Source organism: Dipteris shenzhenensis, chromosome 9 (genome assembly GCF_047967505.1).
Source record: "Dipteris shenzhenensis isolate YYH24624 ecotype China chromosome 9, Dip_SZ_1.0, whole genome shotgun sequence".
Lineage (NCBI taxonomy): Eukaryota > Viridiplantae > Streptophyta > Polypodiopsida > Gleicheniales > Dipteridaceae > Dipteris > Dipteris shenzhenensis.
Genome location: NC_141604.1, coordinates 55975685 through 56047773, shown reverse-complemented (window position 1 = coordinate 56047773; position 72089 = coordinate 55975685). Strand labels below are relative to the sequence as shown.

Sequence of the window (72089 nt, the reverse complement as noted above, 5' to 3'; positions counted from 1 at the left end):
CCAATCTCAAAGCAAGAATCTCTATCTCTAGCGGTAAAATTGCCTCAGTTTTGTACACTAACTCAAAAGGAGTGTGACCTATAGACATTTTATGGGTGATGTTGTAAGCCCACATGGATTCAATGACCTTTTGATCCCACTGGATCCTATACCCTGTGGCCATTTTTCCTATGGATTTATAAAGGAGGCCATTGGTCCGCTCCATTTGTCTCATGGATGCTAGATAATAGATGCTAGAAGTGTGATGATCAATACCCATAAGATCCATGAGCAACTCCATTGCTTCATTTAAGAAGAGGGAAGAGGAAGAGGGGAGGGGAGAGGGAGAAGGAGGGAGAAGGGAGGAGGAGGAAGGGAAGAAGGAGAAGGGAGTGAAGGGGGATAGAGTTACAACCACAAAGGCACTACAATGGAAACAAGAGAACACCCCAAACACTCTCTTGGAAAAGAAGAGGGAGCTTATATTCAAACTTGTGCAAACAACAATGAAGACCAAAGTCAACCATTTGGTCTTTTATACAAGTCACCTTTTGAAGGAAGGGCCAACCCTTTTCCTTTGTGTGAAACCACATTGCAACAATCCGGAGGCTGCTTGAGTGACACTTTCGATGGGGATGGCTCATGCTATGCATTTCTCCCATAAGGAGTAGCTGGGAGTGGAAGCTCCATCGGCATATCTTCAACTACCCCACGACATTGTTAGATATCAATGCTCCACTCTCGTGTAACTACGCGGGAACCAGCTAACTCTACTTGTTAGCCCCCCATATGAGGAGAAGGCATTTGAGTAGCTCGGTTATCCGGTAGGTCCTGGTTTGGACACCAGATGGGGGCCATGTGTGGCCTAATGGCTGGATGGCTTCAGATAGAGTTGGCACACTGCCAACTAGGCTACATGCAAGTGTAGGAAGGCATCCCTTGACTGACCGCACTGAGGATAGATGGAGCATTTCTCGGGGCAGCCCACTCTCGTGTTGCGGGGCCTGTTTGGAGCCTAAAATGATCCCGGATGGCTCTGGGGCCGAACAGCAACCGTAGGTGAGTTGCTCTATTTTGCGCACTGGTTCTATCGTATGGTCGGTGGGCTATTTCGCGATTGACCCCTAGTCGACCGTTTTGGGCGGACTGCGTCGGTCACCCAATTGAGCCTAACCGACTACGACTGGTGGCTTGTGAAGCCCATTTCATCACTGGCTACAGCAACCCTGATTCCTTAGCATCCAGCCTCCGTCTTCTACTATTTCCAGCATGCCATCAAAGCTTCTTTCACAGGAGCGCACGTTGGGAGGCAGCGCCATCTATTGTATCAGTTCTACAGTAATCAAATTTTTGATTCTTCATACTATCTTGTTTTCTCTCTTGTGCACAAGATCCTGTTATCTATTGAGCACAGACATTGTATTATTTTCTTATAGACACGTGAGTCACCACTGAGACCCACCAAATTTTTAGCATCACTGTCAAGGAGAAAAGGTATGCTTTTGCATTTGCACTTAACTCCCTTCAATATATTCCCATTGCACAAGTTGCAAGCTTACCTTGGAGCTTGTTAGTGGAGTTGTAGGAGAGAAGAGAGAGAGAGAGAGAGAGAGAGAGAGAGAGAGAGAGAGAGGACGAAAATCTGTTTTTTCATGTAGGAATGCCATTTGTGAGCTTGGAAAGCTTGTTTTGGATGCTTTTTGGTGTTTCAAGCTGATAGGAACTTAGTAGGCTTGATTGCTAAGATGTGTGTGTGGTCTAATCACCTCAAAACACAACAAAACTAAGGATTTTTGTCAAGTTTTAAAGTAGTTTCATGTTCTAGAACCCCCCTTTTCTGAGTTTTTGCATTTTGACTTTCATAAAGTGTTTGTTTTCAAACTTTCATAAAGTGTTTGTTTTCAAGTTTTTTTTCATTGACTAGGTAGGTTAGGTAGTGTAGCACCCCTCCATCACAAAAAATCATGAACAAAAACTGCATAATCCTTAGAAATCACCAAATCTCAGTCGGCAAAATTATTTATGACTATCCTGCTGAGTCGACGTGGTAGTCGTATCGCACCGACCAATTTTCTCGTCGACTGGTGTGGTAGCCAGTTCCCGCCAATCAACCTTCATTGACCCGGTGCTGTAACGCTTCCCCATTGACCTAACCTTTGACTACACTTTACTGCGCTAGTCGGAGTTAATGAGTGTCAGAGTTACTTCCGCACCGATCTGACAGGCTGTTGATCGGTGCTGTAGCGATTCCCCACCGACCGTTGCTATTTTACTATCTCGCCACCAATGCGCTGGACCCACCTCTCTATCCATAGTCATAATCATTCCCCTCTGTCATCGCGTTAATCCATCACATTGCCTGCCGCTGTGCAATCCTGCCATCCGATGTTTTCCACTTACCTTGCCATCGTCGCTATACTATCCCATCAAGTCCCAATCTTGTCGTCCGATGTCATACCGTATCCCTACACCCGTGGGGATATCCCTTCCAACCGATCACGCCGACCACATGGCAATTATTTCCCCACCGATCTTCACAATACATCCATCACACTGACTAGTGCTATTTCCTTATTTCGTTGATCATCGCTGAAAGGTTATCCGTCTCTCAAACTATACTACACTACCCATTACTATACTCGTAGCCCATCGACCGGTGCTATAGAGTTATCCCACTGACTAGTATGATACCTCTAGGGTAGCTAAGGAATTAATAGAAATTCCAGAACCTCAGTTTAGCTTGGGTGTCCCCATCCAGAGACATTCCACATGCACTTGAGGTTCGGAAGGATTTTGCCAAAGGGTCTAGAGCCAGAAGAAAGTGCATTGAGCTACGCTCAGCCCACCCTCTATCCTAGTTGGGAGTTCGAAAGCTCAATCCTGAGCCTCCAATTGTTCGTAGGTCCTCATCTAGTTCAGATGAAATAGAGAGCCTTGAAGGAGTAATGCAAGACCCCTCGAGTCCAAGGGCATCGGAAGCCCCCTTCACGAGTGTAGCCTCTCCCAACTCTCCTACACCTTTGGTTGCATCCAGGATTAGAGGTACGTTCTCTAACATGTTCGACTGCTTAGGACGAATAGAGTCGGCAGACATGGAGAGCCCCTTGCTAGCATGTTCGCAGGAAGGGCCAACAACATACAGTTCTCGAGCCATAGACCAAGGCAAAAACTACCTTCGCCGATCTAGGTTCCTCTGCCTACGCCAAACCCCCCCAGTGGGAGAACATGGATGATGAAGATCCATGGATAAGGGAACTCCATAGACAAGACCCGAGTCACGGGGATACTAGGAACTTTCAAGGTGGAATGCCTTATGACCCTCTAACAATCTGGCCCCACCAGCCTTCGTCAACTTTGGGGCACTGCCATTCCCACCCTACCACCCATAGCATGGGACCAATGTTACCGTGCCCCAGGACCCCCCACCTCCGAGAGTTCATCCCTTCCCTTCTATATCGATTGCACCAATAAACATAGGCATGGGTACTTCTGTCCCAATGCTGACACTAGCAAGTACATGGACACCACCACTTGGGCCAAGCCAATTTCCAGCCGTGTGACCCGTCAGGCCCACAGAAACACCAGCTCTGCTAGCTGCTCAAACGGTGTTGACTGACGAGGCTATGCGTATTTTGGTGGACGCCCTAGGAGGGGGGAAACACCACCTCCACCTGCCCCAGTGTTCCCTGCAGGGATGGCAAATCCCTCAAGAAGCCATCCCATAGCCATTTCCAAGCTAATGACCAAGTTCCTCAGACAACGAGACCCGATCTGCCACGTGGAAAGGTTCGAGCAGATTCGTAGAGCCTTTGGTGCACCAGGTGACCTTGAAATGGCCAATGCATTCGGCCTTAGCTTGGATGGCAAGGCAGGTCAATGGTATAGGGCTCCACTCCCTTCCTCATGGTCGAGGAAAATATCAATTGGGAGACATTGAAAAAGGCTTTTATTGTGGGATTCGCTCCCAACGGCCTTAAATGGAGCCCGATCAACCAGCTGTATGGGGCAAAACAAAATGACAAAGAATCCCTGAGAAATTACATTGCGAGGATTAAGCACCTCAATGCCCGCTATGGAGCCTATGAGCGAATGAGCGGCGAATGACTGTTGCCTCACTTCCTTATCGGGTTAGTAGACCCAAAGCTGCATGACCACCTCATCATGATGAATCCCACTTCCTTTGATCTATGCAACAAAATGGCCATCCGTATATGTGACAATATGATGGACAAAGTGGATTCAAACAAGGCTTCAGCCCCCTCCGAAGTAGCCCCATCGGTTAGGTCCTCGAGTGTAGAGTCAAGCAAGAAGGAGGCTAATGAGCCTAAAAGTCTGGATGTGAGTGAGCTAGCCTCCGATCTCTTGGAGCAACTAGGCCAGCAATGGAGAGTAGGAACCTCCAAAGAGGTGCCGAGAAACCCCACTTGTTTCCACGAAGAGACAATTATGGTGCGGGGTATGCAATGGCAACCTTCTCTCCAATAAGTGCCTGCACCTAAGGGCAAGGCCGGCACTCTACTATGCACACTGCCATAGGTGGGGAAACCATGATACCTCCCAATGTCGATTTCTAAGGTCCCTTCCCCAACCCATGTATCGAATGTGACCCCCATTGGCCCTAATAGCCCCACCCAACCCCCAGATCTCGCAAAGTGGCCCTGTGGCTAGCTCAAGCTAGTATCAGGCAACCCCTCTACCTCCACCCATACTGGGTCCACAACCCCCGCTACCTCGCATCGCCCTAGTCAATCAAGTGTTGGTTGAAGAGTTGTCCAATGACTGGGAGGAAATGGACCCTGATGATGGACCTCATGATTATTACCCCTATGAGGAAGGGAGTGGAGCCCTAGCTCACTACCTCCTACCAGAAGATCAACAAGTCTCCGTATTCTAGACTGCCCCCGTAAACACAAGAGTGAGAGATCTGAACTCAATTGCTCGGAGGCTCCCGCTCCAATATTATACCTGCCAAGGTCCCCATAGAGCAAGTGAATGCCCCTACTGAGGCACTTCAAACCCACCGATGTCTTGTTTCAAATGCCAAGGGGCCCACATGTGCTTCTTGAAGGACTGTCCATATAGGGATTGTACAGCCATCGCCCGAATTGCAACCAATCCCACCCCCTTGTGCACAGGGTGTGGCATGGAGCATCTATTCCAGGATTCCCACGAGAAGACCAACCACTCCACTCACCCTGCCAAAGAGCACCAGCCTCAATCTGCTTAGCATCGAATAAGGCCATGTGGCCGCAGTGCCACTACAAGTCATTACAAGGATGCAGGCCAAGGCACTAGGCAAGGTCATGCAGAAGCTCACCAAGAAGGGTAAGGTATCCTCGTTGCCCCATCCTGAGATTCCTCTACAGCCTCTAACTCATTCCAAGAAGGCCATTTGAGTAGGTGACGGTTTCGATCAGGTGCTCATCCAAGATGGTTTCGATAAGGAGATGGCTACCCTTGCCACCTCCTATGCTTTTAAACAGTCTTCCATCCAGGGTGACCCTGAGGTACCTCCGATTTTAGAAGTAAACAAATCTCAGGGCCTGGCACCGGCACCCACCTATAAAGAGACCTACCCTGACCTGATCTCAGAGAAGCAATACATAAAGGATGCCCGAAACTTGGTGCATGAGTGCCAAGATAAGTTCGAGCATCAAGTAAAGGCCAGTAGGGGGTCAGATACTATCCATCCAGCCCACTTGATGGGGCATCGAGAAATAAAATCGCTCAAGGTCCCAGAAAGAGTGGAGGAAAAGGAACACCTCAGCTTGGAACAGTCGAAAGCTCGGGATCTGATGCAGAAGATGTTCCAAGAGGACCTAGTGCTACATAACCTCCAAGACAAAGGAGACCTGTACGGCTTCGATGGCATGGTGTCATGGAGGAAGAAGCTTCACCAGAACCCTGTGTGACAGTGCCGGGTTGGCTACCTTCCTATCTACAAAAGTGAAAATGCCGATTGCATCTTTGCTAAGAGGAAATCCCATCCTATGGCATGATCTGTCCAATTGGATGAACAAGCCGTTCCTACCTCCAGGCCTTGCCAGCCCTAAGCCCAACCAATCAATGCTAAATAAGGGGAAAAACCTACCCAAGATTCCCATCAACAAGCTAGGCCAGTATTTTGAGGGCGATGACACAAATGCCTCAATCCCCATAGTCTACCAAAACCAAAAGGTGGAAGCCATCCTAGATGGGAAAGTAGGAGTGAGTGTCTGCACCAAGGAATGCTGGGAAAAATGGGAAAAGCCTGCACTCGAGCAGACCCATCTGGTAGTAAAGCTAGATGATGGAGGAACCGCAGAACCTCTTGGAGTACTGATTGGCATAAACATTAAGGTGTTTGGATTCACGTACCTTGTCAAGTTCATGGTCATGGACTTCACTTGATAGCCCAGATATGAAGCTATCCTAGGCAGACCCTTCTTACGAATGTTCGAACTCATCCATGACTAGCGTAATGATAATATCTACTTGCAGCACGAGGAGCAAGCCATGAGAGTGGACCTGCATACCTACAAGGCCCACCCATTGTCAGGACACCCCTTTACCACAAAGTTCGGCACCACCATCTGAACCACCTCTGTAAAGCTATTCCAACCTTGTGACAAGGAAGAGGATGAGAAGGAGTCTGACAACTTCTAGTATGCACCTCTTCCTGAGCCAAAATTCTCACAGAACTAGATGCACATCTTAGCCAACATAGATGTCCTAGAAAGAGTAGGGTTTTAGATCACCACCCTAGAGCTCAAGGGTCTGACCTCGGTGGTTCCCCTAAGGATGTTCAATTTGCTCAAACCCCGAGAGGTAAGCAAGGGAACAGTAACGGTAAAATCAAATCTTCATTGGTTGTCCTACATAGACACCATGACCACCCACCATGAGTTCTCCTCTAATTGGGGACATAGGATGAGTAAGGTAACCACCCCCGTCAGCTCCATAAGTACAAGGGAAGAGGCCCCTTCAGGTCCCAAATCCCCTGTATCCAAAGGCAAGCTAAGGCCAAAAATTTCATTGCTCCGATAGAAAAAGAGAAGGAGATTGAGGATAAAGAAGACCTACAGCAGGTGCTAGCCCACTACAAGGCCTATACTATTCAAGATTGCAAGATCTTATACCAACATGCCAAAAGATCCCGAGAGGATGGTTGTTCTCAAGGATATGACGGATCGGCCCCGATCAAGGAAGTAAACTTAGCCCCAGAAGGGTAGGACCCACAACTCATATTTATTGCCGATGACCTCACTCCTAGGGAGGAGAATGCCTTAATAGCTCTACTATGGGAATATAAGGACTGCATGGCTTGGAAATACATGAACATGAAAGGCGTACTTGCTGCAGTAGTGCAGCATACAATCCCCATGATGGATGATGCCAAGCCAATACAGCAACACCCCTATCCTATGAATCCTAAATATGCATAGTGAGAAAGAAATCCAAAAACTCATAGATGCACGATTCATCTATGAGATCGATTCATCCATTATGATAGTCCTAAAGAAGAATGGAAAAATCAGAGTATGCGTGAATTTGAAGAAGGTTAATGTGGCCATGAGACTTGACCACTACCCCTTGCCGTTCACAGAACATGTTCTAGAAAGGTTAGAAGAAAAGGAAGCTTATAGCTTCCTAGATGGATTTTTGGGTTACAACCAAGTCTCAATTGCCCCCCAAGATCAACATAAGACTGCCTTCGCAACCGAATGGGGAGTATATGCAGCCAAGGTTATGATATTCCAATGCCCCGACTACTTTCCAACATATGATGATCACGGTATTCAAGGAATACCCGAGGGACTTTGTGGAAGTCTTCTTGGATGATATCTACGTGAACTCAAAATGGGATGACCACCTGAAGTATCATCCTCGAGAAGTGCCGCTTATACTACATATCCCTCAACCCCCTTAAGTGCTAGTTTTGGGTCAAACATGGTGTCATCCTGGATCACATAGTGTCCTGGAATGGAATCTCTATGGACCACAACAAAATCAAACTCATCTTGGAGTTAACGCCCCCCACCATTGCTAAGGGAGTCCAATAATTTATTGGCCATACAAGCTATTATCGAAGGTTTATCTTGTTCTACACCAACATAGCCCACCGTTATACAAACTGCTAGTATCCTTTGAGTGGATCGAGGAATGCCAAACATCCTTTGAAACCCTCAAGCTAGCTCTAGCCACCGCCCCAGTACTGAGGTTGCCCGACTAGAATTTAATAAGCCACGTCCACATTGATTCCTCTAACTTTGCCATTGGATGTGTGTTAGCCTAGCCTGGGGAGCATAATTTGGATTACCCAGTATATAATGCGAGCCATCAACTAAATGAGGCCAAAGTTAACTACACCACCACCAAGAGAGAGGGTCTAGCCATGGTCTATGCCATCAAGAAGTTAAGAATCAGCCCTGTGCATGACAGTGGAGCATCAAACACAGGTAGAGCAATGGTATGCCCACACACAGGAGGCCCACGACCAACAAATCTGCTCCCTACAAGATCTCATGGCACAAGAGAGGAGCCTCACGGTCTCCCTCCAAGAAGAAATCAAAAGATAGCGTGCCACTGGCCACTCTGAGGAATCAAGGCTAGAAGACCATGAGTAGCACGAGTTCAGGATGTATCGGGAGGTGTCTTCAAAATTAGCCATGTATACACTTGCACCATGCACCATTTCCTAAACTCTACAAATGCACTTCGATGCACTCCATGCACAAAAACTTACCTTCCACCTAGACCTCACTACTCCACTACTGCCTAACGCCCTTCAAACTATTCTCCGTCGTAATCCTGACCACTGCCTCCCCATCTTAGCCATGTCTTATTTTTTTCTTAACCTCCAGCCCACCTCCCTATCTCTTCTCTGCCCCTCTGATCTCCAAACCCTATCCGCCCATCCCATTCTTCTTAATTTTCAAGGCTTGTTCTGTCTCATCATTGAGTCCCTTAATTATCCTACAGACGATGAAGTGATGCAACTCGCAAGCCATGGATCTGCACTCGTGAAAGTCTGCATGCAGACATAACTTGGATGTAGACCTAAAGCCGAGCCTCAGTAGTCCAAGTTCAAGGACACCTTGCGGCCTACTAGTCCACCACATACCAACCCCGAGGTGAGCAAATTTGAAACAATTCACGTAGCATACCCTGAGGAAATCACCAAGGATGAAGAACAAAATGCAATCACCCTCTTTCATACCACTGCCCCCTGTAGATATTCCATTACTGCCTCTAGTAGATCCTGCCCAACCCACCCAACAAGCTACCCAACCTCCTCTTCCTCGGACAACACTGCCTAAGTACTCGTCCAATGCCTCCAACACCACCACCGCATAGGACGGTCCCTCCCAGTCCATCACCTCTGACACTTCGGTCGACCTCCTTGACGAGGCCTTTAACACATTGCTCAAAGTAGCACATTTTGTACAAAGCACCGATGTTGCAACTCCTACAGGCCCCCAAGAGATAGAGCCAATGCTGCTTGTTGATGACAAAGCTTCGCCATCCCCACCAAGATCTCCCCTTGAAGATGTTCATTGGCATCCAGACTTGCAGTCCTTCCAAGAGCGATTGGATAGTGCACTAATGCACCATTGGAAGCACTAGCTCGAGGGCTCCAACCTTCACCTCTACGAAATTCTTGAGGTGCACCCTCTCACATAGTTCATAGCGCAGTCATTCAACAACTGGCAGTGCATGCATCCCAAGCACACAAGAGGAGGATATAGCCTCGCTCCCGACACCCCCGTCCCCACGATCGATGTAGATGTTGACCTACAACCAAATTGGCAGCTCCCATTTTTAAAGCTGGAGAAATTTTGGCACTACTACTGCCGTAGTGCACATGCCCATAATCGTTGAGTCCACCCACTCTACATGCCCATGTAACGACGTTGGACTTGGGCCGCCTTTTGAGCTCTCTAGGAACAGGATCCCAATGTGTTGTACAAATTTCCTAAGTACAACTTTCCAAAAGAAATGACGCAGGAGGGTTTTTGCTTTCGCCTCTAGTCATTCAATGATACCTACGACTCAGTCCCAGATCCAGTCATCATCGTCGTCATCCACTTCAATCGCCTCATCCTCTTACTCCACGATCTTCCCGCCCACAGCCACCCCATCGATGACCGCATTCACAATTCGACCAACCAAATTGTCTTCAACCCCGATGTTGGTCAAACTCGGTTCCAGGACCTCCACATCCGTAGCCTCCATGAGCATCACTCTGCACTTACGAGGATATGCATGCCACCCATTTTTGAAAGTACCGCTCGTACCTCGCTTGCCTCACGTCTAGGCAGTTGGACCGCTACGCCATCTTGCAGTTCATCCTCTCCACCAACCTCCTCCAACATGACTGACTTGAGGACGGATCATCAATAAGAAAGGGGGCATGTTAACATCCACAGAGTACAACCGAACATCCATAGAGTACAACCGCCAAATGCAGGGTAATCAATGAGTAAAGGTGACCAGGCCAAATGATCTACTTCAATGAACAAGCTCAAGGGAGTTTGATACCCAAATACACCAAGGTCAATGATTACAATCAATGGGCACACGGAAGGAGTATAGCTCAAACTCAGGGAGTTTGATCCCCAAATACCCACAGTCCGCTCCAAGTGCATACTAGGAACAAGGAGATGCACACTTCAGGGTCACGAAGAGTGCACACACCTTGCACTTTTCAGCTCCACATACACAGGAAATAGCGATGCCAATGAAAATACATGAAAGGAGTACAACTCAAACTGACTTGTATGAAAGACCAAATGATTGACTTTGGTCTTCATTGTTGTTTGCACAAGTTTGAATACAAGCTCCCTCTTCTCTTCTAAGAGAGTGTTTTGGGTGTTCTCTTGTTTCCATTGTAGTGCCTTTGTCATTGTAACTCTATCCCCCTTCACTCCCTTCTCCTTCTTCCCTTCCTCCTCCTCCCTTCTCCCTCTCCCCTCCCCTCTTCCTCTTCCCTCTTCCTTGTGTGAAACCACACTGCAACAATTTGGGGTCGCTTGAGTGACACTTGCAGACGGCTCGTGCTATGCATTGCTCCCACAAGGAGTAGCTGGGAGTGGAAGCTCCGTCAACATATGTTCAACTACCCCACGAGACATGAGTCACCGTTGAGACCCACCACACCTTGTTGGAGAAGAACACCTGCCAGAGTGTGCTCACCAAACCTAGGATTGATATAGAAAGTATTTGACCAATCAAGATTGCATAGAATGGGTTCAGAAGCCAGAGCACCCTTGATTTGTACAAACCCTTGATCACAATCCTCTTTCCAAGAGAAATCAACCCCATTTTTTAACAGCATAGTCATGGGTCGTGTCAAAGTAGCATATTGATTAATGAAACATCGATAGTATCCTACTAGATTGACAAATGAACACACCTGACATTTGGTTGTTAGCGGCGGGGAGAGCTTAATAATAGCTTCTACTTTCTCGGGGTCAGGCTTGACACCCTCATATGAGACAATATGTCACAGCAACCTCCCTTGAGTGGCTCCAATGGTGCATTTATCAGGGTTGAGATTGCCATTCACATCATCGATCCTTTGGAAGGCCATCCTAACCTTCATGACATGCTTCTTACGTGCTGAAAATATACAAAAATCATCTAAAGACACCTCCAAAAAAATCCCCAAATAAGGAGAAAACACCATTTATGTAAATCTTTGAGAGGTAGCAGGAGCATTGGTGAGGCCAAATGGCATCACCTTGAATGCAAACGTCCCCCAAGGTGTGGCAAATGTGGTTTTGATCACATCCTCCTTAGCAATTATGATTTGATAAAACCCAAAGTAACTGTCACAGAAAGTATACATCTCATGACCACTCACCTTCTCAAGAATGAGGTTTTGAAAAGGCTGAGGATGATGGTCCCTCTTGGTGGCTGCATTGAGTTTCTTATAGTCAATGTAGAACCACTACTTGTTTTTCTTGGGGGTGACTACCGCTAGTGAAACCCATTCAGTATTGTGAACTGGAACAATAAACCCAGCTTCTACATTCTTTTGCAACTTTGAGTGCAATGCATCGGTCTATATGGGACCTAGTCTCTAGTACTTTTGAGCCACTATCTTAGCATCGACGGGGCTTTAGCTCTATCTTGTGTTATATGGTAGTCTCATGGAGAAGGTGGTGATAGCTAGTTGCAAAGAGGTCATGGAAACCTTTGAACATTTCTAGGAACTCATCTTTCTCACTAGGAGTGAGGTCTGGAGAAAGCATAGATTCAAGCTCTTGAGGACTAGCTCTTACCTTTACTGTGGGTGCAGTGTCGGAGACACTCGGATCATGTAAACTTCTTCCTTTAAGAACTCCTCCCCTTCGTCTAAATCCTCCATTGACTCGGACACCGAGGATGAAAGAGTATCGCTATCTTGCTCCTCTTCTTCTTCTGGTTTCATGGCACTTGGTTGTACCAGGATCATCTCCTTTGAAGCACCAAAAGAAATGTGTCCCATCTTCCAATAATTAACTGCATCACTCTTTCTCAACCGCGGTCTCCCGAGTATGGTTGGGTAGCTTTTGCCTATATCTTCGATGTCTCCTACATAGAAATTGATGGTGATGGTCAACCCATTGATAGTGATAGGCAAATCTTCAATGACTCCCATGGTGGTGAGCCGTCGACCATATGCTACTTTGATTTGAGTGGAAGAATGCCTTGTGCATTTCAAATTCAACTTCTTCATGATACGAGGCACCATGATATTACATGCGGCTCCTCCATCAACACACACACTTTTGATGCGATAATTATCTATGATGACATTTACTGTATGCAGGTGCCGGTCAACATCTTTAGAGATAGAAGAAATCTCTCATACCTTCCCCTTTTTCTTGTTCCTTCGTGTTGAGAGCCCTTGCTATAGCTCATGTCTCACCTTAGGGATTAATGCTATCAATTGAGGAAGCGTGATGCTCAGAGACCGATTGGCGATGTCTTGAACGACCGAATAGTCTTCTTGCCCTAAGCCGATAGGGAAATCCGACGGTGAACACTTTCTCCTGTGAGATCTTTTAGCCTTCTCTGCTGGTGGGTTTGTCCTCTTAGCTTCTGGGGGCTCTGAGAAGGACACCTTCTTCTTGGGGTAGCCAGGTCCACTGTTTGGAGAGGGGTCCAAGGTTGCATGACTTCTCTTCCCGAGGTCAAGGACCTCCACCTTAGAATCCTCTATGCCTGATTCACCTAGGAGATTCATCCTTGGAACATTATGACATTTGGTGTGATAATGTCCCTTCTGGTGGTGGTTGAAGCACAGAACATTGGCACGTTCTCTGATGCCCACCATCTCAAGCCAAAGATCATGCAAGGCCTTGGCAAGGTCATTGACACTGGGTTCTTCAGTAGGAGGGGCTAGAAGAGTAGGAAGGAGGGGGGCTTGTGGGCAAGGCTGGGGAAACCCTCTAGGTGAAGGGTGAGGATATACACCTTATTGAGGGTAAGCACCTAAGGGAGGACCATACACTCTAGGTGGAGGCAATGGATACATCCGTGGTGGGGGGTGGGGGTATGCCCCTGAGTTGGACACCCTTGGTGGTCGTTGCAAGAATTGAGGGGGTTGCGGAGGGACAACTATCTTCTTTGAAGCAGGGTCAAACTAGACTTTTTCAAACCTTTGAGCAATCCATTGTGCTCGCACCATGGTCTTTAGATTCTTCCATTTAAGCTTGAGGCAAAATTCATCACATAGCCTAGCACATGCTGAGTCATTCCAACTCAAAACTCAGCATTGTTCTCCTACGTGGCAATCAAACAGTCCAAGAGAATGACCGCTTGATCCATGTATCGACGCACCATCTCACCTTCTAACTGCTTTAGGTTAGCCACTTGCAGGTACACATTCTTTGGCTCCTCTTCCTTACTGAAATACACGATCATAGCCGTTGTCAACCTCGACCAACTTTGGTGAATGATCTCGGGCTGCTTCTCATACCACACTTGAGCCAAACCTTCTAGAAATGTGGGGAGAACCAACAACCATCTATCTTCATTAAGAAAAAGAGATACACAATGGCGCTTGAAAGCCACAAGACACTCGCTTGGATTCTCTTCAATCCGACCACAGAACACATGAATGTCAACCATGCTTGGAAAAGAGGAGGAGATTGAAGAATATGGTGGATGAGGTAAGGAAATACAAGATTATCTATTGACAATAGAGAGCGAAACTTTAAAATGTAAGTGCAGGGATGAGACTTGTAGAAAGAAAATATAAGCTGGAAATTGAGTATTAGGAGCGGTGTGATATTTTGTACGAGAAGAGTCGATGGCAAAGAAGAGTTTGTAAACAACTTTTACAACCAACATTATTGCAGAAGATTGGGGGTATGGCGTCGCATTAAGTTGTTCATCAAGGCAAAGAGGAAGGCCATTACCATGGTAAGAAGATACAGGGCTTGCACATCACCTTCAGCATCCTCAAGCTCTTGTAGTCTGCATGAGATTTCTTCTAGTGGGGTGTGGTTCAGATTTTTCGCTCCTTTGAAGAGGTGTCTCCTTTTGATTCACAAGATGCTCGTGCTAGTGAGTCAGCGACACTATTCTAAGTTCTTGGAATATACTTCACTTGAATCACTTCAAAGTCTTGGCAAAGTTGAGCGGCTTGTTGATGGTGGCCTACCAAAGCTTCACTTCTCACTTTCCAATCACCGCTCACTTGTCGGCACACCAATTGTGAGTTGCCTCGTACCTCAAGCTGAGTGATTTGATGTTCTTTGGCTTTTTGTAAGCCAAAAATGAGAGCAAAATACTCGGCTTGATTGCAAGTGTCTGCTGCCATCGGGCTGCCATACAAAAACTTTTCTCCATCTAGTGAAGTCAAGGTCTCACTCCTACCCCTGTCGCTTTTGTCGAAGGTCTATAAGCACAATCAAAGTGTAAGACCCAAGCCGATGTCATATGAGCACCAAGATATGTACATCCCAAGTCTCTCGATAATCTAGGATTGGAAGGATGAGTGGACAAGGAGAAGCCAAAACCTCGCAAGGCATTCTAGACCGAACAAGCTCACTATTTTCTGCTGAAAATTCACTTTGTGTCCAAACAAAATTACCACATGGAGTTCATGGTGAGGAACAAAAGGTTGGTTAGGAACAAATAGGTTCTGAGGATGGAACATCTTAACCATATAAATGCATATTATTACATAAGAATTATGAGAAACCTAGCTTCTTTGCATAATCATAATAATAGCTCCTTAGCTTTTCCTACACCTTGACTTTTTTCTTGAATGCCTTCTTCTTCTTGAACTTCAAAGAGACAATGCTAGATGAAAACTAGATCTTGGCAGTTTGTTAGCTACTTGGGAGAATTTGCTAGAAGAGACTCTCTATTCACGCGTCTTCTTTGCCTTGGAGGAATCGACCCAACTGTGCAACATAGTAGTCGGACAATACAAGTTTGTGAATGGGAATCAAGCAGCAAATCCTCAAAATGAACCCCCAATATTGGGGCAACTCTCGGGGCAATTTCCAACCATCAATGAATTTCACCTCAGGTACAGCTTTAGAAGAGGCCAACACCTCAATAACAATGCAACTTGAGGGATAAAAATCCAAATGATCCCAATGAACATACAAAAATTCTTGCTCTTTTAGCTTCCGAGACAAGGGTTCCCAGTCGTCATCAGCTTCTGTAAGTAGCTGGATCACGAGGCATTACAGCTCCACTGGAAGCTCTAGGAAAACGTCCCTCCATGAGTTGACATCTGTGGGCTTTAGACTTTTCAGAAAGTCCTCGAAACTCTAGACATACAATTGTCAACTTGCAAAAACTTTCTTTGTTGAGTTTGACCAAATGATAGAGTGCAAAGAATTGAGATGCTTTGCTCTTTGCGGCCCTTTAAACGAAGATAGGGAGCATAAGGTAGAACTAATTGACACTTAATGCAAGAAGCGACAAAAGCTAAAGCATGTTGGGGATCTTCCTACTTTCTGATTCTGACCATCCAGCAATGAAGAACTCAGAGAACTGAACATTTTTCCTTTAACAGCACCAAGAAATTCCACCCCATCAAAAAGATACAGCCCCCGGAAGCTTTGTTGACATAGAGGATGAAATATTGATTTTTAAACTCCCCCCCACCTTTAATATTCATGAAATAAAAATTCCCCCCCACCTTTAATATTCATGAAAATTTCACTTATCTCAATGGCCAGAAAACTCTTGCCAAATCACAGGTCATGAGTTCAATTCCTATGGAGACTCCACATTGCCATGTCATCTCCTAGAGAGGGAATATGTTGTAGAGAGAGAGTGTGCCACATCATCATAGCCACGTCAATAGCACATCGTGACTATCACATCATCAAGGGCAGCAATGACTGCTTCATGTCATTGGTAGTGCCATGTCATCAAAGGAGCCTGAACAGCATGTCATCATTGTTAGTGATGCCACATCAGCAGGGCACTGCAAGCGAACAACACATGGTAGAGGGGGCATAAGTCGAAGACCAGTGATGTACACGTAGTGGCAAGCAAGGTAGCCACATGGGTAGGATTGCGGGTGAGGCACGATGATCGGAGGCACATGGCTCTCAAGGAACTAGCAGTAGGGACTAGTGCCCTAGGCAGTGGCGCAAAGGGTGGTGGGGAGACCAAGACAGCCTACGAGCTACGCAGAGGCCATGGTGTCCGAGGCGAGGGGCATCGAGGGGGACGTGGTTGGTGCCGTAGTCAAGGGAGGCGGCTACACGGAGCATGGGAGGGGTGAAGGTATCGAGGGGGAGGCGACTAGCAAGCACTGCAGTCTCGCAGTAGACGGAGTCGAACAGAGGGGCATGGTACGTGAGGCGAGCAGAGGGGAGGTAATGCACGGATGCGAGCAGTGCAATAGACGAGGGAGGCATGATGCACGAGGCGGTCGACATGGAGCGCAAGGAAGGCACAGGGCACGAGGTGTGACACCAGGCACGAGAAGCTAGGCACGTGGTGTGAGGGAGGCATGGGACACGAGGCGCGGGCATGCGGCATGGGTAGTGAGGCAGGCACAATGCTCAGAGTGAGGCGGGGGCATGCGATGCATGTAGTGAGGTGGGCACGGTGCCCGGAGTGGGGCACAGAGGGGAAGCGGGTAGCAAGGTGTGAGGCATGGGGGAGAGGGGCGAGGTGGTGAGAGAGACAAATGAAAGAAGGTGTGAGAAGAGAGGGGAGAGGGGTGGGAGAGAAAATTAAAATTAAAATAAAAATAAAAAAAATAAAACAGAAATTAAAGGGAGGGGAGAGGGAGAGAGAAAGATGAGAGTAGGGGGAGATGAAGAAGGAAAAATTAAAATTTTAAAAATTTTAAAAAATAATAAAAAGTGAGGGAGAAAGGACGGAAAAGAGCTAATAAAGAAGTAAAAATAACTATATATATCTAGCTTAAAGGGCAAAAGAAAGTTGAAGAAGAGTCACACAAACTTTGAATGGTGGTAAGACACTCCAAGTGAGACATTGTGGAGATTTGTATCCTAGCAGCCACACCAATTTCTGTTACTAAGAAAAGAAACCAACACATATGGCCAGATGTTGGACATGGCGACATTCAAGAGCCATGGGAGAAAGGGAAGGTGAGGGAGGAAGTGTTAACATGAGAGGGGGAAAGGAATTAAGAGGGGTGGGAATGAAGAAGGGTACTATGGCACAAGGGGGAAGGGAGAGGGGGAAGAAGAGCATGTACATGATGAGGGGGGGGGATGTAGAGATGGAGACATCAAAGGAAGAGAGTCATGCTTTATTTGAAAGGAAGGATGGGGAAATTAAAATACTAGAATGGTGGCTATACAAGGATGAGCTTATCACATCAAGGAATAGCCCCCTTCTTTTATAGCCAAAAGAGGGGGTTCTCCCAATTAATGCAACCCCCCCACATGCATGGTGTGAGAGGAGGTCTCTTCCATGTGAGCTTGGTGGGTACGCACTCTCAATTGTGTGCGACAAGATTTGTCTACTCAATTCAACCCCCATATCTAATAGTGTATCAAACTCCCATGGCTTCTTCCTGTATTATAATATACACAAACATCTAGGAGGACAAGTGGAGGGTTGGCACAAGGAATGTTGCCACCTCATCCTACTTTCCTTATTATTTAACTTGCATTCTTGGCCTATCTACAAACCCCCCCCCCACATGGGTCTATCCTACATGGAGGGAAAAATCCAAGATAATATCCATCTTCACCTATTTTATATTATTTTTCCCTTGGACCTTGGGCCATATGTATGTGCATCTTCTATCCACATGGTGCCATGTTCATGTTGACTTCCTCTGCTTTGGAATTATGTGATGAAGAAGTTATTGAGTACACTTACAAGTAATTGTTTGTCCTTAATTATCAGATTGAGGAATCTTTGGAGTTTGTGAGTGTAATATCTTGCACAAATTGTTGGATTATCTCTTATCAATTCCCTTGTCTCAACGCTCGTGCTTTCTTGTGCCATGTGATATTTGTTGTTGGTTGGGTATATGTCGTGCAAACATTTTGTTAAAGGTTCCCACAATGTCTCTACACATGATAACATCACAAACAGGGTTGGAGGCCCTAACTGCCTCATCATCATTGCAAATGCATCGTTCCTGATCTTTTTGTGGTACGGAGAAGTGCGTAGGTTTTCGAAGTCTCTATACCCAATTTTGGACTTTTTGGCGTGTATTATTTTGTCCTCCAGTGCACCTTTGCGTAACTAAACCCAAAGGGATTGTACAATGTTTTGGTACATCAGTCTGGGATTTTGAATATGTCTTTTTGAGCCAAATAAAAGTGTAGGGAAATTCAAGTTCCCACTATTCTTGTCTTAAAATAATCCCAGTGGTTTGTTGTGGCTACATAATTGATGTCAGTTTCATAACCTACGACTTGTTCATCTATAATGCGGTTGTGTATTAAAGTGTCTGTGTAAGTCTCCTCATTGTCATCTATATCAGATTGTTGGCCATTGTCTTCTTCTTCTATATTATGTTTCGAACATAGCATTTGTTCTAAATGCTTGGTCCATTGCTGGTTGATTTGTACATTGTTGGATTTGTAAAGTGGCATTTGAATAAGCGTGTGTAGTGCTTGCATGAGGATAGCTAGACGGACTTTTTTGAGAAAGTACGTGCCTTATGTTGTAGTTTTTTTTAAATTCCAAGTATTATTGATGATTCATCATTTAATAAGTTGTGGTAAGATGTGTTACTTGTGTCAGCCCCATCATGTTGACAATGCTACCTTATGCCCCATACTGTCCGCTTGTAATAATTCTCTTATTTGAGTAAATTCTATTCTTGGAGTGGCCAACCATTGTTCAATGTCATTGAGGATTGCCGCATTTGACAACTCAGTATTCCATTGTATTTGTTGGGGGATGAAGCATTTTGGAATGCTGGTTGCTTTTATGGATGTCTTACATTCTCTGCAAATATGTTGTTTTTTTCCCTTTGGAAGTGAAATTGTGTTGTCTTTTGCTCATTATCCAAGCATGTGTACTTTCCTTTACGTACGCTATTTGTTTTTTAAATATTAGACGCTTGCAAGATAAGCATTCGTACATTGGATTATCTTGAATTGTGCTTATATATTTGTCTACAAACTTTGAAGGAGTTCCAAATGCTACTGAATACTTCTGCAATGTTAAACATTCGTCCCATTCTCGTTTCCTTTTTCGTTTCACTACTGTTGCTTCTGAGTTTGAGTTTCCCTCTGGTACGATTATTGCTGGCATGTTCTTGTGTTGTTGCATCTATTTGTGTTGGCCAACATCTCAATTACTGCAGCCATCTTCGTATGCTGTAGTTGTGGTTAGCTAACTTTTTTTATGTTTGACATTTTACGTCTAGTAGTGTCAGTGCGAATTAATGCTGCTGGGAATTTCTTGTTTAAGATGTGCATCGCATCGTTTGTAGAAATGAGTGTATTTTCACTAATGATGTCTTCCAATGTCGTGGCCATGTCTTCTGTCCAACGAGTATTTTCTTGTCTCATAGTCTCAATTTTGCATGGGAAAATTAACATTTTGGGGTACTTTTTGTGGCTTCCGTGTGAGTGGTGTCATTTCAGAAGGGATGTTGTTAATTTCACTTTGTGAATGATGTGTTTCAAACTTGCAGCCAAATGTTTGGAAGAAAACATGTTCTAAGAATAAGTCTTCGATGCAGTAGAGATAGTTGTCGTCTGACAATAATTCCAAGTATTGGGGAATGGTACTGACAATAATTCCAAGTATTGGGGAATGCTTCTGAAGTTTACGTAAAGTTCTTGGAAGAGCTTAGATTCAAAGAACTGTCGTCCCCATTCTGCCCGTTCAAAGTCAGACATTTGCAAAAGCTTCATACACTGTAAGTACAATGTTTTCCTTAATGCTTCACGTGTGATAAGGAATTCTAGCACATAAGATATGCATAGGAAGATGCACGTGTTTTGTGGATACGTTTGAGGAATTTTAGGTTGATGCCTATTTCTTCGGAAGGGCATTTGCTTGCCATGTCCATGACTTTAGATTGAACGTTTGAAAGATTGGTGGAAGAGTACGTTTGTATGAATGTCTGCATGGACCTTGAAACATTGGTGAAGTACGTTTGTAAAAGGAAAACATTAAGTCATGAAGATATGCCCACATGGTTTTGTTATTGTAGTTGTTAGGATCACTATTAGAATGCAGTGGTACAAATTTAAGTTCATTTTGAACATGCGTTTGTAATACGTTGATGTGATTCTGAAATTATTCGGATGTAGTCAAGTAGATGTTTATGCATTACATGTTGCAAGATTAGTGATGTCTTGTGTATCACATTAATATGGGGATAAGTATTTGAGCGATGCCGAAACTTCTATCATGTAAGTATGAACTTTCACTTGAAGTAGCCGTAGTAACGAAGAAGTTGTAAGCCTAGTAGATTTGGTTACGTGTAATAAGATAGGAACTATGTATGTGTATGCGGGCTTCGATGATTTGACCAAACATGCTGTGGAAATTTATATTCTTCCACGATAAGTAGGAGTTGTGGTTATTTTTTAAAGTTATCATCGTCACATTTTGTAGTACCCTACAATAGTTGCTTATGGGCAAATATGAACAACCACACAGCAAACTAGTTGTTAGGCAATGGTGCTTGTTTGAGCAAGACAGAGGAATTAGGATCTAACTCTTCTCTAGACTATGATTGTACTTATAGATATAGGTACCGAAAGTCTATCTTAAGACGTAGGGGGAGGGGGGGGCTATCAAGGTTCTTTTATTAGCGTACGTTGTATAGCATGATATCAATAGGGGTAGAAGTATTTGGGCAATGCTGGAACTTCCGTCCAATAATTATAGATTCAGACTTTAACTACTTCAACAGTTAATGTACTTGTAAGTATAGGTACCAAAAGTACATCTCAAGGGTTAGGGTGAGGGGTGTTACAAAAGTTGTTTTATTAGCGTATGCTATCTTCATCTCTTACAATTCGTAGGAATAAAGCAGTTGTAAGTGTAGCAAGTTTGATTGGATGTGCGAAGTGTTCAAGATGCTACAGTATGTAAGTAATGGTAGTTGTAACACTGGTGAAGTTGTAGCTACCATTGAAGACTTGCAATAACAATGTAAGAATGAAGGTTCATTACTGTCTTATGAGTATGCGTAGTAGTCTCACTTTAAAGTTTTGAATAAAGAGAGTCATGTGATTAATAGGTTCATTATTGTCTTACGAGTACACGTAGTAGTCTCCCTTTAAAGTTTTGGATAAAGAGAGTCATTATACGATTAATAGGGAGAGAAGTATTTGGGCAATGCTGTTATAGATTCAGACTTTAACCACTTCAACAATAACTATACTTGTAACTATAGATACCGAAAGTACATTTCAAGAGTTAGGGCGAGGGATATTATGAAAGTTGTTTTCTTAGCGTATGTTATCTTTGTCTCTTACAGTTCGTAGGAATAAAGCAGTTGTAAGCGTAGTAGGTTTGACTGGATGTACCAAGTATTAAAGATGCTATACGTAAGTAATGATAGTTGTAACAGTGGCGAAGTTGTAGCTACCATTGAAGACTTGCAAAAATCAAGGTTCGTTATTGTCTTATGACTATGCATAGTAGTCTCGCTTTAAAGTTTCAAACAAAGAGAGTCATGCGATTAATAGGCTCAAAACAAATAGCAGCACATATTCAACATTATTTGAATGACCAGAAGACATTCTGCATTATGGATGATCACTTATAAATAAAGTAAGGAGAAATACAATCACTTTGTAAATGTAAGGAAGATGTACTCATGAAGTAACAAACTTCAGTTCGTACGTACGAAGGATGAGTACTCTAAAAAAGTAATGGCGTTAAACAGGGTTACAATTAATTATAGAAATACAACATGCAATAAATGAGCATAGGTTAAGTAAAGTGTGAATAACTTTTTTTAATTGATAAGTCATGACTTTGTGCAGGGATAAATCACATCATGGATAATGGGTAGTCGCTTAAAAAGGAGATAACATGTACAAGGATTTTCTATGTACAACTTTTTCTGTTTTTGAAATGTAAGTAAAGCATATTTATAGAGGGAGACATTAAGTCATACATCTCCCATACTCAGTGAGGAAAACAAACTAAAATTATGTAGCAGCAAGGTGCTACTATGTTACAAAACAACGAAGATGACAATCTTGCACTGTACAATGGACAAAAATCTTCAGAACTGATGAGCTTGAACTGTGTAACAAAACATACTGAAGCTCAACAACATCAGACTACTACTATATTGCATACGAACGAAGCTGATGATCTTGCATTGTACAATGGGGGGGCAGTAAGAAATCTGATGCCTTTGAACTTCAAAAAACAACAAAAGAGTGATGAACAACTACCAGCTGTGTTGTAAGTTTCACATATGCTCGATCAACCACTCTAGCAGTATTGCCCCTTAAAGGAATGAAGTCTGCAACTAGACCATGCATATTACCAAGGAACCTTCCTTCGATCCTCTGGTTGAACAATTCCGATATCAGGAACTATGTGCTGTCTTCAAGTAGTTCTATGAACAGGCGAGGCAAATCTAAGATCTTGACCACCCATGTATTCTTCAGTGTAACCTCTATACTTGTGTCATCTAAACTTGTGATAAGTCCCTTGACTTTAGGAATCTTCTCTAGAATGGTGATTCGATAGCTGTTAGACAACACGCTACAATGTTTTTCTTCGAAATTTTTCCCTATTTGTAGAAAGAGCACACATGCTTGTACATGGTCGAGTTTAGCCCTGTGTGACAGTAAGAACACCGCTTATCTATAAGCATAATCCAACGAGCGTGAACGACCGATAAACTCTACTTTGTTTTAAAATTAATTACAATGTTCTGTAGGCACTGAACGTTACCTGATTTCTACACACAAGTTGCTAGATGTATTGATGGAACACCGAGTAGGTTTTGTCGAGATTGATGGAACTTGAGCAGGCGCCAAGATAGTCAGGTCTAGCATGTTTAGTGCGATTGGTTGACTATTTTTCTTTGCTCCTATAGCAATGGCAGAAGCCAACCGCCTTGAACCTATCCACGATCTTTACGTAATCCAAGCGACGGTTATTTTTGAAAGTTAACTGCAACGACGAAGTGATAAAAAAATTCTTACTCTAGTAGCAGAAGGTTCGTCGTAAAATTGACGTTGCACGTCTCATTTAGAATTTAACAATTCACATTGACACTTTACCATTATGATAGTCATCTGCATTTTCGCCGTCACTCGACGATTAATTCGTCCATCTGGCACATCGAGCTCCCAAGCTTGATTACCGTCACCGCAACTGTAGCCAATGGCAAGTAGTTGGCTTGCCCTTTGTTCATTGGGTCCTTATAGTCTTCTTTATACTTGAAAATACTAATTGTTGGAACAATATAGGATTGACTGTAAATGGTTCGGAACGTTCGACCCTAGTCAAAGGATCGAAAACCAAAGTATAATCGAGGGTTCCTCCATTGTTTTAGGTGTTTCTACTACAGATTGAAATTTTCATAACCTTTATACAGTCTTTGATATTTAATGTCTTAATGAAGTCTATGTAGTACCCCTCGCCTATGGCGAGGGTAATACAATTGCCCCCCTCTCTATTGGTTCAATCTAATTTCAAGGTCTTCGGATACTTGACATTTTATAAGGACCAAGTCCTGTATTTATTTAGTACTTTTTCTTCGAATATGCCATTCTTGACGAATAAGTCTACTTCGTGAATGAGCAAAGATCTTTCATTGGGCAAGTACTCGCTCTCAACACTCAATCAATCCGAGCACTCTATGGTCAAGGTGTGGTAAGACCTCTCTTCTTGCGGGGATTCCAACTTCACTCTTTTGAAATCTCAATAATCTGCTTCATCAAAGAATCTCTTCACACACGTCTTGTTAATAGTCACGACGGCACAACTCGATGATTCCGCGTTAGAATCATTAAGGACGATTGCTTTGTCCCGTGTGTAGTAACTGCTTGAATCTGAAAGTCATATTTATCGTGACAACTTCGCATCAATTATGAAATTTTAAATATGGCCTCTACTGTAGTTATTTTGATGCACAATTTCTTGACTACAAAAAGAAGTCACATACTTTACACCATGGCATCATAAACTAGGAACATGTGACAAACAAATACCAACGGTGAAATACAATATCGCATATCAATTCCACATAATGTCGAGCCCAACTTTTTGTTCCCTAATTTTAATAGTAGATGTAATAGAAACCATCTAGATACGAATGCCAAGTCATATTCATGGAGCTACCAAGAAAACCCACTATGAAAAATGTAACCACGACATAAACCATTACCAAATCATAAACTGCTTGCTTGTATAATTCAAGCAACAATGAAACTTGCCTATCTACATACTACAGTCTTGATTAAACAAGTGCATGTGCATGCTCATGATATCAGAAAACCCTAGCCCTAGCAATCTCGTAATACCAAGGCTTGTCTACGACCTTCCTACTTCTCATTCTACACCGCCTTCTTCCCTCTAACTTTAATCGAGTTTGCCTTTAAAGACTCATCTAGAAGGCTCATTTTGCTAGGCATTCCTGCAGATAATACGGTAATTCTATGATATAGTTCGAAGACTCAATTGAAAGTCTTAATTTGCCAAAGTCATGCGGAGCTACACTCCACTAAATCTTTCTCGCAATTCATTTCTTTCATGGTATGCCATAAAAAAATTCATGGCTACTGGTTAAACGAAGCTACAGTTCACTAAATCTTTCTTGCAATTTATTTCTTACATGGTATGGTATGAAAGAATATACAATAGGAACAAGGAAACGATGCAATTTAATAAAACATCATTGGAAGTGCATTGAAATTCCAAAAATGATGTATAAATCTAAGATGGCCTACCAGTATATTCCTATGGGCAACGGATACAAGGCATTCAGATCGTCTATTCATAATCCCGTCTCCCAAATGACATCGTGCAAATTATAATCTTTTACTCCCCTAAACCCATTACACATTTTTAAGCGGAATTAAGAGAATGAAAACATCATGAATAGCCTTAATTTCTGAGACGTAGCCCATAGAAAAAGCATTATAACATTCATAATGTTGTAACTGCGCACCTTCCTCCACTAGAAAAATTCTTCTAAGGATACTACAAACCTTTGAAAGGAAGAACAGAACGCTTGGGAAGTACTTTCCTATCAACTGTGATGCATGCAGAGAGAAAGTTAAGTTGTATGCTCAAAGACAGGCTTTTCTCAAGTAAGCATAAAAGGCCAACACAATGTGGCTCTATCAAGAAAATACAAACATATATTCTGCACCTAGCTGCCTATCTCTACTCAGTAGAGCCAACCCAAAGATAGTGCTGAGCACAATTATGCTCGATGATATCCCCCAAACCTCATCCCCCTTCCTTCGTCGCCATAGTCTTGCTTGATCATAGAAACACCAAGGGAAATATTCCCCTAACCTAGCTCATGCACTTGGTTCTTAGTCTCCCAATAAGCATATGTGAATGGAAGTCCTCTCCATCCAACGGGCACTCACATTTGGTTCATCAACACTTTCCTCACACCTTGTTCCCATAAGAAAATAAAGGCATCCAAAAGATTATTTACTTGTGACATGGCGACCCTCAGCCCCGTATATGTAAAGCCTATGCTGGTGCAAATTAAGTGCACTAGTCCTGGCCCATACTCCAGCATGAAAGGCTGGTGAACAAACATGCCAACTTTCCTTAGCAAGCCATCTTCCACTCTACAATACATCCATAATGTCCCCAATGGCTTTCTACTAACAACTCCACAAACGTGGAAGCTCAATCTATGCTAACATCAAGTTTCCCCAGCCTTCATATGTTGTTTGCTGTTGTCAACAATGTGCAACAAACAACCCCATATCTCCCTAAGAATTTTGCTTAAAGCAGAAACTCCAAAGATTGAAGTTAGCATACACCAGAGATTTTGTCATCAAGTCCATCAAACATAAAAATTTAGTAAACCAACTTTAAAACGTACGTATGGACTTTTGGTACACATTAAACAAAACAGTTTGCCTAAAGTAGGGATAGGTATAGTCACACAGAATATGCTTCTTTTGGTACACATTAAACAAAACAGTTTGCCTAAACTAGGGATAGGTATAGTCACACAGAATTTTGCTTAAAGCAGAAACTCCATGTTATCATCAATTACCTCATCCATTTCCATTCAAATTCTGCCCAAAATTGAAGTTAGCATACACTAGAGATTTTGTCATCAAGTCTACCAAACATCAAAATTTAGTAAACCAACTTTAAGCGTCCGTATGGACTTTTGGTACACATTAAACAAAACAGTTTGCCTAAACTAGGGATAGGTATAGTCACACAGAATATGCTTCTTGTGCAATTTTCACTATCGGTCATCTCCTTTATGTTGAAAGAGAGAGGCGTAAGACTCCAAAATAGGAGGGAGAACAGTAAAAGATCTTTCGTGGAACAACAAGAGATGTACAATTATTCGAGAGGGGGTTTGTATCTACATGACAACAGTTTTAGACCATCCATACAAACAAAATGGACACATAGCAGGATAACGAAGCAGAAATACCCCCCATGTCCGACAACCAGACTGCAGTTAAGAGGAGGAGAACACCACGAGAAACAGATTTAGTTTGAATGAAATGGCAAAGTCCGTCTACAATAACACGCATCAAACACAAGCACAGCCAAAAAAAAGATTCACCTCCCACAAATTCAACGATATCCATCTCGCAACCACTAGCCATGACTCACGAAAAACTTGCGTTACAGCTACAGATACTTTGGCCTCGCACTTACAACGTCAAAACAATACTCACAACCAGATATATGATTTGACTCTGAACATTCCTCCTTTTATAAGCTAACAGCAGCAACGAAGAAAAACACACTAACAGTAGATTTTTTAATCAGACAACCTCCCATATGATTCTCGAAGCAACTCCATCGCCACCATACAGTGACACACAACGATCGCAAGACAGTGCTCTGGAAGGCCCTTTTTCTATTCCCAGCAACACCTACATGCAACAATAGTAAGTTGCATGTCAAAAAATCTTAGGGATATGAACTAAAACCTACAATAGCAACACCAAAAATGCAGGTGCCCAGAAGAACCCGACAAAATCTAACACCAGCCTAACAGAACCGAAGACCCAGTCCTTGTAAAAGTGCATGCTGAAGAGGCTGGAAATCTGCACAGCGGCTGAGGAATCAAAGAAGAGCTAGCAAGGTGAAAAAGCTCTACAAACGCGCAGAGAACGAATAGAAGGCAAAGAACGGGGTAGAGTTTCTTGCTGCGAAAGGAATCTCTGCAGTGCCCCTTTTGCAATGGGCAGCGCTCCTCGAGTGCAACAATGGTACAGTGGACGAGTTGTCCCAGCTATGAAAAACCCGCACAACAGCAAGGCGACGGGTAGGTGGCAATAAGGCCGTGCCACGAGCTTGCGGGCTCCAAGGGGGGTTTGGTGGGTTACGGCAATGGGGAGACGAGCAAAGCCCTTGCGGGTGCGGAGCAGGCAAGGACAAAGAAAGAAAGAAAGAGTTTATTAAAGTCTTCGGAAGACCGATGGGTCTATGAGACTGTGAAAATCCTGATACAACAAGTTGTGGTAGTGGAGCTACTAAACGAGCGTCCATACCAATGCAAAATGAAAAAAACAGAATGGCAGTACTAAGTCCTAAGTACAACATAGTCATGTCGATGGTCGACTATATATCAATCTCAGCATCGTAATCAATATCATCATCATCATCGGCAGCAGCAAGATATCAAGATGGATGAGGCAGTGGAGGCATGAAGTCGGCAATAGAGTGTTGTCGGCCCCTCAGAGTTGCGGTCTTGGCACATCTCCTCCTCGTAGCTCTGCGTCTGACCATGGCTACTGTGACCCCCGTCGGTCGGGCTCCGACTCTAAACAAGGAAGGGATGTCCCCAAGTGTGATCTATGTGTCGACCCTCTGTCTGAGCTGTCGGGTCATAGGCTCCGGGTCACGGTCATGTCGAGGCCTCGTCTCGTGGGGGTCCATGTGATCTAGCTGAAAGAACTCCGTGATAGAGCTCTGAGAGGGATCAGCCGAGGAAGAAGTCTACTCCTGTCTCCGTGCTCGGAGTATTCTCTCACGGTGTTTTAGTGCCTCATGAATGAAACCTGCCGAACACCGCTGGTCCGGGTAGGAGAGGAAACAAGCCAAAATCCCATAACTATACGTGAAGAGGTAGTGGAAACGCCCTTGGATCTCATAGTACATAAGACACCTGAAGATGAAATGCTCCTCTGTCTCAACCTCCTGCAAGTCACACAGTGTGCATATGCGCCTCTCCTTGGGTAGTCGCTTTGCTCTGTTGCTCTCGATGCGAAGTCTGTGTGAAGAGACCCGGAACTGCCCAAGAGAGATCCTCAGCGAGTGGGGTAGGTGAAACTGCGTGTATCCTAGTGGATCAATGAAACCCTCCGCTGTGATATGTAAGAAGTGATCTCTATAGAAGCTAAGCTTCATTGGGAGTTCACTCGATCCCAACTAGATCCGAAATGTGTGTAGCTGTAGTAGATCCTCATGGATAACCTGGTTGACCTCGTGTGATAAGAGGGGAGAAAACGGAGCATCCATGCTGTACTGGAAGGGAGGTAGTCTATCCATGTGGAGCCCCAATCGCTCAAACCATCTCTCTGTACGTGCATACCAACACCTCTGGTCTCCTCTTGCTGCAAGTGCCATAGAAGAGGATAGAGCTATCCATGGTAGCCTGCTACGCCCCGAGGTATAATCCCCATATTCCCTAACTCGGTACAGATACGTGATGACCTGAAATGCAGCATCTAGTTGTAAAGGGGGTGACCCCATAGTTACTAGGGAACCTAAATGGCAACGGAACGTCGACCCCCTGGGGAACGGGAACGCCCAAATCCTAGGGAACGTGAACGGGAAGGAAACGCTACATCACCATACCCATAAACAAACATACTATTATATACATTAGAAAGCTTAAACTTAGAATCCAAGACTCAAAAACATTGCAATTGCTTTTGGAGTAAGCCGTAAGGACTCAAGACTCAAGACATAGTTCACGAATAATCATTGATAATAGAATCTAGATTAATCATTATAGCTTGCCAATGGCATACAAAAGCAAAGTCCATCAGAGACAAGGCATAAACATATGAGATTATCTTGAGTCTTGGAATCTTGAATCTGTATACAAGAAAAGGAGAGTGACACCTCCTACTACTGAGGCTCCTAGAACTTAAAAAACTAGCTGCTACATGCATGATCCACTCAACACTGTCAACATCAATGATCAATCCAAATCTGCAGCATTGTGGTTGCTGCCCTCTTCTCCATCATCTGGTTGATCTCCATCTTCTTGGTCATCTCCAACATCATCCATGGATGCACCCACCACGGGAACGATTTGCTGGCATGTTGCCTTACCATTCTTCTCCTGCCATCCAATGAATTCCTCACGGCTGTACCCAGCATTCATCTTCTGAAGCAAACGTAAGTTTGCATGCACAAACACAAGGTCACTTACCTTTTGTGTCCCAAGTCTGTTCCTCTTCTTTGATGCAGTGTGCCCAAAGCTACTCCACAAGCGCTCACAAGGAGAGGAACTTGCTCCTTGACTCAAAATGCAGATAGCCAAGTTTTGCAACAAAGGTGTATCAGCCCCATAATCCTCCCACAGTAGAGCAGACCCCACAATATACCTGTCCCTTTGTGCATCCTCAGAGCCACACATTCCATATTTCTTCCTATAAAAAGCCAACTCATCCTTTACTTGCCTTCGCTCTTGTGCATCTGGTACCATTTGCTTCAGTATCTTCTCCCATCCTCACATCACCTCCTTATCCGACCCTTGCTTGTTACCTTGAAATTCAGGTTCCAAGACATAAGCTGCAGCATGCAAGGGTGAATGATAGGAGTTCCACCGCTCCACTGCCAAGTCTACTAATTCTTGCTTCCTATCAGGATTAGTCACCACCTCCTTTACATTTTCAATCATTTTGTCCATCCCCTCATAAACTTTGCCAATGCATGGCTCATCACTATCCATAAGCCTCATCAAAAGGATGATGGGCTTCACTATTTTCACCATATGATTGACATCCTCCCAATAGGCATCAGATAAGCATAAAGACTTGCATTGCATTTGCACTCTTTGATTCCTTCCACGCCTCCCATTCATTACACACAACAAGCTGCCTTAGAGCATTTTTTACCACTAGAAGACGCTCCAACATGATGAAGTTGTATGCAAAACGTGTCTCTGAATACTTCAAGAGGTCTTTGGAGGCAAGCTTACGATACACTGCAAGAATGTAGTGGTGTCGTGTGATAAAACCAATAATATCCTTTGCAAAATCAATTATTGGATGAACCCAAGCAAGCTTCCCTATGTCCTTCAGCAAGTTATTCAAGCAATGTGCCATGCAAGCACTAAAAGTGAGCTTAGGATAACGTGCCTCCAAAATGCGACCTGCTGCCCTGTTGGAATTCTCCCCATCTACTATGAATTGAATGACATAATCAGCCCCCACCTCATTAATAGATTCACTCCATAAATCAGCCAACACCTCTGCTGTCTTTCCGCCCCCTCTGAGTTATCAATGGACTTCAAGAAGCATGACTTACCCCTGCAATATGCAACTATGCCCTGAATAGATCGACTACGTGTATCGCTCCATCCATCACCCATCAAGGTAGCACCAAATGTCTTCCATTCCTCTTTAACAAGCTTCAAAGCCCACTCTATGCTATGCTTCTCTCCTTCTAAAATCTTGGTTCTCAAGGCTTCATAAGATGGTGGTGTGTAAGAGGGACCAAAAGCTGCAATAGCCCTCACCATATCCACAAAATAAGGATTGCGGGCTTGATTCAAGGCAATGTCACCACTATAAAAAAAACACCCCACTGCATCATCTACCTCTGCCTTCCTGCCAGGGTGCCAAGTGGCAGCTAAGGAAGCTTGTTTCTTGCCCTTCCCAAGACTGGAAGTGGCAACTGAAATAGAAGGCATTGCTGAGACTGGAATACTTGTAGACACTGCACTTCCAACAGGCATAAAAGCTCGAGCACCATGCTTAGATGCATTTGCCAATGCTTTTAAGCGTAAAAGAACATATTCTGGCAGTGAAGGACATATGCTAATGCCTTTCTTCTGCTCTCCTAACAAGTGAGCTTTCACTCTCATTGAACTGCGAGTCTTTGGCTGGCCACAATAGCGGCATGTCCATTTTCGTGAACCTCCTACAAGCACCTCCTCGGGATTTAGAAGGTCCACTTCCTTCCACCAAGGGGATTGGGCATCAAGGCGTGGAGGAGCAATGAGAATTCAAACTTCAAAGTTGATTGTTGTAACTTGTTTGCTGCTCTCACAGTTCACTATTAAAGCAACAAATTGAAGTCCCATCAATATCAACTTGGTACATTGCACAATAGGCAAATATATGATGCATTGACACATTATACATGCAATTCATTATGACCAAACTGTGCAACTTGCACACAGCATTGGCACTGTGCATATGTATATAATTTTTGTAGTAATGTACCTGCACGCTGCTTCACTGAGGCTTGAGCACCTCCTGAGTCTTAACTCCTCACTCCTCTGCTCAGCTTCTGGAATTTGAATGTAGAGTCAACGTAGAGTCCACAGTCAATGCTTCAGCCTTCTCTAGCTCAAGCCTCAACGCCCAGAAGCCTCAACGCCAAGTTCTAATTGGTCGTTGAGCACAACAGTCTATTGCCAATAGTTCGTAGAAGCTAGTGTAGCTGCCAAGGCCCAGCCTCTAGCGACAAGCTAGAACTCTTCTTTTGTGTAGCCTTCACCTGTGTATGCAGTCGGAAGACGGGCGTTAGCGTAGCTATCTGTCTTGTGCCGTCGCCTGTGTGTGTTGGAACGAACTCTTCTTTTGTGTAGCCTTCACCTGTGTATGCAGTCAGAAGACGGGCGTTAGCGTAGCTGTCTGTCTTGTGCTGTCGCCTGTGTGTGTTGGAACGCTTGCATGCAGTAGGCTAGCTATGCGTAGGCTAGCTGTGTGTAGGCTAGCTGTAGCATAGGCTGTAGCGTAGGCTAGCGTAGCTTGATAGGCTATAGCGTTAGCAAGCTGCTAGGCATAGGCTAGGCGTTGCATGCAGCCTTGTAGGTCGAAGCAAGCTTGCAAGCGGCGAACACGCAAAGCATGGAGGTCGACAGCAAGCGGGGAACACACAGAGCGGCGAATCGCGTCGATTAGATTAGGATTAGATAATTTGCCCCAAATCTTTACCTGCATGAAGGGAACGGCTTAGGGAACGTTCCCTAGACGTTCCACAAGGGATATGGAACATTCCATAGCCGTTCCAGAGGCCAGACGTTCCACAGACATTCTCTTCAAGCTGAGTGAAGAGAACGCCGTTCCAACATGGAACGGCGTTCCCTGGCAACTATGGGTGACCCAAACTCAGCCTAAATGATCTGGTGAGGAACGGATGACTTACCATGAATCACCCGTGATAACATGATAACCTGTAGCCGCTCCACACAGACCCACCCTGTATCTGACAAGTGTGGCCCCCACCCTGTATCCCCGCTGGGCGAACCAAGGAGTCAAAAAGCAACCCCTTAGTGTGTGGATCTTGAAAGTGCGAGCGGAAGCATTGCCTCTCTAGTCTGGCCAATGAAGCATACCCTCTACTCAAGCATGCCTGCATCGCGGGTCTCATAGTGAAGCTGGGTCCGGAGAAGATAACCCCAAGATAAGTGTATGATGAAACTATCTCAACAGATGACCCCATAAATATAAACTGCTCCTGATGCATGATGGCTCGAGATGTATTGAAGATCATGACCTTGGTTTTACCCAGGTTGACCTTCAAATCATGAGACTCACAAAAGGACTGTAGTGCGTCTAGGTGTCTCTGAAGTCCCTCTGTTGAGGAAGACAAGAGAGCCACGTCATCTATGTAGAGCAAAATATGAATCAACGTGCCCGCAAGAGAGCAACCTACACCCCCCTGTGTCTGCATCATTGTCTCAAGCTCATCAATGTAGAGGCCAAACAAGGTAGGCGACAAAGGACACCCTTGTTTGACCCCGATGGTGCTCATGATATCGTTTGCCCACTCGGATCCTGCCTGAACTCTGCTTGAAACTCTCTCGTAAAGTGCCATGACAGCCCAAATGACCTCCTGATCATAACCCAAGTCCTGTAGATGCCGTATGAGGCGGGCTCTCGGAACCGTGTCAAATGCCTTGCGAAAATCCACAAAGCAACAATAAACCCTCTGCTTCCGTGACCTCACCTCCTCGATGATACATCTGAGCGTGAGAATGTGGTCCATGGTTCCATGATCACGCCAGAATCCGACCTGTCCTGCTGCTCTAAGTCCTCGACACTCTACAAGTCTGCCTAACCTCGGAGTCAAGTACTAATGCATAAATCTTGGACATGACATGTCCAATCATAATGGTCCTATAGTTCTCCGAGCTCATGGGATCCCTTGCCTTGTGGATGGGTGAGATAGTGTTAATGGTCCAAGTGTGTGGAAATCCCAAACAAACAGCTTCATTAAAAAGCTTTGCTAAGATCGGGGATAGGAGATTAATCCCATATGCAATGAACTCAGTGCATAGCTCCTCACGATCCTTCGCTCAACCATTATGAAGTTTTATTACGGCATCCTTTACTCCTCCTCTAGTGAAGAGGGTGCAAGATGTGGGACGAGGCATGTGTGAGAGGTTAGGGACTGGCTGATTTGGGATGTCATAAAGTGTGCGTGCATGATCAAACCATATCTGAGTGTCAGTGAGCGGCGGAGGGGACCGTCCTTCTAGAAATCTCCGCGAGAAGTCCTTAGAGTTGTTACTAAACAAAAATCCAGAGGTGAGAAGAATATGGTGGTGCTGGGTATGTGGAAATGGCGATGGCAAGGGAGGAGAAGGGCAAAGAGACAAGGCCGACGCTGGAGACAGTTACAAAGCGGGAACGTGTTGAGGGAGTAGAAGTCTTCAAACCCTATCATACCTAAACCCTAACCACTGACTTAACCATCTATTAGCCTACCGGTCCCGCTAACCCGGTCAAAATTGACCACCAACACACACAACCTCGTTTTCCCAACCCGAGCACTAAAAAGTTACCCATCCCTAAGACCGTTGCAGGGTCAAAAAAGTGTTCAAACATCGTATGCCTTGATACCAGAACGATGAATACGATAAAACAAGCTTTCAAACATCGTTTATTATCCTAAAATTGTATCCTTGAACTTCCCAAATCCAACTTGATCCCTTACAATGATCTACTTAGTAGAATCCCTTGGTATGTGGGGCTCAGTTGGATGCAATAATTGCAACACTATAAACATTTGCATAGACATGGATCGAGCCAAACTCTTAAAATACTACGAAGACATGCTTTTGAAAAGATGGGACCTCTATAGGAACAATGTGGAGAAGACGTCAATATAATTTCAAATTAAAATATTAATGGGGATCAGCAATGTGGCTAGATGGGTGAAGACAAGAGAACTTTTCAAGCATAAGCATTAAAAGTTAATATTGCAAGTTGGAATGATTATCATTCTCCAGCGAGTTTCATAAAAAAAGCTGCCTTGGCCACAAACCCTTTTACCCATTGTTTGGAGAAGGTGTTTTGGTGGCTGGATTGAAAAGGGCAGGCTGGGCGAGCAGGGACTCAGCAAGGTAAAATCTCAGGCATTACATACAGAAACGTTTTGCCTAGCCAATCCAGTGCTGTTCAGAGTTGTGGTGCAGCTTATGAATATTCACATGCCCCACTATGCATTGGTCCATCGCACAAGCACAAACACCAACACTAAGGTTCCTTAGTGAGAATGGCATGCAAAGAGCTTAGCACTAGCAAGAGTACAAAAATTGTGAAAAATACCATGCTACTCAACAAATTATTCACATCACATATGTAGTAGAACAAAATAATACGTATGTGAAATAGTCTACAAGCCTACCTGCATATTGTTCACATATGTAGGAGAACAAAATAATTCATGTGAAATGGTTTACAAGACTACCTGCATCCTTATTCTCAAACATTGTTCACTATGACTAAATAAAAGAGCAAATGTCCCAATACAACTGAGCATGGAGGGGAACAAAATAATTTCTGCTACAATATCGAATTGACCAAACAATAATGCGTTGTCACAGTTATAGATTGACTTGTAACTCTATCCTGTATAAAAGCCTTGGTTTTGTGTTTCTTTACCTTTGATTAAAGTCCTTTTATTTGCTCGTCATCTAACTGGTCCAACGTCCTAGAGTGTAAGGTAAGACCTATAGACTGCTTAGGACCTCTTTGGGAACAGCCAGGGCCCAGAAGCTAGAACTACACTTGTCCAGTCCATTGCAAATACATGAGAAGTAGCCCCGAGGGCCAAGTTTTCTGCTTGCCTTCCATTGATCTTTTGAATTTCATGCGTCGCAATCAGTGCTTGTATCAGCAGAAAGAAGGCAATCGCCAATTTTTGACCTGGAAAATAACAAGCATTCGATTGAAACTGTGGCAGTTTTGTATCTTGATGAGAGAGAGAAATTCTTCGCTTGCATAATATCAGAGTCAGAGGCTATACCTCATCCAGACCTCATTATCTTTGAAATGGTTCCTCTCTCTTCTTTTAATTGAGTCTGGCAAAAACTCTTGTACTAAATTGCCTTTACTTCCAAGAATTTGGAACTGGCAACTACGGCAAGACATTCTTATGAACTTTGCAATAGGTGACATAACTGCCAAGTTTTCTGAACTTGATGAAAGACCCAAAACATCATTTACATTTAAGGGAGCATAACAAATCTGGCACAAGGGTTCTGCTATTTGATTTTCAGGAAAGAAAACTCCATTTGGACTTGGGAGATAGCTTCTCCTTGTCAAACTAGAAGTTCCATTACTTGAAACATGATTGAAAGAGAAAGGCTGAAGTTTTGCTGCAGTACGCATGATTGTCCGCTCCCTTGAGGGATTATCCTCCTAAAATCAGGATCACATATATCATAAAAAACTACTCTCTTATTTTAGCCGCAAATTACCAATTACCAAAAACCGAAGTATAGTACTAATTAACAATACCTGTAGGAGCGATACAAAAGCAGCTGAAAGAAAATTGATATTGTTCTGTAGCATGGAAAAGGTTGAGAACGTTGGAATGAAAATTGTCTTCAAACTGCCCTTCCATAAAGATATTATAAAGAATTCAATACTGCAGTGTGAATTACTGAACAGAGTTGCAAATTAATAAGTGACTGCCAAACAAGATATTGAGTAGCTAGTGTACCCTGGGGGGAGGGGGTAACTTACTGTCTGAAATGGCAAAGAAGAATCAGCTCTTTTACAACGCAATCACGTAGTGGAAGCACTACAGGCACATTCCATCTTGCATCAAGGTACTGTAACTCTGCTGGCAGAGCAAACCCACGACCCTGCACCCATCTTTTACTGTTAATAGCACAACACAGGCTCCTTCCAAAAGCCATTCTTGCATGCCGCAGCACATATGGCAATCTCAAAGTATTTATTTGTTGAAAGTAATCTGCATCAGTACTCATGCTTAAAATTTTGATATCTTTATATATTGATACCCGTATCAAACACTTAGGAATGGATACGAGCAAACTTTTCATGTTCTCAGCCCGTTTCTGGGCCTGCTCCTGCTCATTTTGGGATATTCCTCTTCCTACACCGCCTCTACATAGGGCACTTGCCCCCTTCCACTCCATCTACCCCAGCTGCCCTCACCTCCAATTTCTGCCATTCCGCCACGCCTGCTCACCGTGCAAACATGTTCCGCAAGCCAACGACCAAACAACAAAACAAATGTTGTGTTCTCTATGAAATTATCTGGCTGTCAAATGGATCCCGATGGGTCCCCAAGGATTCATAGACCATTGCAATTCTAAGTGTTTTACTATTCAATGGAGTGACTCAAAATTCCCATCTACACTGTGTTCTTTATCTCAAAGCTTACAACTTAATTTGGTGCAGCTACTGTCAAGATGAGTGAGTTCAGAACTAGCAAACCATCACAACATCTCACAAATACAGCATTATACCTTCGCAGTCGCTGCAATCACTTTGGCTGCTATCCTGGACGTGGATAATGCTAAAACTAATTTTGTATACCCATGTGCTTCTGCAACCTGCATGATAGCAATACAAATTTGAACTTCAAAACCTCTGAACAGTAAATACTTGTGGCTAATTTTTTCCCACATCACATCAACTAATTACATGTACTTAAAAAGCTATAGTCAAATAAAATTACTTGCTGAAGCACTTGCATCCTTAAATGCTCCAGTAAATCTTCCTTTCCTGTTGCGTCTGCCACATTCTGCATTAGTAATTGCAACATTTTCTTTCTGCTATCCAAAGCCCCATTTCCTCCAATAGCTTCACATTCACCCTCTGTATAGATGCTCTCCAAAGGCACGACAAGAAACTCGTCTGGCTTCCGCTTTGCATTCATAACAACTTCCCTCAATTCTTCAGTCACTGCTTCTGGATCAAATGAGCCCACTGGCAGAACTAAGCCCTCATCCACATGGACTACTCCAAGACAAAAGGCCAGAATGCTTCCATCAGTGCAGTAAGAGGAATCCCGCTGTGCCTTTTCTCGGATCTCTAGAAGAAACTCAAGTGCAACCCTGCAAAAAAAATCAGTTACACACAAATAGACAATAACAATATGCATATGAAGATGTTTACTAAAAAATCACCAATATGTAGCAGAAAAGTAAGCTATCTCACAGGCTGGAACTGAATGTGGAAGTGTGAACTAACCGGATTAGAGAGATACACGAGTGTATGCATACATGCATGTGAGGGTGCAAGGATGCAAGACTAGATGCAACTGGTCCTCCACCGTAGTGCCTATTTCTATATTGATGCCAAAAGGAAGACTTGAGTGGAGAGGAGCTGCTTGCTGCTCCCTCCTACTCGCTGCTGAGGCTATGAGGGCTGTTTGCTGGTACACACACACACACATATGTATGTGTATGTGTATGTATACATACATATATATGTGTGCGTGTTATATGTATGTATATGTATATATACATATATGTATGTACATATAGATATGTATACATTAGAATCATTTAGTCTTCACAAGCAGGTGTAGCTTGAATGAAGAGATTTTAGACTACTTTTTGATTAGCCTTCTCCTTTAGTGCTAGACTGCGTCATGGCTGACTCTGCCCTTCACCTCCACAGTGCCGACAAAAACTCAGTACGAAGACTTTGTATAAATGGATGCTAAAGTATGTGTGGGTGTGTGGATTTGTTTGTGTGAAATCATATGTTTATACTATGCTCTACATCCACTGCTGGGCACTGATGACGTCAGTGGGCATGTCATAGTAGCTAGTCCCTACTATGTGTAATGGAGTTTATGGTTTTCAACCTTATGAGTGACTATCATGAGATTGAAACTTGGAATCAGCCCATAGGAAGGAGATAAGGGGAGACAGTGGGATACGAGGGTCGGGAGGCATGGCTGTCCTTTTCAAAGCACACCTGAGACCACTCATATCTGTGATCCTGAGAGAGGAACACGCACAACATATGTGGGTGTGAGTTTAGTTACCAGATACACGTCCGATTTTCATTGCAGAGTGTTACTTTCCCCCAGACACATCATCCTATGCACAAGAAGTCACCACTGATGGGGCCTGGGCACAGCCCATGTGAGACTATCACAAAGAATTCTAAACAGGGGGACACTCTCCTCCCTGTGACTTCGATGCACGTATTGGGAACAGACAGGTTGGCCTGCTAGATTTCAATGAGGATTTCCTCATAGTACCAGGCAGTCGGCAAATGCAGATGCACCAACAACAGTATACGGGAGGCATCTACTCGAGTTGGGAGCTATCCATGACTTGATCATATATAATGGTCTCCGGAGATGGCCATCATCTAGTGGGCTCACTTGTTTCCCACATGGCGGGGGGAGAAGCACAGTGGACTACATGTTGGGTCCACTAGCCTTTGCCCCATGGATACACAATTTTATTGTGCCTCCTCCTCCACTCAGTGCCAACCAGTCACACCTTGCCTTATGTATCTCGGCCACCATGCCCCCCTGCCACCCACTCACGTTTGGATCTATTTTGACTGTGCTCTTGATTCGGTGTACATGAGCCACTTGGCCTCGGAGCTTCCAGTCTTACTTGGAGATGATATGGACCTTGTCCATGCCTCAGATACCCTTGTCTCAGTATACAGGATGCTACCACCAAATCTTTTCCCACGACTCAATCTGCACGTGTCACAGATGTGAAGATGCCCCAAAACCCCTAGTTTGACGATGAGTGCAGAGAGATGAGAGCCCACCTCACATGTGAGCGAGCATTGGGACATTTGACTTCACCAGAGGCACAACGGATCTCATGGCGAGAGACATGGCGTAAGAAGCACGCTTTCCTCATACACAGGATGGATGAAGTGATCGGATCCTTTCGCGGAGGAGATCCTACTACAGGATGGGAGCTCTTGTCGGAGGGGAAGTCACCCATCCCCATCACAGATCCAATAGTTTGGCATACATATGCATGCTCTCTCTATGATATCCCAGGTCAGGCACCACCTGATATGTCCTTTATGCCCAGACCCACTACGTGTCGCTTGTTTATTGCATAGAATGTACGGGCTGGCCTTCTCCGGCTTCATAACCAGAGATCACCAGATCATGAGGGACTACACACTGAGCACTTTGCACATGGACAGGAGGTCTTGACCCCGGTTCTAGCACAACTGTTCAACCATGCTGTATGCCATGGCTTCTCGCCTAACTGGAGCACTACCACCATAGTACCAATACACAAGGCACCTAGGTGATCCCATGGACACTGGGAACTACCGCTCTCTTATGATTGGCCACACTTTGGCTCAGATATATGGGTCGGTACTAGAGAGGTAGATCAACAGCCACACAAAGAGTCGCTGCGGCTGCGGGCTCTTGGGCAGGCAAGTTTTTGGAGACACCACTCCACCTTGGACCACATCTTCACCTTGAGGGCTATCATTGAAAGCGAAGTCGAGGCATCAGAAAGTCTACACTTGCTTTGTAGACTTTCGTAAGGCATTTGATACTGTCCCGCGTTCTCGCCTGATCAAGAGGTTACAGGAGTTGCAGCTAACAGCCCCATAAAGAAGGCCTAAATGCTGAGTGTCATTGAGATATCTGAAAACAAGCTTCACGACATGCCAATGGTACATAGATGGGCTGTGCATATATCTGCTCAACTGTAAGACAGCATACTGTAGATCAGGTCTCGTATGTCATAGGTAAATCAAACAACCAACTGCCTGCTGATAGAGAGTGACATCACATGTACCGCTGCCATCCTCAAAAGAGAAGTGAAAACCAGTCTCTAATGGTGTGGATACCGGCTTGCAATCCTCAAACTGAAAACGCTGCAAAAGCTGTCCAATGTACTTGGATTGTGACATCAAAATGCCCCCCTCACACTGCTAGCAAATTGGATGCCCAGATAGTAGTGCAAAAGACCAAGATCAGACATAGCAAATGTCTGCTGCAAATCAAGTTTAAAATCTGCAGGTTGCTGAGCATGTGTCCCAGTCACAAGCATGTCATCCACATAAAGGACTAAAATCAGCAAATATGTCCCACGCTTGCAAATGTAAACGGTAGCCTCTGTAGGACTGTTTTGAAAGCCAAGTGTGAGCAAATGAGTATGAATGCTGGGATACCAAGCCTGAGGTGCATGCTTCAATCCATAGGTGGTGAATCTAGAACTAATTGCACAACTTGGCCTTTTTCAAGCGGCATACCTTGCTTTCAGAACCTTCAACCTCAAAGCCAAGAGGGGTTGGGAAACATAGACCTCTTCCTGCAAATGCCCATGAAGGAAAGCTGTCTTAATATCAAGCTGATGTATCTGCCAATGAAAGTGGGTAGTAAAGGCAATAACAATGCGAATAGTAGTGATCCTGGAAGTGGGAGCAAAAGTCTCCTCAAAGTCAATGCCATGCTGCTGAGCATAGCCCTTAGCAATGGGCTTTGTAACAGTCCACTGAACCATCAGCTTTCCGTTTGATTTTGTAAACCCACTTAGTTCCAATGGCATTCTTGCCATGAGGCAAATCACACAACTCAGGTCATCCAAAATCTCTCTTCATCTCTTTGGACTCTTACAAATTAAAATTGCTCCATATCCTTCTTATTCTGATGGATAGAATCCAATTCAGCTTGCATGGCCTTCATCCAACAATCATTCTAAAAGGCATCTTGATGACATAAGGGCTCTTCATTGCATGCGATAGCAACCAAAGCATAAGCAACAAAACTAGCATGCTCTTTCCGGACAGTTGCTCTCGTACGGGCTGGCAGAGGAGTATCTTATTTGCTGTATTTTAATGTGTCAAGGAACCAACGGGGTACCTTTTTGGACTCCTGAATTTCTTCTCTTTCTTGGTCAAGAGCCCTGTGCAAATGATCCTGATCAATGAGAGGCATATCAGGCTGAATTTATGGCTGCACATGTGGCTGCAAATAACCAACAGATGGAGGAGGTACAACCTCAGATGGAACATCATCCCGAGCATCGGATAGAAACAAAGGCATCAAGCTGTCAAATATGTCAGGGGCATCAACAACGGGCTGTTTTTGACAGTCCAGCAAAGGCTTAGTGGAAGATTCATCAAACACAACATCCCAACTGACAAAATATTTGCCCGTGCAGGGCTAATATAGCTTATAGCCCTTATTCTCTGAACTATTCCAAGAAAAATGCACTCGACAGCTTTATCATCCAACTTAGTGTGTTTCTATGAAGGCACATGAGCATAAGCTAAGCATCCAAAAGTCCTCATGTGGGAAATGCGAGGCTTATGACCCGTCCAAGCCTCATATGGTGTGATAGTCTGCAATGCCTTTGTAGGACATCTATTCAAGATGTAATTTGCACACATGACCGCATCCAACCACAACTTATTAGGGAAATGTTTGCCTTTCAGCATGCATCTGGCCATTTCCATCACTGATCTATTATTCCGCTCAGCCACGGGATTTTGTTGAGGAGTATAAGGCACCGTGCATCGATGATTGATGACACGGGAAGCCAAAAAAACAGCAAACTCCTTCGACATATATTCACCCCCCCTGTCTGTATTAAGGTGAGCAACCTCACTCTTGTGGAATCACATTGCAATGGTTTGCAAGTTGTTAGCGTGACACTAGTGGTCGATAAGAACTTACATTGCTCCCAACCGATAGTAGAGTGGAGTGGAGCTCATCGGTGTACCAGCAACAATCCCACGACACGTGAGTCACATCTAGAACTATACATGTGGCTGCTTATGTTAATAGCTCCAAAAATTGTGTGGAAAATACAAATGCACCTTGGGAATATGATCCATTCTTGCCACCATGGAAGCATTATATAGGTACAACCAGCCCACTCTCATTCTCAGCCAAGGCAATAAAGTGCTTGAAGCATGAAGAAACTTCAGATTTGGATTTCAGTGCGACAATCCAAGTGTATATCAATAAAAGTAACAAAATAGTAGAAACCCCCAAGAGCTGCAACCTGCATGGGTTCACAAACATCACTGTGAACCAAATAAAGCACCAACTCTCCCATCCTTGGGAAATGCAGCACGGTGCATCTTACCAAGCAAGCATGGTTCACAAACATGTTTGGTAGGCATATGCATTTTGGGAAGATCCACAACCATATCCTCCTTACATAACTTCATTAGGGCTCCAAAATTGAGGTGTCCAAACATCTTATGCCACAAATGAGTATCTGCATAGTAGAATCAAGAGCAAAGGCATGTGCATCGACAAGTGCATCATCATCATCATCCGCCAAACATCTGTCATAAGCATCAAGTCTATAAAGACCTCTAGACAATGTGCCAGTCAAAACCATGATAAAGGCATGTGTAGCATCATCCACTGCACATCAAAAAGAGCCTGAAAGCCACATGTAGCAATGCCTGAAATAGAAATGAGGTTCTTACGAATGCCTGGAACATAAAGCACATGCTCTAGAGTAACAATACCACCAGAGACAGAAGTAAGAGCAACTTGCCCAACACCTTTCACGGTATATGATGCATTATTGGCACATGTGACACTATCCCCCTGAGATGTAAGCTCCAATGAGCTGAATAACTTTCTACAGGAAGTTATGTGCTTGCTAGCACCACTATCAAAGAACCACACATCACGAACCTCTGAAACTGCCATACAAGCATCATGAACATCAGGATTATACTGACATGTAACCAAGAAAGCCCAATGCTGATCTTGTGCAAAATTAGCAGACTCATGACGATCTTCTGCACTAGAAGAACCAAATACTACAAGACCAGTCTTTCTTCTTCTTTTCAGATGCAATGCGCTTCCTACATTCAGAAATATCATGCCCAGGTTCTCTTCTTCTTTTTGTTATCCCCTAAAGAAGAGGCACCATGTGAATGATTAGCATCGGAATGAGAGGATTTTCCAGCTGAAACCTTGCCTTTACCTTTGTGTTTGTGATGGGCAGCAAATGCTTGATCACTAGCCATAGAAGTATTGCGATTCACATGACTTTGCTCCTCTTGAAGAAGGAGAGCAACCAGCTAGTCAAATGAGAAATGATCGGCATCAACCCCTGCAACCAACCTCAATATAGTAGCAAAGCCTTGATATGCATTAGGCAACCCATCAATGGTATTAGAAATAAGCTGAGAATCAGGCATAATCTCATCAATGTTGGCCAACTGCTCTTTCAAATCCTTCACACTAGTGAGATAGGCATCCATGTTACCACCCTCCTCAAGCTTCAAATCTTTCAACTGCTTGCGGAGATAGGCAACCCTCGCCTCATTCCGACCTGATACAAAGATGTAAGCTGATCCCATGCTTGCTTAGCTGTCTTGCAAGACCGGATATGAGGGATAATAACCCATTTCACTGAAAGAGCAATCAAGGTATGTGCTTTGGCATCACGACCATCCCACTGAATTTGCTCTTGTGAAGGAGATAAAGCATCTGGAGCAGGAGGTACTGGTGTCCTAGCAGTAGCATTAGAACCATCACCTGAAGAAGTAGAGGCTGTAGGTGTAGCACCAGAGGTAATAGTGTGTGTAGGCCTAGCCTCAGAACCTGAAACAATATGCCATAGATTCTTGGCAACCAAAACATGTCCCATCATGTATGACCACATGGGATAATTGGTGCCATCAAGCTTGTCATCAGCCCCAAGCATCTCAAACAAATCATCTTTGCCACCAGACATGGTGCTGAAATACAAGATAAATGCACCAACTGGCAAAGCAAATGAGAGAAAGGCAATGTTCATAATCAAGTAACAAAAAATCTGCCCAAGCTTCAAAGCTTATACCTGCAAGAGACTTTGCTGTCCCAAGGTGTACCTGTTGCAAGAAAAATCCCCAAAGGCAACACGAGGCCTTTCCAAAATGCAAATGAAGTAGAAATTGGAAAGAGCCAATGCAACAATGGCTTACCCAGTGATGTAGCCCGAAAGGACAGCAATGAAAAGCTCTGAATGCGAGCAAATGAGGGCTGGAAATGAGGATTACAACAAAAGAAATTGCTCCCACGAGGAGGAGAGCACTTAGAAATGAGAGAAGGGTGATCCAATGGAGAGGTACTCGAGTCTCGCAGCCCGAGGCAAAGAATAGCCAATGGAAGAAGACAGGGCTCAAAGAGAGATCTCCAAATCACTTCAACAATCTCCAAAGAGCTTCAACAACAGCACGCAGCACGAGGCAGCAAGAAACACCTCCAAAATGCAGGCACAAACTTCGAGGCTGGTCGAAACAGTCCTTCGGTGCAGTAAAAGCTGATGCAGCAGGTCCGTACAACCTGTACGGACTACATGGATGGCCGTACAAACTCCGTACAGAAATCTATAGTCACACGTGCGAACAAAAGGTGCCGTACAACTGTACGGATTCCGTACAGCAGGTAGCCGCCACACATGTGAGGTAAAAACTGAGAAAAAACAGCTCCAATCGCCTCAAAATGCAGCTCCCTTCCCGGTGGATGCTCCAAAATGCGGTCTTCTCGCATCAAGATCAGGGTTTTCGTGACAGAAGTGCTTGGAGAGGCTTCAAACACTCACGGGTGTGTAGAAACCAGCAAAACCAGCAGGAATGAGGGCTCCGGAGGCTGCCAAACAGCTTGGGAACGTTGTCAATGGCTGAGGGAAAGGATTCCCGACCTGCTCTGATACCACTGTTGGGTGTAGGAAGCAATAGAAGCTCAAAAATGGGAGCAACAATGAGACTGCAATTACTTCCTCATTTGATCCGGTGAGCAACATGTCATCTACATAAAGAATGATGACCAGAATATCCCTCCCATCCTTCTTGATGTAGAGGGTGCTCTCAGTTGAACTATTGTACAGCCCAGCCCTTGCTGGTCAGAAAGGCATCAATTTTGGCATACCATGCACGTGGGGCTAGCCCATACAAAGCTTTATTCAGCTTGCATACCTGAAGTGCATTTTCTGAAATTTGAAAGCCCGGAGGTTTTTTGACATAAACCTCTTCCAACAAGTCTCCATTAAGGAAAGCTATTTTAATGTCCAACTGATGAACATTCCATTCAAAATTTGCAGCCATGGCTATAACTGACCTGATGGTTGTCATCCTGGATGTAGGAGCAAAAGTCTCTTCCTAATCTATGTCCTTTTTCTGACATATCCTTTTGCAACCAGCCTTGCCTTGTACCGATCAATGGACCTATCTGGCTTTCTTTTGACTTTGAAAACCCACCGTGTACCTATGGCATTTTTTCCTGGTGGCAAATCCACAACATCCCAAGTCTGATTTTTATTAATGGACTGCAACTCATCGTGCATGGCATTCATCCAATGCACATTATCTTTTGCTTCTTCAAATGTCTCAAGCTCCTCCTCATCAAGAAGAGTACCTGCATAAGCTGATTCAACTGAATGAGCTCCCTCCATGTGTCTTACTGCACTACGAGTTCCGCCAGGCAATGGAGCTTCAAGCCTACTCTCCCTCAGAGTCTGAAGCAGCCGATGCGGGACTGTTTTGGCTGCGTGTATCTCTTAAATTTCTTGCCTGACAACTTCATCCACACCCTGAGGTTGTACCAATTCAGCTGGGGGCTGAATCTGTACTTGTGGAACTGGCGGAGGTTGCTGTAAATTCTGATTTTCAGCAGGGGAACCAAATGCTATAGGAAGCATCCCCTCAAACACATCATCTGAAGAGACCGGAATTTGAAATTCAGCATTTGTATGTGCAGAATTTTCAGAGAATATGACATCTCTACTAACAAAAATCTTGCGTCGTGTAGCAGGATTGTAGAGACGATAGCCTTTGCTTTGTGAGCTATATCCCACAAAAATGCATTTTAGTGCCTTATCTAACAACTTGTGTGTGAACTCCACAGGCACGTGGGCATATGCAACACAACCAAAAACTCTGAAGTGGTCCACTGAAGGCTTTCTCCCATGCCATGCCTCATAGGGACTAATTGTCTTCAAACCCTTTGTAGGAGCCCGATTTAAAATATAGTTTGCACACATGAGGCCTTCCAGCCAAAACCTGTGAGGCAACTTCTTACTTGTGAGCATGCATCTATCCATTTCCATGGTGGTGCGATTATTCCGCTCAGCTTTGCCATTCTGTTGAGGTGTACTTACCTCACTGTAAGCTGATGCATAATGCCTTTTTCTTTCAGAAATGTCTCCAATTCATGAGACATGTACTCCCCCCCTCGATCTGTGCGAAGTGTCTGCACCTTGAGTCCTGTCTCATTTTCAACCATAGCCACAAAGTGTTTGAAATGCATAAACACTTCTGATTTTGCCTTGAGACCATAAACCCAAGTGTAGTTGGTAAAGTCATCTATGAATGTAACAAAATAGAGATAACCCCCAAAAGCAGGTGTCCTCATGGGACCGCAGACATCACTGTGAATAAGCTGCAATTTTCTTGTAGCTTTCATTGCACCATCCTTCTTGAAGGAAAGCCTATGCATTTTGCCAAGAATGCAACCTTCACATGCATGAGGAGGAGGCGACTCCAAAGCAGGTAATGCATCAACCATATCATGCCTTTGAAGTGTCATTAAGCTGCCATAGCTCATGTGCCCATACCTGGCATGCCACAACTCCGCATTGTGCATTGCAGCAGTGGGAGTGCTAATTGATAATGCAAGATGGGATCTTTTTTCATATAAATCAAGCTGAAAAAGACCCCGATACAAAGTGCCACACAATCTCAAAGCATATTCATTTTCTTTGTCTCTAACTGCACACTTTTCATCATAAAAAACAACCTGAAATCCTCCTCTATTGAGTGAGGACACTGAAAGCAAATTCTTCTTTATACCTGGCACATAGAGTACATCTGATATTCTGAAATATGTGCCATCAGTGGATGTGAGAATAATGTCTCCCACTCCACACACTGAATGAGAAGAATTATTTGCACAAGTTACCTTCTTCTTGGTGGGTGAAGAATGCAAAGTCACAAACAGATTTTCTTGGAAGTGATGTGCTTTGAAGCACCACTATCAAAATACCATGTCTTTAGTGTCTCATCAACACTGAAAGAGCATTCATCCTTTGAAGGACCGTAACTGCAAGTCAAAAAAGCATATGGGTCATCATCGTTAGTGGCTGTAGTATCTGAACTACCCACTGAAAAAACTGAAGTGCAAGTCAAAAAGGCATAGTGCTCTTCAACCAAGTTGGCTGCAACATCTCCTTCATCATGGCAATGTGGACCTGATGCATCTGATACAGCCATACCGGAATCCCTTTTCTTTTCTTTGGCTATGCGCTTCTTGCACTCTCCAATATAATGACCTGGCTTTTTGCAGTAATGACAGATGCCCTTCTTTTTCTGCTTGTTTGTATCACCCTGTGCCTTATAAGAAGGCTGTCCAGAATCAGCTTTATGCTGATGTGTGGGTTGATGGGCATGTGGCTTATGCTGCCCTTTACCCTTGGGCTTCAACTTAGAGAGCATAGCATACTCGCCAGCCTGGGTTGCCATATTTTTGCGTGTTTGTTCTTCCTGCAACAGAAGTCCTACCAACTCGTGAAAGGAGAGAGGATTGCTGCCCCCCCTCAATGACAAATTCAGCGAGGTGTGGAAACCAAGATAGGACTCAGGAAGAGAGTTCAGAGTGGTGGAGATCATCTCTGAATCCGGAATGACTTCATCAATGTTCAGCAATTGTTCCCTGAGATCCTGAAGCTTCGTGAGGTGAGAATTCATGGAATCTCCCTCCTCCACATGTGGAAAGTTCTCGCTTCAGAGAGGAAACTCTAGCATCATTTCTTGCTGCAAACATACTCTCCAGTATTACCCAAGCTGCCATAGATGTCTTGCATGACCGAATATGAGATATAATGAACCTCTTGACAGAAAGAGAAATTACTGAAAGAGCTTGTGCATCTCTAGAGTCCCATCTTTTCTGCTCTACTGTGGGAGCTCCTGGAGTGGCTGCTCCAATTACTTGTGCTGTATTTGTACCTCTACCCCTGCCTCCAGCTATAGGAGTGACAGGTATAGGTGTTGCATCTGGTTTTTCTTCATCTCCATTGACATAATCCCAAAGATTTCTGCCAACTAAGATATTTCGAACCATGAAACTCCACAAGGAGTAGTTGGTGCCATCCAACTTATCCTCCTGTGTGAGAACCCCGAACACCTCATTTGAGTTGTTATGTGCCTGTTTTGCCAGATAAACTAAAAAATACAGCAAACTGAACAAGTAAAATCCCTTCCTGGGATGTAAGATGCACAAGTAAATTCTGCAAAGAAGAATATGCCCACAGTGACAAATACTCTTACAGCCTGTCAAAGGCTCAAAATGCACCACAATGCTCTGCTCAATGTCCAAATCTGCAAATAGAATCTGCAAAAGGTGGCAAAAGTCTACAATTTGACTCGTACTGAGTCTTTTACCTTCCAAAGTCCACCTCAAAGAAAAACTCTGCACGAAGTACGGGCTCCTCAACTTGTATGGAACTGACAGTACGGAACTATCAGTACGAAATCCGTACCAGCTGTGTACGACGACTTGTACGAAGCTCTATGTACAGACGAAATGTACGGATGTACGGCTCTTGCTGTACGGGTGTACGGCTGCTGCTGCTGTTGCACGAAGGCAGAGGCTGGTGGTGTTGTACTTACGTACAGTTGACTGATGCAGCTCTGTACGACTGGCTGACGCAGGAGTGTACGGCCAGTCAGTGCAGGTATTGTACGGATTGCACGTATGGCTGTACAGCAAACCCGAAATCCGTACAACGTACAGACGTTGTACGACTGTTCACAGGCTGATGTACGACAGGCTGTATGGCTGGAGCTTCGTCGCTAGTACGGGCGTACGAACAGCAGCGTGGGCTACTGTATGGCTGTACGGACGAACTACAAGCAAAAGGTACGAACCGTACGGAAGAGCAACGATGGTACTTGCAGGTCATACGGACTGTACGTCAAGTGTTGAGCAAAGTGCAGGGAGCCGTTCAGTTAGGAGCAAGGTAGCTGGGCAGGAAGCTTGCGGGCAAGGAAGCTAGGAGCAGGGTCTTGCTGCTCTGATACCAAATGTTAGAGATCAAGAGAGTGAGAGAGTAGGAAGCAAGAGAGCTGAACGTAGTGTTTGCAATAGAAGAAGTGACTGTTACAAGAAGTGGGATGGGTTTTGTCTAAGTGACAAAACCTTATCCTTCACTAACCGTAGTTAGTGAACTAACTGTGGTTAGGGGGAAAAACCTCTAAATGAGGGAAAAGTGTCCCTAACCTACTTATTACATTACATTGGTCACTGCTGAATTATAATAATAATTCTAACAAAATGCTGAGCACCGGCACACGGCAGAAAAGGAACATGGACTCTTTCCAAAACACACTCAACAACACTACAACAGCTACCACTCAGGCCTTAGAGAGAGATTTTTATTGGCCAGCTATGCAAAAAGATGTAAACCAGTTTGTTACAAACTGCCTCACTTGTCAAAAGGTCAAATATGACAGGCGGAAGGCACCTGGCCTACTTACGACTCTTTCTGTGCCTCAAGCGCCATGGAAAAGTATTACAATGGACTTCATTTTTGATTTGCCAAGATCAAAATCAGGGAATGATGGGATTTGGACTATCATTGATAGATTCACCAAGCAGGCCCAGTTCATTCCAGTACGCAAATCATATGGCCAAGGTTTTTATGGCACAGATCTTTAAGCATCATGGAATGCCAAAGTCCATTGTCAGTGACCAAGACCCCAAAATGACCAACCTGTTATTTGATAATATGGGGACAAAATATGAATTTTTCTTCTGCTTTCCATCCCTAGACAGATGGTCTCAAAGCGAAGTAGTGAATTCAACAATATTAGATCTTCTGAATGCTACGTGGCTGACCAAAAATCAGATTGGGAAAAGCAACTTTCACTGATGGAGTTTGCATATGATAATATTGTTCATAGCTCCACAGGGAAAGCCCCCTTTGAGGTCATTTATGGAAAGGTGATTCTGCCACCTTTCTTGAGGACCAAAGACGAGATATTTGCAGCTGATCAGTATATACCTAGATGAGTCTAGGAACATGCCCAAACTCATCCTCTAAAAACACAACAGAGTGCAGTTTCAATCTCATGATAGTCACTCATAAGGTCGAAAACCATAAACTCCATCACGCATAGCAGGGACTAGCTACTATGGCATCCCACTGATGTCATCAACGCCCAACAGTGGGTGTAGACCATAGTATAAACAATGCTCTCACATATACAAATCCACACACCCACATATACTTGAGCATCCATTTATACAAAGTCTTCGTACTCAGTTTCTGTCGGCACTCCAGAGGTGAAGGGCAGACTCAGCCATGACGAAGGCAGCTGATCAATATGTCAAAGACCTCCAGACAGGTTTCAGCCAGGTTCGGACAGCAATAGAAAGGTCTCAAGAGAAGCATAAGAAGGTTGCAGATAAGCACACGAGACAACTAGATCTCAAGTGAGGGAATTGGGTACTTTTGAAGTTCGAAAAAGCCAGGCTCGTCAAGCTTAAAGGCAAAGAAAAAGTGTATGCAAAGTTATCTCGCGGCCCTTCCACGGTTACAAATGAGATTAATGGGGTTGGATACAAATTGGCACTGCTAGAGCATTGAAGGATTCACATGCTATTCATGTGAGTCTTCTAAAGAAATGTCAAGGACTAGAACCTACAGAGCCAATAACAAAAGATCCACCGGAAGTGGATGAGCTGGAGGAGGTCCTTCTATTGGAAAGGTCACCTCCCCATCTGTAAGCCCCCATATGAGGAGAGCATGGGGGAGGTAGACCTAGGGTCAGGGTTGCCAAATGGGCATTTGATTGGATGCCATGTGGGCAACACACCCAAAGAGAAAAACAAAAAGGGGGGGCTGCCAAGGACGGTACCACGCAGTTATCAACCTCCATGGAGGGCAGAAGGACTGCGGGTATGCCACGTGGCCAATCGCCAAAGCTGTATTATTCAGACCAGCACCCATATTTTGCATATTTCCCAAACCAAGGTTACCTACTGCTGCATTAGGCATACCTGTTTGCATCCTTGGGGCTGCTCCTACATTTGCATACATCATATTCTATCCCATGGACTGTAAACTAGGCTGAAACCCAACTGTTTGACTAGTAGGCATACCCAAAAATTGGGCTTGTGGACTGACCATGGTCTGAAACACTGAACCACCACCAAAATAACCTGCCATAACTCCTTGCTGTCCGGAAACCATGGACTGAAAATTAACACCTTGAGTTGGCCCCGGAATAATATTAGGCTACTGCAAACCATAGAGGTTTGCATGTTAGCTTTCAGGATCATCCTTCTCAAGCCTCTTGTTAGCTTCAACATCCTTATCCTCATCATCGGGCTCGGCTGCACATCAGAATTCAACATTTTCTGGAAACGAGAATCCTGTGTGAACTGCGTGAAAGCACTCATGAAACTCTGCATCTGTGCCCTACATAAATCCACATCCTCCTCATCAGTACGATCATCCTGATGCTTAGCAACATGCTGGGACTCCTCTCTTGCACCCTGATCATCATCATGAGTCTGAGACATCCGCTCTTCCTCTTCCTCTCTAGTAAGACTTAGAGATCTCTCCCTGTGAGACATATTTACTGAATAGTATGATGTCCTCTTCGCCTAGTTTACTGGACTTGCACCAAGCCAACCACAAGCTCCCCTCTTGAAGAAGTTAGGTGGATCTTGGCAATGGAGCCATTGAAACCAGCCTTAACAACGTAAAGGGTGGTAGGATCCACTTAAATACAGCGTACACAATAAATTATGCACCACAGATTAAATCACAAGGGAGCTAGAGCACTCCTACTCAGGTACAAGGACACCGATTGGCCCAAACGTTGGTGCCCCTTGCGGTATTTATTTAACATTCATTTGAAGCCAAACAGCTGATTACAAAGGTCTTTGCGAAGCTGCACCACAGGCAAACCAACACCCGCAAACTCCCCATCCAGCCCACCCTGTAATTCCCTGCTCAACTCCAAACCGTGAAATGGCATCCAATTACTAGACAACCCTGTGTCCTCAGCCAACCAAAGCATGCAACAGAGACTCCAAAAGCATCCACACCTGCAATTGCACAACCAAGTGCCCAACCAGCCAGACACGGCTGCACAATTGCAAGACAGCTCCCACACAGCTAGTCCCAAAACAGGTCGAAATCAACCCGGAGCCTTCATGGCCACAAACCACTGCATAAATCTACCTTCCCCACGAGGAATCAATTCCAAATGCAATAACCAGCCAACAACAAGTCCGAGAACGGCAAAAGCAGGCAAAGAGAAGCCTTCCTTCGCCAAGAATCCTCTGAAAACAGGTCACCGGGGCTGGAATACCCTAAACAGCCAGAAACAGTAAATCCAGCTTTGGGTTGGCCTAGAAATAGCTTAGGAGAAGTCTTCCAAGCCTGGAGAACAGCAAAACCAGCAACAACAGCCCAAAAGCAACCAAAATTAGGTCAAAATCCCTGTAGAACCTCCTGCTCAGCTAGACAGCATCCCGCAACGCCTGCAGCAGCCCATGGACAGCCCAGAAACAAATCGCAACTCCTCGAACAGCCCCTGATCAATTGCAAATTTCCCAGACAGGCCCCTGGGCAAATTGCAATTTCTCTTGCAGCTCCTTCTTGGCAGATTGCGAATTCTCTAGGCAGGGACCTCCTGGCAGTTGGCGATTTCTCCTGGCAGTCCCTGGATCCTCTTGGCATATGGCGATTTTTATCTAGCAGCTCCAACAAGTCACGACTGATGATATGGCTCCTTCTCCCGTTGTTTCTGGCCTTCTAGATCCAAAAGAAGACCCATGCGCTAAAAATAGCAATTTTCAATTGCACCACTCTTTTGGCCCCCTGTTACACACTTTGGCCCTAGGAATTAATTGCCTAGTAACTGCATGCATGGCCGGACCCTCGCACCCCAGAGGCTCAAGGCGACACACGCAAATTACAAGAGTCCACGCCCTCCGCCACAGCATAAGACAACCCGACAGACGATATCTTTGCAGCCCCTTGGCGAGCTATCACAGTGTCGGGTTTCAACTACTTAGTTTTTATCTTTGAGACTTTTTTGAGCTATAAAGTTTTAGCTTAGCATAGCACTCTGCAAGGGCCTTGGCGAGCCCTATGAGTTCCCATTTTCATTTGATGTACTTTGTCTCATAGGTCGTGAGACCTTCCGAGAATGTTAAAACATCTTTCTTTCTCTTCTCTCCTCACGCTTCCACATGTGCACCACTCTCACATGGTATCATTCGCCATCAGTGATGATGAGGGACCTAGAGAGGGTTGGGTTGACGCAGTCTTGAAGGCTTGTGCTACATAGATCTAAGGCATCTTGGAGGGCTGCTTGCTTATTACAGAGCTTGTTCAAGACAAGCTGACGCCAAGGTTCTTAAAGTTTCGGAGCAGTCTGCCCAAACCAACCTGAGGCAAGCACCATCCAAAGGGCAATATGTGGATAGTAAACAAGGGTCGACAGCCAGGCAGTCAGAGGCCCTTCTTCCGAGCTAAGGGACGATTTGGAGCAGCCTGTTTGAAGGTGATCTGCAACAGTCCTCCTAGGCGTCTCATAGGGGCAGTCAAGTACAGTTCCAGGCAGCGGATCGAGGCGAGGAGGAATCAATTCTAGTCTCCTCGATAGTGCATAAGAAAAGGAAGAGCAAGTGTAATAAATACGATAAGATTTAAGCTCAAACCAATGTAAATACAAATTACACCACAGGGGTGAGTACGAAAATCCCATGGGTATGCGTGAGATCTGTTTATATATTTGTTCTGCCAACCTCAAATGCATGTTTTCTAAGAGCCACATATTGATCATAACACATTCCTCTTTAGAATAACATAGTTTTGCTTCGTCTCTCACTCCGTGAAGCTTTCATCCTATTCCAGTTTATGTTGAGATACCTCTTTCTCTTCCCTCCATAAGCCATGTCGATGACTTCTGATATAACTTTCTTCAACCCATAATTCCCATCCAAAGGGATGTTCTCCTTCCCTATGTCCACAATGAAGACCGAATAGATCTTTTGTGGTAAATTCAATTTTACCTCATATATGGAACTAACTATCCAAAACGTACTCACATTAATGTTGGCATCCAATTTGATTTGCTCTTGGAGATCCCTGGATGCTTTCATGATGGGATCCAAGCATGCTTGTTGTAAAGCAAAAGTAATTAATGATGCCAACTCCGAGAATATACAAAGGTGTGCATTAGTAATCCATCTGAAAGTGTTTTTGTGAGCTTTGAAAGTAGCCATTAGATATGGCACAGTATGCGAATCCAGAGTAATATTTAAGTGAAAGTTTTGAATATCTTTGACCAGTAGGTGTAAGATGTCTCGGTTATCCTCTCTTGCGAAGTCCCTGTTGGATACCCTTAACACTGCTTGGTCGTAAATGAACAACTTGCAAATATATGCTAGAGTCGAAGTGGCCGAGGAAGATCTCCTACTTTTTCTAGTTGACCGCCCACGGAGGCTTGCCCATAGGCCTGTGGTTGGAGCAGATGTGGGTGGAGGGGCAAAGTCATTGTTGCTATGCTAGTGTTATGAAGACGATCCCTCACTATCTTTGGAGTTGTCGAAGCGCAAAGAGGATCTCGATGGGAGCCCTCGGGATTATGACACGCATGCAATGCCTTCATAGGGACTACACCTGGGGGATGGTCGCCTGCTTGATTAAGGGAGGTCACGCGTTCCAGATTGATGAGCTCTCTCCAGCTTACCGGATACAGGGTCAGAGCATTCAGAGGATAGAGCTCCATGAGGCGGTCCCTCCTGATAGCCGGGATCCTCCAGAGGATAGCATGTGGGAGGTAGCAGCCAATTTCATGGCGTGGAGCATTTGGGTTGCTCGTTGTAGTCTGGTGATGGGTGAGCATCTCGGCTACCTTGGTTGCCATCTGGCAGGATATCATCTACACCTTGCCCTCCACCTGGGAGCGTGGGACCCCGGGCTCTAGGACGACTCTCGCGAGGCGCGCGCATTTCTGCAAGGCTTGGCCTGCATGATTTTTCTCCATATTCACTCTGCGAGGGATTCATTGGTCGTATAGTCCCCCCATTTGGGTGTTAGCCCCTGTACCAGAGATTCCCTAGGTAGTGAGCTGGGTTTCTCTAGAACTGGCTGATTTCTTCTTTCAACCTTTATCGGTTTTTTCCATACTCAGCACCTTCGGGTCTGCTGTTTTGTATGGAGTTTTTCAAGCATTAATAGAATGTTCCTTTCTTTGCAAAAAAATGCGGTAAGAGCGAGCATTTGGCCAGCGATTGTCACTCTAACCTTGTCCAGCACCCTTGGCTGTGGATTGTATCCCTGATCTGCATATAAAGTTGCTATAGCCTATCTATTGTGTCTATCTTTCTGTGACATTAGGGACTTTTGCTTTTGAGTAGCAAATTGGCCTAAAATGTCATGTTGGAGGTACATCAGAAAGCATTTTACTTCTTCGGTGCACTCAAGTGAGATACCCAAAGGGATTTGCAGTACTACACCATGCATATATAACAAATGTATTATAGGATGAGGAACCTGAGAGGTTTGAGAATGCTAGAGAGCACCCACAATGGGTACAAGCCAGGAATGAAGAGATGCATGTTTTGGAGTAGCTTGTTGACTTGCTTGAGGGCAAGAACATCATTCGCTATTATGTGGGTGTACAAGATTAAGCACCATGCTAATGGATCATTAGCCGTTATAAGGCTAGATTAGTAGCAAAGGGTCCGCACATGCACCACTCTCACACCAGGCCGTCACCATGCACTGATCATGCAATGTGGATCTTGTGTATATCCACCAAGACTAAACAATGGATGGAAGACATAGAGAGGCTACCGGGTGTAGTACAAAACAACAACATCCTACTTCCACTCCCTCTCCCCCTGCTGCTTCCCACAATCTCAGGGAAACTTTTTGAAGGCCTGTTACCAATGTAACTAGCAAGGGGACTGCAATACTCTTTATCCCATAACCCCCCCCCCCCCCCCCCCCCAAAAAAAAAAAGATAGACAAGAAAAAAGAGAAAGACATACAATGTATCAAGAATGTCTCATTAAATGGAAAGATAGACCACACGAGAGTGCAACATAGGAAAGGTCAAGCAATCTCTAGAATAGGTTTCCCAATTTTGTTTTTGAGGATATAAACAAAATTTTGTTTTCAAAAGCCTACACTATTTTGGGGAAGGAATGTTATGTCACATATAATATCGTGACCAAGGACTTGACAATGCTTGCAGAGCACCAAGCTTCTCATAAGAGCTGCTAGTCCTCATGCCCTCTTCAAGTAAGACAGACCTAGCCCTAACCCTTCCCCTATACATCTTTCTCTGCTATTTCTGTTAAACAGTCCCTAGAATACATCCAATCGTACAAATTTAGATTTTTTGTTGTTCAAAAGTCCCTAGGTCACCCTAAACTAGTCACTGTTAGCAACTGCTAGTAGAAGCTATGTTTCATCCGTCTTGCTTACTCAGCTGGTGATTGCAAGAACATTATTTGATCTACATGTTGTGTTTAGCTATGCTATCTTCCAAAAAAGAGTAGGTGTGTTTATGGCATGTAACGCAACAAGCCCCAAAGAAATGTGAAATTCACATGTGGTGGAAGTACAGGTAACAGCATTGACGGTTGTTTTTCATCATTCGCAGTAGACATGAACTTCAAGAGCACCAAAATTTTGTAAAGATCTGCAAAACTATAAATCCGAGTTAAAAGTGTGAGCAACCTACGTCAGCAAAAGAGCACTTAGCTACAGTTCTTGCTCGCGAGTGTTAGAGAGGCACTGCATTAAAAAGATGCATAGATGGGGGTCCTTGACATAAGGTTACTAGTAGTTCTCATAGGCTAGGCAAAAGGTGCCTAGCCTATTGACACACACCCACGTGCTCTGAGTACTTGCAGCTGCCTAACCATGCTCAGTATAGCCGACACCTCCACAATACTAAGGCCCTTTTGGCCTTCCAAAGCAAGGCTCCAAAGCTTTGAGCCAAAATAACTCGCCGACATGCAACCGCCCTGCTTGAAGAAGCGAGCCACAATATGGACCTGCATGCCAAGACTTGGTCTGCATGCAGGAGTATCGAGCCTCAATGGTCCTATGTCATTGCGACAAATTGTAAACCTTCAAGATTAAATTCCCCAAGCTGCAGCATTCATTTTACTTGCAACCACAAACAGGCCACGAGGTCAAAGCATGTCTCGTCAACTATTAGACCGGCCTTGAAAATCCTTGATCTCAACGAAAGGATATGGAGAGAGTGAGAGACATGTGGCAACACCACACACACTATGGACTATTAACCAAAGGACTCACAATATGAAATATACCCCATCAAGGGCACAATAAATCAGCAAATTTTAGATAAATATATGCAAACACTATGTAGCCTACTAAGCACAAACTTCTACAAGAATGGCAAATAGCTTTATACCTTTTCTATACGTTAGGCCCTCTACACACCAAAGAGTGCCTGCCCATCTTCAATGGGGGAGCCAATCAAAATGTTCCATTGGGGTGGATGGGCACCCCCCTTTACACACAGCAAAAATTTAGGGGAATCCAAAAGCTGAGTGAGCTGCCACCTCCTACCCATCATAAGAGCTTTCTTGGGCAGGCAACCTTGGCTGCCCAAGTTTGGGCACCCATTTCTCAACCAATGAAATTCAAGTAGAGGATCACTTCCCATTAATGCTACCTTTTTATAAAGATTCTTACTTGGGCGGTGTGTAAAGCCCCTGCCCATTCAAGACTGTCCAAGACTTATTTTGGCTGCCCACAAGTTGGGCACCTTTGAGGCACCCTTTCGCACTCTGTAACCACCCTTAGCCTCAAAAACAATGTGCTATAGTTTCGTGAAAGCTACATCCGACACCCAGAGACTCCGAATTTGGTTAGCCATGCGTGCATACTCAAACCCCCCTTGTGGGAAACACCCCTCCCCCACCCTTGTGCGCGTGCCCCCTCGTATGCAGGGCGACTCCCCCATCAACCTCACTTCTTCCCCTCCCCCATCCTCGCGTGCGTCCCAAAATCCCCCTGCCCCCCATCTCGCACGCGCATCCTCCCTCTTTGGGCTGCACAACCCCTTTTGGCGCATGTGCGACACCCCAACCCCTTGCGCAATGTCATCGAGTGATAGCCTTGCTAATGACACGAAGCCAAGGAGATGGAAGCCCGAGAACCTTCTTTCTGAAAGGTGGAGTCCTTGCCGAGGAAGGTGCTCTCACATTTAGAAGTGCATATGTGGCCTGCAGTTAGCGCAGGATAGGTCAGCAGACTTCAGAGCCAACCGAGGCAACTTTTGTTACACAGCATCTGTATATGAAGTCTCCAAAGCTATACCCGACTCCGAATCCGATTTTCCATTTTTAACTGCCCTAAAATCATCCGTTCTACAGGTCATACCACGTTTAAGACGGGCGTCACGCCGCTGCCTTTCACGTAAAGCATCAAGCAACGGTACAACAACGATACCAGTAACAATTGACAGCGTGGCCTTCACTCGGACATTAACACCACGGCTGCTCCTACAAAGGAAGTATGCGGAGCACGGTGTTAAAACCTTATAACAATTCAGAGATGCCGCAGCCGTCGCCTCCGATCCCTCTTGCATCCACCCAATTTTGCACACTTTCACACATAACCCTTTGCACAGAATCAACGATCTTCGTAGAAACTAGGAAACAAATACCTGGAAGCAGGGCCACCGGAGAAGGCTAGTAGAACTTTATCTGTGGGAACGATGAGCTCATTAGTGTTGATGGCTGTTTTGAATTTAGAGAAACTCGATGCGTTCAGGCAAGAGGCGCAGACGGGTTCAGTTTGGTTCGCCAAAATCTGAGCCTGAAGCTCCTTACACTTGCAACAGATTCTTGCTTGAGACGAACGCTGAGGCTGAGAGGACGGGGTGCAAGAACAAGCACCAGAGCAAACTCCACAGCTGTATCCACTGCATTCCATAGCTCGGCGAGACAGTTGGACTTCTGCCTTGAATTACACTATACATAGAGCGTCCACCCCAGCTACAATTGCTGAAGGAGAGCTCTGCTCGTACGGTGCATGGTTTCCTTTGCAAATGTGCACGTGTTATTTCTAGATTGACTAAATTGCTGTGCCCTTAGGGACAGAGCTCTAGCTACTACAAATTTTCTAATTTAGAGGCCCTTTGAAAGCGGATCAACTCCACTTGGGGCAGTGCACTAGGCACGTGTGTGCCCCTTGTTTTGATCTCATATGCGCCATTTGTTCTTATGGCGCTGTTTTGTTTTTACACATTCTTCTACGATTGATGGCTTGTTGTTTCTTCTCAAACAGAACAGATTTGCTCTTCGTGGACGTGATATTTTATCAGCTTCGTGTGAGCTGGATCGCAGATGGAGTGGCAATGGGGACTATCTCATTTGTTGTAATCAAAGTTCACATGAATGGAGCAGCAATGGATCAACTCATCATTGTAGACGGCCCTAGGAATGAAGATCGTGCAACAGTGAGCGCTTTCATTTACAAATTTCTTTGAACGTATATCCCTCATCTTGTAAGTGCATGTTAACTTGCTCAACTTTGCAGCTCACATTTGTAAACAAGCACAAGGGTCTCTTCGCGCACCTTGTAGAAGAATATAATGAAGATGGCATCGTCATGTACACTTTAAAGAATGTTTCGAACATGTTCGTGAGGAACACATAGTGCGTGTTTGACTTCACAATTTTGGCAAGCATTCCCGATGGGCCAAAGAAAGAAGAGCTCACACAAGTGTTAGTTACTCAAGTGGCAAATCTTGGATACGACTGTATGGTAATTCTTCAACTTGTGCCTCCCAAACAAAGTGCAAAGATTGTTAATGCTCTTATTCATTTTGCTTCACAGGTGAGCATATTGTTACAGTTCATAAACCTCAACTCCCAACTTGTGGAGTACTCTTGCGAGATTTGTGTCGGCACACAAGTCAATCGGGATCATCGCCGACCTTACTACTACACCTGCGATCGAGTGCAACCCATTATTGATTTGACAGGCAAGATTGTTTTGCATGGAGGTGACAAGGTTGCTATCCAGCTGCGTGGCTCTCACATAGACTCCATTCTATCCTTGGAGGCCCCTTTCTTGAACGTCCACTTCACAGGGACAATGTTCTTCATGTTCGTTCCATGCTTCACTCCATCCAGCGTAACAGCACTTTCACTGTGAACGGTTCAGGCCATGTAATAGGATTTGAGGCAAATGTGTGATGTTCATAAGATGTTTGTATTCCCTTGGTACTAAATAAAAGCACATGTTCTTAGATTTCTACTTTTCCCTTTTATGAGCAGCATAGCATTCAATTTTCCTTTCAAATTAATAATGGACATATCTCTTAACACATAAGTGCTAACAAATCTTGATGCATTTGATCTTCATGCCAACATTTAACAGCCACCCTCAAAACACAGATATTATCAAATGCTTGGTTGCTCTAATCCCTTCACATTCATACTCATCATTATTGCAATTGCTCACACAAGCTATTGGAGCAAGTGCAAACTTGAGCAATTGCCCTTGGAATGTTCTTCACAATTCTAACATTGATTGAAATGATGACATTGCTCGTGCCAAAGAAATTGCAAACATGGCAGCCACCCTTTCAACATCAAGAGCTTTATTATATAGTTGTTTGACAAAGATTTGTGAGCCGTTGCTCTTTCCAATTAATTTGTCGAGCAGCTACCCATGCATACAAAGCTTTTCATGTTTGCTCTTTTGGTAGTGTTTCCTTGAATACAAATTTGCTTGATGAAACAACTACTCCAATTCAAATATCTCCTTTGCTTCAAATTTCACATAAATGTGCATATGTGTCTTGGCAAAAACATCATGAGAACGAACTTGCACTCATGATCCTTGAGAAGCCGAACTTAAGTGCTAGAGAGCTTGCTGTAGTATTCATTCAAGCACACAAAGAAGTGCCTTACACAGTGAAGTCTATTATGCGTAAGATATACAAATTAAAGGACACAAATAATCAAGCGATTACCACATTGAATGCCCTAGACACACTACATAACATAGGAGAAGCTATAGGGCTAGAAACTTCTATGTCAAGAGAACATACAACAATAAACTCTCTTCAACAAACACAAAGTACAAAAAAAAAAGAATTGTCACAACATTGCTTGCACTAAATAATTAAAAGGTTAATTTCTTGCTACAAAATCATATCATCAAAGGTGAAGTTCCTTCTGAATAAAAAAGCTTCTCCTCAATTTGCTACAAACATATTAAGAGGAAAGAAGTGCCAATGTTCTACCATACAAACATGCCCCTTTCAACGAAAACAAAGTATGCAAGTAGTCTTAATGATAATGAAGCATGTCTTCTTTCAATACGAATCCCGTTTGCCCAAATACACGAGCTAAGCTTTGACGGCCAGCATTGTAAATGTTTTTGCAGACATTGACCACGCTCAACGTGTGCTTCCAAGGTTCCTTACAGATGGCGCAACGACGATGGTTGGTATCAAGAGAAAGCTTGAATATACACATCATTACATGAGTGGGTTAGTAAGGCCCACTCTTACAATCCGTGCATTGAATGAGCTTCGAATTACTCCACTATACAAAGAAGAACACGTAACATTAAATTGCACATCGACCAACCACATAAATGCACTCCAAGAAGAGCAACTGGGAGAGCAATCACCAACAACCACATTGCATAATGATGCAAATGATAACATAGAGACAGATACGCTAGTACACGTCATTTACACTAGCCAACAAGTCATTGACTTTGAAGATAAAACAATAGTTGTGGCTCCTTCTGAAGGCTTTTCACCTCTAAGCATCTTCAAGGACAAACATTGTGAGGAGCTCGCATATTCTACACTCTTCTATGGGCATGCAAACATTTACCACATACCAACTCGGACTTCATACTGAGACATTGCGCAATGGGAGCTCACAAACAAAGATCGTCGGATCGCAATCTTGTAGTCAATCGATTTACGCATGAGAGTGAAGTCACGGTACCCAATGTTTGAATGAAGAATGCATTCTACAGTTGTGTTTTCCAATGCGATCCGGCGATCTTTGTTTGTGAGCTCCCATTGCGCAATGTCTTGGTATGAAGTTGAAAAAAATTCTATTTGCCATGGTGTGCCAACTTGCCCCCCCAACTTTCTTCATTACTTTCTCTGCAGGCTAAGAGGTTATGGAAACCTTTGCTCGATTGCTTGCAAAGCCTTTCAACTCTAACAAAATTGGCGATGCATATACATCTTCTTCTGCAAAAACACGAAACTTAATATGCAAAGATCTGCTAACATTAGCTCAATACTATGTGCATAGGTTCCAAGCTATTAAACGTTTACTAAAACAAGATCCATCTATCATAGGCAAACGATTGGACTTCTTCTTTGTCACTGAGTTTCAAAATTGTAGGAGTCAACATGATCATGGTTTACTCTGGATTGAAGGGTCACCTACATATGGTACATCAACAAATATTGAAATAGAAGAATTTGTGGATAAATACATATCTTGTGACATATCAAAGCTTGACCTTGAAAATCCAAAAATCCAATCCCATAAGCATAGGAAAACTTGCAAACGAAGAGGGAAAAAATGCCGGTTTAGATTCCCACGCCCACCCATGCGCATTACAATGCTCCTGACTCCAAAAAATAAAGAAGACATTGCAACTACTGGCAAAGAACAAGTTAAAAGTATTTTGGCACTCTTGGAAAATACATCAACACTTGAACTAACATTTGACGAGTTCTTCACTGAACTTAAAATCACTGAAGAACAATACATTAACGCACTGCGCTCAAGTTATTACCCAACCTACAATGTTACTTAAATGTCATCCAAAGGATGTCTTCACTAATAACTTCAACCCAACAATATCAAAGTTATGGGAAGCCCACACTGATCTTCAATTCATTTTGAAACCGCATGGGGCAGCATCATATTCTACATCATACATGACTAAAATGGACAAAGATACTATTGAAGCTATTCAAAAAGCATTTGCTGAGTGCATGCAAACCAATGCACCTACAAGCGAACATATACGCAAAGTTGGCAATGCAATACCTACCACACAACATATAAGCGCTCATCAAGCAATGTACTTATGCTTATCATTAGCACTAACCTCAATCACTAGGGAATTCTCATACATTAACACAAGCTCTGTAGATGAAAGAACATTACCTCTTAAAAGACGAGTAGACTTGGAAAGGTTAGACCCTGAGAGTAGCGACATTTTCTTTGCAGATGTAATCACAAAGTATCTGCAATGACATGCAGCATTGCAAAACATTTGCTTAACATCATTTGTTGCTAACTATGGTGATAACAAAAACGCCACAAAAAAATGCAAATGAGATAGAATAATCCGCTTCAATAACTATAATAAAAACAAGGACCCAGAGAAACACTATATGGAATTGTGTTTGCTCTACTTGCCTTTCTCTACGAAAGAGCTCTCTCTCGATGAAGCCACAGAAACATGGCACAATATTTATGAATACAAAAAAATTCCATAGATAGGAATAGAGTACAATTCAATAAACTTTTAACATTCAAAGCAACAACATTTATTTCCATTACAACGACATCATTGTCAACTGCAAACTGTAATGCACAAGGCAAAGCCCAAGAATTTGACCTAGTGGTTGAGATTCCTACAACAAAGAAGCAAAAATTGTGCTTTGACATTTCACTTACAAGACCTAACCCAATGAGGAATACCATATGTCTATTTGTAGCTTGAATTTCAATCAGTGTGCAATAGTCGAAGACATTTTGCTCGAAAGCGTTTAACACCATCTGGCCCCTTCCACATCTTTTTATCAAGCAATGCGGGCACAGGAAAAACATTCACATTGCTTGTATTAATCCACGCATTGTTGAGCCACTATAGTCACCACAATACTTCAGATGCCACCTTGCCTCGAATTCTAGTTTTGGCTTACACAGGAAAAGCCGCATTCAATGTCGGTGGTACAACTATACACTCTGCACTCCACAGCTGAGACTCCACTTGCCACTCATGGCTTCGTCCGTCAAAGCTCTTTTAGTAGAAACACTTCAAACTCTTTTAGCATTGTACAAAGATTTGGAGTAAAATAGTTTTTGACAAGGTATTGCTAATTAGACAAAACACATTTGTGGCGGCAGATATGCAAATGCATGAAATTCAGCACAATCATTTATAACCATTTGGTGGAGTAGATGTGCTACTTTGTGGAGACTTATGCCAAGCAAGCCCAACAAAGGACACGTGGATCTTCTCGAGCACAGCAACATCCTTATCAATGCTACATTTGGAAGGACACATATTGTACTATGAGCATACAATATGCGCCAAAATGACCACGAGTTCTTAGGAATACTGAACCTCATTAGAACAGGTATACATACAGAAATGGATTTGGAACACTTAAACATACTATATCATTGTACGCCACCTACAAAACATGAAACTCCACACTTGTACTACACAAATGCAACAAAAGACAACCACAATGAAGAAGTGTTCCACATGCTTACATTTCAACCACACTATCTTAAGGCAACAGACATTAGGCACAAGACATGTAGCAAAACAATCAACATACCAAAAGACCCCAAGACAACTAGAGGATTGCATGTTGAGCTAAAACTTAAACCAGGCATGATAGTTGAACTTTGCAAAGGAAATCTCAACATTGCAGATGGCCTAGTGAATGGAGCAGACGTAATTTTAATGGAATTCGACATGCAAAGAAAACCATTCATTCCATGGGTGCATTTTACAAACAAAACCATTAGTTCAAAAACACAAAGTAATAACTCAATGTTTTACACATCCAAAATTCATCCTTTATAGACACCAATCATCCAAGTTACTCATGAATTTCAAATAGGGAAGAACTTCCTAAACACTGTTTACAAATGGCAATTCCCCATACAACCAGAAGCTGCTCGAACAACTCATCAATCACAAGGGCTTTCTATGGAAATTTTTTTATTTGATCCTGCAGGTATAAAATCACATGGTGTCGCTTACACTGCACTATCATAGGTGCGTGACCCATCTAATCTATACATATTACAACCTCTACAAATGAAACACATCAAAGTGGACATGTGCGTTCTTTAAGAAATTGATCATTTGAAGACAACACGTGCATGGACTTCAACTACATTAACCTTTCAGAACAATACCCTTCCAAGACATTCTTACAATCATTGAACACAAGGACATTCCAAAGACACAAGGAAGACATTTTTTGCAACACCAACATCCTTGCATCACATATCCTTTGCCTACAAGAAACACACCACCAATCTTATCATAATCCCCACATTCCAAACTTCAAACATATCACTCACACAATGGGGGTTGGAATGTCAACTTACTACAAAACATAAATAAAACTAATACACACACAACAATACTTCAATGAGGGCGTCCAATGCTTGTTGACAACTTGCTTTAACAAGATAGTTGTAATTAACATTTACAAACCACTAACCAAACACAAATACTCTAATCCATTCAATCAATAACATACTAAAAGACTTAAATATAAACATACCCACATATATCTTGGGAGACTTCACCATTGACTATAATATCAAAACAAAGTAACATGTACAAACTACTTACTTTCATGCAATGCAACAACATGAAACAACTTATTTGCACACCAACCACAATTTATAGTTCTACGTTGGATCATATCTCGACAAACATAGTAATTGACAATCCACTTTCGGGGACATAGTACGCATATTGGTTCAACCACTAAATAATATACATAGCCCTTTCATGAGCATCAACAACATGACCACTAGGCAGCCCCATTGAATGATATTCACCTTGTTTCTATCCTCAAAAATAGCCTCCAATAAGATCCTTTCTTCAAAGTAGATTTTTCCCAGTAGTACATTCCACGTCAAGAATCATTAATTAACCTTTAAGTATCTTCATTTATGCTCTTGCTTGAATCAATAATTTATTTTAATGATTCAAGTATGAGATTTTTTGGCACTACAACCTATTGCACAAGCAATAGGAGAAAGAACCATTGAGCAATAGGTTGGTTTGCAACAAAACCTCTTGTTGGAATTTAAGCAACACGTTCAATTTCACTTCAAGTTATTGCTTGAGAAATAGATTGAGTGAAACACAACATGCAAGCAACCTCCCAATCAGATCTCTTGGGCTCGACTATTTTGGTAAAGTAATGCATCTTATCTTGTTGGTGGACTCTGCTTGTCCATTGCCTTGGGGGTAGTAAGGTGTGCTTTTTTTTATCACCATAAAGCCAAACAAAAGTTCTTGCATTACTTCGTTGACAAAATGTGTTCCTCTATCTAACACAATTTCAATGCGGCATCCAAATCGTGTACTCACATTTTCATACAAGAACTTTGATGTGCTTCTAGCATCTACTTTTCTTATTGCTTTAACTTCAGCCCACTTTGTGAAGTAGTCTGTCGCCACAATGATGTAGCGTGCTTGTGTTCCCTTTGTCGATGGATGTATGGGTCCCACGAAGTTAATCCCCCATTTTTTGAATGGTTGTTGAGTAGTTACTATCGTTAGGAGTTTGAAATCCTTGTGTTGGGGTTTGATTGTTCTTTGGCATACATCACATTGTTTTACATAGTCGTAAGCATCTACCCAAAGGGCTGGCCACCAATATCTTGCTAAGGGACTTTTCTTGATGTTGCTTCCCTTGCAATGCCTTCATGCGCTTCATGGATGATGAGTGGGATTTCATGTGGCATGACGCATATGCGGAGGATGTGATCTTTTCCCATTTTATAGAGTTGGCCAGCTATGAGTTGATATGGTGCATATTTGATTAGGTGCAAGCAACTGCATTATTAATAACTTTGTATTAAAGTAGTAACAGATGGAGGAATTTCTTGAGAAAGATTTAAAAATTGTAATTTGAACAAAAGGGGAGTGGCTATGAAACACCCTCCTAAACGGTCAGGATAATGGCAAGCAATATGGGGTTAAAAGATGGAATTATGGAGATCCCTAGAGGATCCACAGCCTGATTGGTAAAAGCCCAAGAAACCAGTGGGCAATAAGAGGATAAGTGGGACCTAAGGGTACGTCGTAGGGACATGGCGACGCACCCACATGAGAGAGAGCTGGAGGATGGAAGCACTATGGTGTAATGGGAAGATTGGCATGGACAATGAGGGATGGAAGTACGAGCTGAGAAGACTAAACTCTTGGCACCAAAAAAGAGGTAAGCACCCGGAGTTGTGAGCCCCATACTTAGGAACAAAGCTCGAGACAACGGAAGCTGGACTGCTGGAGCAACCGCACAAGGATTGAAAGCATTCTGGAAAGCCGTCAGAGAGCGTCATATGGAGCTTGTGAGAGGTAGATGCACTGGTGACCTTGGGGAGCGCACCTGACCCATATTTGGTAGCACGCACCCACTGCAAGCAATATGGAAGATAACCAGGTAAGTGGTCTTTGAGGCGTTGGCATTCCTACCACCCTCGCCAAACCTCTTGACAGAGAGGAAGCGCTAAGCCTCAGGTGGGTTGAGAGCGAAGCACTTGCTTCCCCTTACCTCTGTGACCGGAGCGGAACTGATACTATATGGGGCTCTGTAGCTCCTCAAGCGAGCGGGTCGTGAGGACGGCTCACAGAGCTTGGAGCTAAGAGAGGTCACGATGACCGAATGACTGGCTAGTCCTCGAGCTACACTCTGCATACGAACGGTTTCGTGATGCTATGTACATTTTAATGTGCGAACGCGAGGTCGGACTGCTTGTGTAAAGTATGAATGTCTGGCTGTCTGTTGGAATGGCGGTAGGCGAGTTCATCTGATAGCGGCCGTCCCTGTATTCTGCATGCTCAAAAAAACCCCACCGTGTAGTGAAGCTACGACTTACCCGGGATGCACGAAGAGCCCGCGTCGATAGGAGAGCCTCGCCCTTGTCCCATATGGCGCTGAGCTCTCATAAAATAGACCCGAGTGCTAACTAGAAAGCACGAGGAAGGGTCGAAGGAGACGTATGGGTGAGCAACGAAGCACTTTGCAGGCATAAAGACTGCCATCACCTACAAGCTCGACCAATTCACAGAAGGTCGGCTTTGAGCTGTAGCGAGCTCCATCGTTTTTTGTGTGTTGAACTCCCGTGAGAACTATGACACGATAGTGTGTGTCTCCATTAGTCATATCCCACATTTGAACAAGTCGGGGTAGTCGGTTTTACCCGAGGGGGAACTTCTACACCCCTACGTTTTCTGCTTGCAATGAGGTCGATCTGCTGCTTGTTGCGATGAGGTGGATCTGCTGCTCGTGATGTAAACACCGTGTATCTTTGTAGCAGAGTTTGATGCTTGCCTTGGAAGCGCCTTTGAAAAAATTATGCATAAGGGATCACAATATTCGTGGTGTGATTCTACATACGTAACACTAGCCAACTGTGTGATCTGCTGGTCCATACGTTAGCGTGTTTGTGCGCGTAAGTCTTGCATGACCTCGTAAATGTTCTAGGGTCACTACCATGCACTCATACTGCATTAGTCGTTTAGCTGGTGCACCTCTGCTATTCAGAAAGGGGTAGATTTCATTGGACAGAGAAGCTCGACAATTGCTATGTCGGAGTGCACTGGCCGGTCGGAATGCTAGAGACGAGCGTTGTCCATTTGCATGAAATGGTTTTTCGTCAATAATTTGAAGGTGGTTAAGCTGCATGGAGCCATCGTTTGGGACATTGGTCGTCGCTCAGGATTGGTCTGTCATAAAGTATACTCCAAAGTGCTACGTAAACTACTTCTTCACAGTCCAAAGCTGGGATCTGGAGTGAGCGTTTTGGGTGCGTGGAGAGAAATGCCTGTGCATGAGCACGGAGATTGGCCTAGACTCAGTTGTCTCTAGTCCAGAATTGGGAGACCAATGTCTATTCCAACCCATGAGCTATTGGCTATGCGTGTGTCTCAGGGGAGAGTGCAACAAGCTTGCAAGACAATCTTTGGGGTGACTAACGATTTATGTTCACTATGAATGGATCTCCAATAGTGACCTAGGAGATCCCGGCCCTTCTTCCTCAGCATCCTTTTCAGCAGGTAACTCGAGGGACTGTTGTCTTGGACATCCACAGTTGCAATATCTTCTGGGTCCTATCCTGCATCTATAAGGTCTCTCATGATGTTATCAACCTTTTTTGAAATTCCATCCTGCAGCTCTAGAGTTAAAGAGTGTGCAGCTTTGTTACATATTGATGGATCTACAAAAAATGACAATCCAACAACGAAAGCTGAAATAAGTGGTTTACCTCTAACTAGTATGTTTCTATCAATAAAACATTAGCTTACGATTGCTATCGAACTAGCACATGAGTAGAAGTCTACCAAGTTAGTACTCTCTGCATGAATGCTAACTAACTAACATAGGGTAGGTGAGACCATGCGTATACCATCATTGAGTAGAATATCTAGCACAATGGGGGTTGCCATGGTAAGAGAACAATTTTACAAGGGTTTTTCTCAAAATAGGGTATTTTATTTGTAATTTATAAAAAGGATTAAGAAGTCTTTACAACTATAGGAGACAATACATGAAAATTGGAGCATGAATTGTGTGGTCAATTTTTGTAAAAAGGCATGTGGCTCACATAGCATGAGAGAAGTGGATACACTACTTGTACCTTATAATCTTCTTGTTGGCTAGATCAGAAAAAGGCAGGACTGGCTATTTCTCTTTGGACGTAGCTCACACTGGGTGAACCACGTATATTGGTGTCTCCCTTTCTCTTCCATTCTATGCACTTTCTGTATTGCGAATATTACACATTCCGCATCTTGCATTGTTCATTATTGTGTTGCTCCTAACGCTATAGAGGAAAGGCAACCTTCTTCAAGAATTCAAGGCATGTTGGTGATATCACTGTAGCTATGTGCTACACCAATTGTTTGACTAGTTTTAAGATGTTTGACTGATAGGACTCTCAAGATTAAGATGTAGGACTCGCAAAAGTAGACAGCAAAGGAATCAAGAAGTTCATTCTATGATGAAGACAAAGAGATGTGCTACTTGGAATTCATCCATGTCTTTCTTGTCTTACTTTTGAAGAAAAAATCAAGCTCTCCTACCCATGTGATGTCCAGTACATTGCGAAGTTATCCGCGCTATACTCTCTTCCTTGATAATTCAATTTGACCTTAGAGAGAAATGCTCCAATGCTGAGGGGGGAAATTTTCACAGAGTGCTCCAAATTTTGGAATCCTGGATGAAAAAATAATAAAGATTTTAGACATAAGTAAACAACAAAACTTTAGTTAATGCAACTATATAATTTATCATATTAATATTTATTATTTTTAAATTTATTATATTAACTAAAAAGGTATGTGACCTAGTGTTGGGAGCAGTTATTTAGTTGATAGATTGTATATATCAAAGAGGCTACAAGCCTAATATGTAAAACCCTTAAAAAACTACAAAAACCACCTCCCTCTTCCAGAGAGTGTCAAGGGACTTGACCCTTGTAGTGGTCCCATTTAACTCCCATGCCTTTTGAGCATAGTGGCCAAGGACTATTGTACGAGCCAAGGCCTCACATGGGGATAACGATAGGACTTGGCCCTTGGAGTGGTTCCATTAAGCTCTCGTGCCTTGTGAGCATAGGGACAAAGGACTATCACACAAGCCAAGCCCTAGCATGAATCTAAAAATTATAGAATACAAAGTGCATAAAGAAAATAACGACCAAAACCACCTCCCTCTTTAAGAGATTCCAAGGACCTAAAACCTTAGAGTGGTCCTATCTAGCTCCTATGCGTTGTGAGCACAAGGGCCAAGGACAACCTCGCGAATCAAAACATAGCATGGTACTAACTAAATTAAAAAACAAATTAATCAATATATATCAATTTATAAGTATGATTTATAATTTTAAAAATTAACTATATATTTGTATTTATATTAATATTTTACATTTCTTTATTTCTTTGTATAAAGAAACCTCTTTTTAAAATAAGAATAAAAATTTATTATTAAATTGTTATATTTTAAATGTTAAAAATTAAAATTAGAAAAATGTAAAATTTTAAAGCTATATTAAAAAGTAATTAATAACCTTCTAATCTACTACGA

At 43.7% G+C, this 72089-nt stretch overlaps 1 protein-coding gene and 1 pseudogene across 2 annotated transcripts; both read right to left on the bottom strand.

Moving 5' to 3' along the window:
- Positions 1-29731: 29731 nt before the first annotated feature.
- On the bottom strand, positions 29732-31624 carry LOC147898865 (uncharacterized; annotated as a pseudogene).
- A 3800-nt stretch (positions 31625-35424) lies between these two features.
- LOC147898864 (Adenine nucleotide alpha hydrolases-like superfamily protein) lies at positions 35425-60086 on the bottom strand. Of its 2 annotated transcripts, XM_087379773.1 has the most exons (7): positions 59676-60086; positions 37708-38086; positions 37496-37582; positions 36744-36865; positions 36516-36609; positions 36022-36416; positions 35425-35921 (listed from the first exon to the last, which is right to left on the bottom strand). In XM_087379773.1, the coding sequence occupies exons 1-7, from the start codon at positions 59942-59944 to the stop codon at positions 35864-35866; spliced, it is 1404 nt and encodes a 467-aa protein (XP_087235899.1). In that variant the 5' UTR covers positions 59945-60086; the 3' UTR covers positions 35425-35863. The 2 variants fall into 2 exon arrangements, with proteins under 2 accessions (XP_087235899.1, XP_087235900.1); XM_087379774.1 differs by lacking the exon at positions 35425-35921 and having other exon boundaries at positions 36172-36416; positions 36516-36560.
- Between the last annotated feature and the right edge of the window lie 12003 nt (positions 60087-72089).

Excerpts from the sequence above, each read along its gene's own strand:
- LOC147898864 (XM_087379773.1), bottom strand. The coding sequence starts at position 59,944 with ATGGAATGCAGTGGATACAGCTGTGGAGTTTGCTCTGGTGCTTGTTCT. Across the intron at positions 37,583-37,707 it reads GGATGCAAGTGCTTCAGCAA|GTTGCAGAAGCACATGGGTA; the intron begins GTAATTTTATTT and ends GCTATCATGCAG. Across the intron at positions 36,610-36,743 it reads CTTCTTTGCCATTTCAGACA|TTTGAAGACAATTTTCATTC; the intron begins GTAAGTTACCCC and ends ATGGAAGGGCAG.